Consider the following 64835-nt stretch of genomic DNA (forward strand, 5'->3'; position numbering starts at 1 on the left):
ACCAGTGGCAGTATCCAACTCATGGCAGATAATCTTACAGTCATCTACGCTTTGACCTCTTTGCAAACTATTTGCTTTTCTTTCATGGACAGCTCACACAAGTCAAGATTCATTTCTGCATACTAAAGAGAAGTATTAGTGGCTTTTAAAAGTAGCTTTAATTTCTTTAATAAAAAACCAAAAACAACACCCCCCCATTATAGAGATTAATGTCTCCAGAATCAAGTAGAAAGCGTTCTTTGTCTAATGCTGTAATGGCTTTGTTATTCCTTGAATTTTGAAATTTCATTTTCCTTTTTTATCTGTCTTTCTTTCCTTTTCTTTTTTAAATTTATTTATTTTTATTTTTATTTTTTACATGTGAACAACCTGTTTGGCCTTTCAGGTGCCAGACTATAAGGCTGCCTACAAAGGCAGTGCGCTGAGATCGGCAAGCCCATCTCTCTGTCCAGCAGGGCCAGCGGATACCTCGTTAGCCTGGGGTCCTCAATCAAGGCTGCGGTGGAGTGCAAGTCGGCAGTGAGCCCGGTGATTACAGGGATGTGCGCGCACGGGCCAAGCAAGGGAATTGCATCCCTGCAGGTGGCCCTCTGACATTCAAGCCTGCATTTTCTGAATCAGTCTTGAGTGATTAGGGCAATGGCAGGCAAAAGGACAGATCAAACAATTATTTCCCTCTCTTCCGCCTGTTCTTTTCCTGGCCTTACGGAAGGGCCAGATCTTTTTTTTTTCTCCCCTTAGTCTCTGGCTCCAAATGATTCTTATTTTTTCAGTTTCTTGAAAGTCAAAAGAACCTTTGGTGGGTTTTAAGGTGCACATTGATTGTTTTATTGCTGCCAAATCTTTTCTTGATGTCCAAACAGTGACATTTGAGGTGAGTTTGTGCTGTCGAATCACGTTGTTGCGTTGTAAGGTCCAACGGATAAAACACAAGTGTGAATTGGGCCGTAAACGCCCATTTCTACAAATATCTAATCATTAAAAGACTCACAAAGGGCAAAGGTTAAATTTGGAGGAGAGAACATGGAATGCTATCTGGATCTAATGCTGATCTTATTCCAGTGACCACACTTTTCTGTTATATAGCAGCCAAATATTTCTGTCTCGTTGTTCTGGTTTGGTTTTCGGCTATAGATACATCAGGACCTTCAAATATCCGAATGAAGACTAGACATTAAGATGAAAATGAGATTTTGGTGACCCAGTATTTCTGCAGAGATTCCTGCACCAAACCTAATGGTGGGCTGTAGAGTTTCATGAACATGAGATACCACCGTTCAGCAGATACAATCAGCATCTGTGTCAGCACAAGAGGGCAGCATTCAAACCTGGAGCTGTGAGGGCAGCTTCTGGGCTGGTCTCCACCTGAAAGGCACCACCCTCAGGCTGGCCTCTACCTGAAACGCACCACCCCTGGGCGGGTCTCCACCTGACACAACAGCCATGACGAGAAATGCTGGTGGCCTTACTAGTCTCTGGTCCTCTCAGTGAGATGTGGAGGGACAGAGCCATCAGATCCACACTCTCTCCTAGCCTCCACACCAGGGAATAGGGAGTAGGGAGTAAGGAGTAAGGAGTAGGGAGTAGGGAGCAGGGATTAGGGAGCAGGGAGTAAGGATTAAGGATTAGGGAGTAGAGATTAGAGAGCAGGGATTAGGGAGTAGGGATTAGAGATTAGGGGGTAGGGATTAGAAAGTAGGGATTAAGGAGTAGAGATTAGGGAGACCAGAACAAAATAAATGTCAGTTTAATTACACAGTTTAACTAAATGATCAATTTGAGATCTATATTGTAATAAAATAATTGACAATATGATCAAATACAGAATACAAAAAACTTTTTATTTATTTATTTTTATTGTGTGCTTGTAAGATTGAGTGAAGCGCATAAAATAGAAAAAGAAAAAACGAAAAAAACATGGATTTCAAGGTAATTCTTTCATGGCTCCGACACACTGCTAAAGCAATAAATACCAGATAAGTTTAATGCTAGGATCCAACTCTATATGAATTTCAGCACTCCTAGGAGACACCGTCCACTTACTCTGGTGTTCATAGTTTCAGCCATGCTGCCATGCACACTGCTAACAAAGACTCACTCACTCACCAATTCACTTGCAGACGGTGAAGAAAGAATAAAGAACAAAATGATTTAAAAAGGAATTAAAATTTCTTATGCGCATTAGTGCCGTATAAGTGCATTCTCCCATTCTCTATGTCTCTGTCTCTCTCTGTTCCAGTGCACAGCCTGGAAAACGAGGGTGAGGGATTAGAGTTTTTATCCCATAATTAATATTGCAGAGGGGAGAGTGCCGGCACCTGAGGACTGACCTGAGCAGCCAGCGTCCTGCTGGGCACAGAGTGAGCGTCGCCTACCCACAAGGCAGCGCGGGCCAAGCCCCGCCGCTGCACACAATGGCCGCGCCTCTGCGTGTCTGTCCATGGTTCGTAATCTTCTCCGTACGCCTTTCTCTGCCTTTTCTTTTTTTGACATTTCACAGACACTGAAATACATCTGACTGTAAGACACCAAATGAAAGCAAACCTTTTTTTTTCCCTGCTGTCCTCGCCGCCCTTGAAACATATCCTGGGAAATTCTCGACATGTTTTTTGGCCTTTAACCCTGCTGGGTCAATTTCATTTCCCACATACTGTTAAGCAAAATAGGCAGGTCCCCCCCCCCCTCCATTCTCTCTCTCTCTCTCTCTCTCTCTCTCTCTCTCTCTCTCTCTCTCTCTCCCTCTCTCTCTCTCTCTCTCTCTCTCTCTCCTTCTCTCTCTCTCTCTCTCCCCTTCTCTCTCTCTCTCTCTCCCTCTCTCTCTCTCTCTCCTTCTCTCTCTCTCTCTCTCTCTCTCTCTCTCCCTCTCTCCCTCTCTCTCTCCTTCTCTCCCTCTCTCTCTCTCTCTCTCCCTCTCTCTCTCCCTCTGATCTGCCTGAGACGAGGCTACCACAGTTCCATGACCACTTCACAGTGCGCTGCTTCGATGATTCTCTTGTAAGCACATTACACTCCCATTCTACGTTCATTCATCCAGTTCCTTTCCATAGTTACCCATGTTCACCATTTCAGGTTTTGGTTTTTCTTTCTGCTTTCCTTATTTTCCCCTTATCCTATTTATATTTTTAATGTGGCAAAAATAACAGCACAGCACGGAGCCGTGGAATTTCTCCAGTAACACATTTGAAGCAGCAGTATTCCGATAGATGAAATATGACTCTGTTCGTGAGGCTATTGATGAAGAAACATATGGAGGTCTGAGAGGGGAGGCCAGAGGTGTCGATTTGAAATTGCCAGCAGTGGATTTCTGGGGAATTCCCTCCCTGCTTTGAAGTCTGCACCCTACTGAGTAACCCAACTTTAACACGGCGCGATGGACAAAGCTATTTTTATGTCTCTTTAGAGAAAGATTTTCACCCATTTGCTTTCTTTATGCTTTGCATTACAAAATCCTCATTAGTTCATGCATGGTTCTGTGAAATATGCATTATCAAATCATCTAAAACTTGAATTAAAATGATAACACTACTTAAGGAAACCAAATCCAAAATATACTGTATTTGTAAAAGCTTTAGCTGTATTATGAATTCTGTAATTGTAATTATTCTTACACATACTCACAGAGTGATAATAATAATAATAATAATAATAATTATTATGATTATTATTATTATGACTATTAATATTATTATTATTAGTAGTAGTAGTGGTAGTAGTAGATGTTTTATTTAAATGAATTTTTAAGCGCATCTCTCCCAAGTTTTTCTTATGTTCCTTTTACACACACACACACACACACACACACACACACACACACACACACACACACACAACCCCTCTGATTGTGCTCACCCTAAATGTCAGCACAGTCCCACTATTGCACCTGCGCCGCTGCTGTGACACCCTTCAACACTTATCATCACAGGTAACGGTGATGTGGCCGTGGGACGCGACTGCGAGGACATGTGTAACACTGCATCTGTTGCTGTTTATTCAATCTCTTACTGTCCTGAGACACACACGCACACACACACACACACACACTTACTGTATAGTATTTTAGGGCAAAATGTGCATTTGTTGGAGAAAGACCATGAAAGTGAGTTCCCCCCCACCCCTGTGAAGTCAATGCACTGTTCACGACGTCCGTGCGGGAGAATAATGCCCTCTTTGAAGTGGGTTTACAGTATCGCACTGTGGCATCGCTAAGGCCACTGCTAAGCCCTTACAAAAATGTCCTCTGGGATTACAGGAGGCTCTGAGGACTGCACTTATAAATCGTTCGCTTTTTAAATCCCGCGACGGGGCCAACAACTCGTCTCGAAGAAACGCCCGTGAGTGAAGTTCATAAAAGATGCGACGACCATTTGCCTGTGAGCCGCTCATCCATCTCCTGCCTGGATCGCGTACAGACGCGCGCACACACTCTCACACACTCTCACACACACACACACACACACACACACACACACACACACACACACACACACACACACACACACACACACACACACACACACACACCATTAGACAGAGTGAGACAAAGAAGGGAAAAACAGAGGACATGCTCTTCAGCTGTTGTGACTTTAATTTGGGAGCTGAAGAAGCTTGATTCAGGTCTTTTTCTCTCTCTCCATCCCTCACCCCCTCTCTCTCTCCATCCCTCACCCTCTCTCTCTCTCTCTCTCTCTCTCTCTCTCTCTCTCTCTCTCTCTCTCTCTCCATCCCTCACCCCCTCTCTCTCTCCATCCCTCACCCTCTCTCTCTCTCTCTCTCTCTCTCTCTCTCCATCCCTCACCCCCTCTCTCTCTCCATCCCTCACCCTCTCTCTCTCTCTCCATCCCTCACCCTCTCTCTCTCTCTCTCTCTCTCTCCATCCCTCACCCCCTCTCTCTCTCCATCCCTCACCCTCTCTCTCTCTCTCTCTCTCTCTCTCTCTCTCTCTCTCTCTCTCCATCCCTCACCCCCTCTCTCTCTCCATCCCTCACCCTCTCCCTCTCTCTCTCTCCATCCCTCACCCTCTCTCTCTCTCTCTCTCTCTCTCTCCATCCCTCACCCTCTCTCTCCCTCTCTCTCTCTCCATCCCTCACCCTTTCTCTCTCTCTCTCCATCCCTCACCCTCTCTCTCTCTCTCTCTCTCTCTCTCTCCCTCCCTCTCTCTCTCTCCATCCCTCACCCTCTCTCTCTCTCTCTCCATCCCTTACCCTCTCTCTCTCCCTCTCTCTCTCCATCCCTCACCCTCTCTCTCTCCATCCCTCACCCCCCCTCTCTCTCTCTCTCCATCCCTCACCCTCTCCCTCTCTCTCTCTCCATCCCTCACCCCCTCTCTCTCTCTCCATCCCTCACCCTCTCTCTCTCTCTCTCCATCCCTCACCCTCTCTCCCTCTCTCTCTCCATCCCTCACCCTCTCTCCCTCTCTCTCTCCATCCCTCACCCTCTCTCTCTCTCTCTCCATCCCTCACCCCCCCTCTCTCTCTCTCCATCCCTCACCCTCTCTCTCTCTCTCTCTCTCTCTCCATCCCTCACCCCCTCTCTCTCTCCATCCCTCACCCTCTCCCTCTCTCTCTCTCCATCCCTCACCCTCTCTCTCTCTCTCTCTCTATCCCTCACCCTCTCTCTCTCTCTCTCTCCATCCCTCACCCTCTCTCTCTCCCTCTCTCTCTCTCCATCCCTCACCCTTTCTCTCTCTCTCTCCATCCCTCACCCTCTCTCTCTCTCTCTCTCTCTCTCTCTCTCCCTCTCTCTCTCCATCCCTCACCCTCTCTCTCTCTCTCCATCCCTTACCCTCTCTCTCTCCCTCTCTCTCTCCATCCCTCACCCTCTCTCTCTCTCTCTCACCCCCTTCTCCCTCTCTCTCTCCATCCCTCACCCTCTCTCTCTCCATCCCTCACCCCCCCCTCTCTCTCTCTCTCTCCATCCCTCACCCTCTCCCTCTCTCTCTCTCCATCCCTCACCCCCCTCTCTCTCTCTCTCTCTCTCCATCCCTCACCCTCTCTCTCTCTCTCCATCCCTCACCCTCTCTCCCTCTCTCTCTCCATCCCTCACCCTCTCTCCCTCTCTCTCTCCATCCCTCACCCTCTCTCTCTCTCTCCATCCCTCACCCCCCCTCTCTCTCTCTCCATCCCTCACCCCCTCCCTCTCTCTCTCTCTCTCTCTCTCTCCATCCCTCACCCTCTCCCTCTCTCTCTCCATCCCTCACCCCCTCCCTCTCTCTCTCTCCATCCCTCACCCTCTCCCTCTCTCTCTCTCCATCCCTCACCCCCTCTCTCTCTCTCTCTCTCTCTCTTGCTCTCTCTCCTAGAGGGCACTGATCAATCATGCCGAGTCTCTCTAACTGTTTGCGCTGAGGCCTGCATCTGTCAGTGCACCCCCGCTCCGTCATGTCCGAGTGAAAATCACTTTCAATTAAGTGTTGCGAAACAGATTCAGTTTAAACCAACTGGCTTAGTGGAGTCTTTAATGCGACTCCCAGTCCCTTCAGGAGTGTGTGAGGGTTGTTACTGGGCCACGGCCACGTCAGCAGGGGCAGAGAACATTTCGTCATCCACAGAGTTGTGCGAGTAAGAAGAGATGACAGTGACCACGAGATTGTTATGGGACATCGTTGCTATTTGATTCCAGCTACATGTTTCCTACCACTGTTTTAGGATGAAATATAAAAAGCATTCACTCAGGGTATATTATGAACACTTAAGGCCTTCAGTTAGCCTCTGATCTGAGTAGCTATCGAAACACTTCTCTCCATCTTCGAGCCCAACTTTATCTTTTTTTCCCAAGCCTGAGACTTTCCTTAAGCCAACGTTATCCCTGACTCTGATCTTTCTTTGTCTTATTTAATGTTGTCTACTCCTGTGTAATTGTGTCTTTTCACAGTTTTTCTGATGCTCCGTGTACTCTCTGTCCATAATTGTAAACGTCACCGGGTTCTTGAACAGGGCAATATGAATTCATTGTATTAATATTATTATTTTTTTTATTATATAGAGTTGATTAATTCCTTTGCTTTATACTGCAGGTATAGTTAGGAATCACCAGACTATTAAACATTTTCTTTTTCACCGTTATTAAAAAAAAAAAAAAAGCAGTGTTAATTGTTTTACTGTTTTCATGCTGAGTAGAGCTAGATCTGTCAAATATTTAGACTAGCCTGCTCATCTGACTTGGGTTAATAGTTCCAGTACAACTTTCTGACCAGTCCTGGTGCCTGTGAGACCTGCGAGACCTACGAGAACATCAGACACAGACAAAGATCAGACAAACACTATCAACATAGAAGAAAAATCAGCACTGGGCTGTCACATCAAAGGTGGCTTCCACACACTGTTAAGTGTAAATGAAGCTGGTTGTATGAGGTCTCTGAGGGTCATGTGGGTTTGCTGTCGGGGCCTGCCTCACCTTGAACCTCAGCGTTTACAACAGGGCAAGCCACTCGACTGCCAAGATTACTCTAATCGCATTTTCATCTACAGTATTTGAAATCATTTCTAAATATATTTACAGATTCTGATTTAAAATTTGAAATATGCAACAGTGTAATCATATGCAAAGCAAAGTTTTAATATATAAATCATATTGAGCATAATATTTAAAACAGATGGATAGTGCTGGGAGGTGGCTAGGCTGGGGTGCAGCCCAGGACGAAGGTAAGCATTCTCTGTGTGAGTGTGAGTGTGAGTGAGTGTGTGTGTGTGTGTGTGTGTGTGTGTGTGTGTGTGAGTGTGAGTGTGTGTGTGTGTGTATGTGAGTGTGTGTGTGTGTGTGTTCATATATAAAGCTGTAATATAAGGTCTATTTTTTTCTATTTTACATGGCTGTTGAATCATAATAATAATAATAATAATAATAATAATAATAATAATAAAGGTACAATCAGGTTCAATCTAAACCTAAACCAAAACTTACCCTTAACCCTTAATCCTAACACTGACCTTAACTCCAACCCTAACCCTAAACTAAAACCCTAACCCTAACTCTAACCTTAAACTAAAACCCTAACCCTGAACTTAACTCCAACCCTAACCCTAAACTAAAACTCTAACACTAACACTAACTCCAACCCTAACCCTAAACTAAAACTCTAACACTGACCTTAACTCCAACCCTAACCCTAAACTAAAACTCTAACACTAACACTAACTCCAACCCTAACCCTAAACTAAAACTCTAACACTGACCTTAACTCCAACCCTAACCCTAAACTGAAACTCTAACACTGACCTTAACTCCAACCCTAACCCTAAACTAAAACTCTAACACTGACCTTAGCTCCAACCCTAACCCTAAACTAAAACTCTAACACTGACCTTAACTCCAACCCTAACCCTAAACTAAAACTCTAACACTAACACTAACTCCAACCCTAACCCTAAACTAAAACTCTAACACTAACACTAACCTTAACCCTAACCCCAACCCCAACACTAACACTAACGCTAACCCTAACCCTAATACAAACCCTAACACTAACACTATACCTAACCCTAACACTATCTCTAACCCTAACACAAACCCTAACCCTAACACTAACACTAACACCTAATGTACTAGCGCATTGATTTCTTCCATAGAGACAATAAAACACAATTACAATTTTCGATATTTTACATACGTTCTATAAACGTTTCCTTCTGGCAGGTGCACATTTAAGAAATCCTATTCTCGTCTCTTTTCTAAGGCACGGCTATAAACAAAAATGTAAACATGGCTGTCTATAATAAAAACACATTCCCTGAAGCTCACATCTGCACACATCCAACACTCCATCTACCCCTCCTCCAACCTTCTCTCATCCAGCCCCCCCCAATCAAAAACCCCTCCTTCACGCTCTCCGGCTACACCTCCTGGGTGCGTTCCTTGTCCGGATCAGTTCTCGCTCGCTTCTCCTTAATCCCTGGATGCTGTATGCCAGATGGCGTTTACTACACCGTTTATCTGCTAAGCAGACACAATTATCCAGTCCAGCCCGGAGCACTGCTGTGGCTCAGCTCGGCCCGTGCCCCTCCTCACGGCTGAGTCCGGGGCCGCGGAGGTGAGCCTGTCTTCTCCGGGGCCCTTTATTCTGTCAGCCGCACCTCCTCGAAGTCGCTTTGCGTTCAGGCTACGCCGGCCTGATCCACCGCAGCGAGGACGCAACGCCACGATGCCGTGCTGTTACTTTTCTTTCTGTTTCTCTCCAAAATGTGTTTTGTTTGACGTTTTTTTCAGTCTGGGTCTGCTTTTGGACAGAAGATTGTGTCTTTTGCTTCTAGATTAGACCCACGCTTTTTATTTTTATTTTGTGATATATATATATATTATTATTTTTTTTTTTTTCTGTGACTGCAGAAGTCAAAGCTGTGCTGAAGGATGTGGCTGGCCAATGTGCAGATTCCAAAAGAGTTCAGATGCGAAGGTTCACACTCTTAACCTGAGCTCACATTAACCTGCACCTTACAGCTGCAGGCGATATCTCAAGAGGGAGAGCGAGAGAGTGAGAACGAGCTTGTGTGTGTGTGTGTGTGTGTGTGTGTGTGTGTGTGTGTGTGTGTGTGTGTGTGTGTGCAGGTAAGCAGAGCCCTGAGAGAAGGTGTTATCAGTTTACACTCTCACCCTTTTCGTAGGCAACTAATTAAGCTGGTTTCCCTAGAAACAATGTTGGCATTGAGTGGTTACATTAGCACAGCCCTTAGACTGCATTGACTCCAGCTTCATCTTAATGCTAATGAACATATGAATATTAATATAGTCAGTGCATCGGTGGTGTAGGAGAGAGAAAATCCTTATATTGATTAGGCTCTGATGAGTGCAGGCATGTCACTCGAAGTGTCCAAAAAAATAAAAAATTAGCAATGATTGCATTTCATGCCAGTTTGACAAAACGAGTGTGCAGAGCTGCACCTGTCATGAGCTCATTCGCTCAGGTGAAAACCTTTACGGCGCTGTCCGATGTTAACGTTTAGACTTCAGTCCTGACGAGTCGAGAGACAGAGTTCCCGCTTCACGCATGAGAGGGGCAGACACGCAGGGACGTCACGGGAGACTGTGGTGGACCTGCCCCTACGGCTACCCGTCATGGACCCGTGTTACTGTGGCAAACGTAGGATGTAGCTAACACACTGCAGCTTTAGCAAGCTCTGTCACATATGCCAGTCCTGCTCACATCATTGTGTCTTTACATCTGGGGCATAACCACTGTGCTAATACTATTTGGATGGTGCCACTTTGAGTCTTGGATTCAAATTTAAGATGAAATTGAGGAATAAAGTATGCATTTTCTGTGTTATCTGATGGATAAAGGGCATTTTTCTGTTTGTGCACCAGCAGGAGATGGCCGGATCGTCTCCCTAAGCAGGATGCGGTCACCTCCGGGCCAGCAGGTCGACAGTAGCGCAGTCCACTCGAACCGCATCGGAGCTCCAGGCCTGTAAGCTCAGTCACAGATGCCCTGTGTGTCTTCAATGCCTCCCTGACATAGTGCAACTCACCTTTTGTCTGTTTCAATCTCCTCTCAAGGGTCTTTGTTCCCTTCTTTGGCGAGGAGGAGAAACATTGTACCAGCGTGTGTTTCTTTCTGACACTTTTGCTTTTTTGACCGTTTTCTCTATTCAGCACTTCTTTCTCCCAGAGCACTTTATGAAAGAAACAACAGTGACTAGAATACGAAAGGGCTCTCAAAGCACAGGCCTGACAGGATGGGGGCTCAGTGGAAATGAAGCGGCTCTCCTTCCTCACCGCCGCCGTTACGCTGGCGTCACCGGACCCCTGCAGCTCCGGCCCACCGCGTTTGTCATCTCATCGAATGCAAACTTCTAAGTATTTTGCTCACATATACCGCACGGAGCAGGACGGCCTGAGAATGAGACGGCCTGGACGCCAGCCAATTCTCCACTGAATAAACGGAGGGAACCTTTTGCTCGGCTAGGTTGGCACACATCGCCATGTTTGTCTGTCCTCTTTTCTCTTCTGTACCTCATCCTGTATTTCACAGGCTACAGCCAACCACCGCGTGTGTGGTGGCAGGGAACATGCAAACCACAAAGGACGGGGGGGAGGAGTGGATGGGGTCAACAGAGTCTTTGAAGTGTCATCACAGTATTTATTGACTAAGCAGAGAGAAAAAGGGGAAGGAAAAAAGCTGTGGAGAAGGAAGAGTCACTTAACAGGCGTGAAGAACAGCCAATTAAGTGGAGAAGTTTAACTGTCTGTTTCTGTCATTCACGTAGTGTAATGTAAATAAATGCTAATCAATACCCCGACTCACCCAGACTCACAATGAACGCAATCGTGCCGACACTGTAAAGGCCTTCTCAAAGGCTCTTAGTCTGGCACTTGCCTTAAACTTTGCCTGAAAAGTCACTTTAAAACACTTCCTGCAATTCAAATCAGTTAGTGAAATTAGAAAAGGGAAAAAAATTAAACAAAACAAAGAAATTATAATGTGCAAATTTAACTACAGTAAAATATACAGACTTCAGCAGACTGCCCAATATAATTATTAGTGTCTCTCTTTTTTTTTTTTTTTGAACCATTGTAATTTTGTTTCCCACATTAGTAATATATTTAAATTTACATTTGTGGCATTAAGTAGATGCTCTTATCTAGAGTGATACACAAACACACCTAAAGTATCCGTAGCCATCACAAACAGGTTCAAGTCCAGAAATGCCCATAAACTGAGACACAGCCAGAGTCAAGTGTCAGAAACCATGAAGGACATCGAGAGATCAACACTACACTGTGGACTCCAACACCATTGGAGAGCAGTTAATAAACAGGATAGGTCAAGTGCAAATATACGACCTTACAAGATTACAAATCATTGCTAATGTTTATAATCAATATTAAACAAGACATCGATTCACGTTTGCCTGAACGAATCAGAGCGCTCCTTATTAGGATGAGTTGTCACAACCCACAGCGGCTAAAGCAAACTGAGCGGAGATGGATGTTAAGTCATGTAAACGCCCGAGGGCAGCGGAGACGCTTCTCTTTCTTCCTCGGAGATTCCCTTTCGGAGCTCCACAATGACGCGCCTCCTCTGTCAGTTTAAACAAACAGGGATGATACAAAAGGGTCACTTCTAAAAACCCAAACCCACAGAGTGTGGAGGTCTGTGTGCAGCTGACAGCGACTCCTCCCGCATCACAACGGCCTCCGCGGAGCAGGACGGGTTCCGTGTTTCTGTTTCCTTTTCGAAATCCTGGTGAAAGGTTTTCTTTAACCCACAGAGGTCCGAATGAGAATGGCTGAATAACGAGAGATTAAAAGGTAAAGGGGACATGGTGGAGGGTAATGTGAGAACAAGGCAAATCTGGGCTGGGGCCACAATCAAAACACAATGTGCGCTAGGGCAGTAAAGCAGTCAGCCTTTCTCATTTACCCCCCCCAAGAGCCACCTGCATTATAATTAACCTCACGGCAACCTTGAGCTCTCTGATTAGTGCTGGTCTATTGTCTTGCCCCCATTAGAGCATGGCCTTAACCCTGCCCACGACCGGCAGCACATTCCCCCCCAACCCCAAATCGACCAATCAAATCACAGCTGTTGGCAGGTCACCCTGGCTTAGCAGGGCCACAGAGCGAACGGGTGCACGTGCTTCTGGTCAGCACGTGCCCTCGCCGGATTGATCTTGCGATATCTGAGCGCTCTCGACAGCAGCACTGAAGATCCAGCGAGCTCAGAATATCACTAAGAATGCAGAAGAGGAAATTTCACTTTGCAGTTTAGTGATGCAGTGTTACATGATACTTTTAGAGGTTTTTTTTTACATTTGCATCCCCACATAAACAACAGAGAATTATACACATATAGAGCTGGAACTGGATGATTGTATACTGTAGGTGGCAGTATTGCATGAAATGGTGCCTAATCTGCAATAAAACCCAAAGAAGACACTTGGAACCTGTTAACATATGATAGAAATAATAATGTTGTTTTCTTTAAGAGTTTGAAAACAAGCTGACTGCAGCTGTGTGTCCAGTTGATCTTGAAAGCCACACGTAGTTACATCACTACACATTTACATCAAGACGGAGGGCTTCAATGTAACCCTAACCCTAACCTTAACCTAAACGCTTAATCCTAACCCTAACCTTAACTCCAACCCTACCCCTAACCTTAACCTAAACGCTTAATCCTAACCCTAACCTTAACTCCAACCCTACCCCTAACCTTAACCTAAACGCTTAATCCTAACCCTAACCTTAACTCCAACCCTAACCCTAACCTTAACCTAAACGCTTAATCCTAACCCTAACCTTAACTCCAACCCTAACCCTAACCTTAACCTAAACGCTTAATCCTAACCCTAACCTTAACTCCAACCCTAACCCTAACCTTAACCTAAACGCTTAATCCTAACCCTAACCTTAACTCCAACCCTAACCCTAACTTGATCACCAACACTAACCCTAACCCTAACCTTAACCTTAATCCTAACTGTAACTTTAATCCTAACCCTAACCCTAACCCTTAATCCTAATCCTAACCCTAACCTTAACTTTAATACTAGCCCTAAAGATAACCTTAAACTTAGTCCTAACCCTAACCTTAATCCTAACCCTAGCCCTAATCCCAACCCTAACTCTAACCTTAATCCTAGCACTAACCCTAACCTTAATCCTAATCCTAACCCTAACCCTAACCCTAGAAGGCAGGCAAGCACAGAAAAAGGCAGGAGGTAGATGGGTTCAGTTGTTTACATGCTGTATAATTTTTCCTTTGACTGGAAAACTCTACAACCAATTAAAATTTCAATTGGTCTGGGCCTTTTATTCTGAATGAGGTGTTTATTTGGAGCATTTTATTTGGTACTGAGCTTTTAAAATGATTATAAACAGATTATTAGGCTCCATGTAAACCCAGCTACATAAACCCAAGCAATTGCTCATTTAATGTGCTAACATGTGCAGGTGTGCTTGTCTATGTTTTAATTGCTATTATTTGTTATTTCTTTGTTAGATTGTCTACCCCTTTTTGCATCTCCATCTTCATATAAAGAAATAGCCTCTTAATTATTGAACAGTTACCTGTAATGTTATTCAGCGCCCCAAGGACTGTCTTATTAGCGTTGTTTGGATTAAGCAGTGTTGAATAAACTTCATGAATATTTTGCCTAATACTGCTGCGATCTGTTTCTGACTGGCAGACAACACATCACCTAACAAAGAGTAGTGAATCTCAACTAAGTGTAGGAATCCAGAAACCCTGGACCAGCTTACAGAAGACTCTTCATACCACCAAAAAGAGAGAGAGAGAGAGATGCCAGTGAGAGAGACAGACGTTGAAGAGAACAACAGCAGATGGAGAAGATCCTCCATGGGGAAAGACCAAGTAAAACCTCTCATCGGCTCCAGTGTTGACAGGCAGCAAGCCCGGGTCAAGTGAACACTGTGAAAGTCGTGTCAGTGTGAACGCAACTAACAAGCACACGGACACCTCAGGAACCTCCGACGGCCGGAGGCAGCCGAAGACGAGACCCGAGTGCTACACACAGGCCATGCCTGTACTTGTCTGGAAACTGGTCAGCTTGTGGTCAAGAGATTTCAAGTGGTGTACGCAGTTATGCAGCACCGTGACGATGCAGAAGACACACAAGGTCTGGCTGGGTTAAGGGTGCTCCCAGGAACACCTGCTGGCTGTTTGGCCGATGTCATGGAGTCAGCCAATGAGAGAGCAACAATCTATCTGAGTCCCACCTGCCCCAGGGACCTGACTGTCTCATCCCCAGCAGTTCGCAGGTGTGCTGGTACTGAAAATAACTACCTGGTATTATCAATTGATATAAAAAAACCATTCATTTTTAAAAGTCACACTTAACTAAGGTTAAAGAGAGGGTTGAATTCTGAGAGTAACCCTAAAGATTTCTGTTGATCATCCATTCATCTGAGAAAAAGAAGTGTGTGTGTGGGGGGGGAATTGCACCTGGGACTATTGCGCACATTTATAACATTTGGTTCTTTAAAATATGAAGTGAGCCTAGCTCGACTCAATTATGCAAATCACAGGTGAGTGACGGTTAATGGGACAAGTGTGTGAAGCAACGGAGTAAAAGGAAGGCGGGCTGGAATCAGCAGTCCCAGGAGTGCCCCTCCCCCCTGATGAGGGGGTGGAGGAGGCGGAGCCATCTTGCCATGCACTGAGGAGCATGTGCAGGGCTAATCCAGCCCCCCGCTGTGTGCCTTCCCCAGAGGTCTGAAACTCTGCACTCAGCGAGACAAAGCCTTACTGCCAGCAGCCTGTGCCAAGTCTGCCATAGCCCTCGGTTGCTAGCGCTGGTGGCACACACACACACACACACACACACACACATACACACACACACACACAGACACACAAACTAACATAAATGTGCACACATGCACACACACACACACACACACACGCAAGCACACATGCACGCACACGCACTAACACACACACAAGCTAACATAAAAGTGCACACACACACACACACACACACAGAAACTAACATACAAGTGCACACACACACACACACATATGCACACACACATGCACTAACACACATGCATACGTACACACAAGCACACACCCATATACACAAGCGTGCACTAACATATACACACACACACAAGCACACACACACACAAACACATGCACACAAAAACACACATACACACCTGCACACACACATGCTCACATGCACACACACAGACACACACTGTGAAACTGCAAACCTTACACACCTTATCATGCCAGGAGCCAGGAGACCATTCTACTTGTGCCCCATCTATAGTCCCTAATTTCGTCAAAGTGTAATGATTAAAAAGTGTGTCAACACATAGCAAATTGTGTATCAGTTTGGTCACATGACTTATAAACCCATATAACCAGAAAGTGGAGTGATAAAGCATTATTATATACATATGGGGACAAAATGCAAAAACTCAACATGAAAATTCACTTTATTGAATTCAGGCCCATTGTGTAATTCTGCATGATATTCATCTGTGTTGGTACATGTTCCCGAGACCCCCGAGGCTCTTATTGCTTTTCTTTGTCATCTCGGTAAACTGTGTTATTTAGTTAAGAAGCTGTGAGTCTGTTTCCTGCACATGAGCGGTTCCTCAGACAGCCACGCGTGCAGAAACAAAACATGTCCTCTGTCACAGTAATTCAGTGCCTGCCTCAGCTTAGCCTGTTTAGGTTACAGATTAATAAACGCAGCTGAGACGCACCGCTTGATCTGAGACGTGGAAAAATCCCAGCCAGGCTTTTCCAGTGTACTACCAGCCTGTTGTGGCATGTAACGTGTGTTGTGTGGTTTTGTTTGGTCATGAGCAACTTAACATCCAAGCAGCAAGCATTTGAACTCTTGAGAGCATCAGTCGATTTGCATTGGAGTTCATTTTTCTCTGACAGTGATGTCTTCATTAAAGAAGAAATGTAAAATCTAAAAAATTTATTTTCTTATTGTTACTTTTCGTGGTGTGTTCCTCTTGGCCCGATGAACAATAGGTCATCAGCGTTGCTTGTTTAGCCATTAAACCTCAACTTCAGGTACATCACAGATTGATTAAATGTTTTCCCTACTAGACTCATTCAAAACATACAGAAGTTTCACAATGTGCTCCAATAATTCTGCGCACTTTATTAAATGTCCAAAAGTTGTTGCCATACCCTCAGAAAGAGAACATTAATTCCTTCAACTGCACAAACATCTGCGTTGCCAAAATATCTTTTTTCTCCGTCCTTCTTTTCGGAGTGAGCGATGGCGCCAGGTGAGGTTGTGTTTCACTGTTGGAGGACATGGTTCTGTTGCACTAATTCGCTCCTCTTGTAAGCACATAACTGCACAAAGTCCCTTCACAGCAGCACAACAATTATATCCAGGTGCAAGAATTTGATTCAACAAATACAGGTGGATCTTTCCAGGTTTTTCTTCAACTCTTCCAGCCGCCCTCCCGACTCCCCCTTCCCCTTGGAACAGTCTGAACCAGATGCCCTTGGAAGGAAACACACTTACACACACACTTACACACACACACACACACATACACACACACACACACACACACACACACACACACCACCAGCCCACATATGACTGAGGACCTTGACTAAAAACCTGAAGCTCTTCCAGCAACTTGAAAGTCATAAACCACGTTGTCTATTACAATAATTGGAATGGCAGGAACCAGAGAGAGTCCCCTGAATATTCTGGAAAGATAATGGGAGATGCTAATGAGGGTGGAAATAAGCCAATCAAAGGATGTTTAAGACGCAGGGGGGTGGAGGTTCATTGAGGGAAGGTATTTCAATGCACACAGCCTGAAAGACAGCAGCAGGCCTAACTGTAGTCAGTTCCTCAGCCAGTCTGTCGTTCAGACTGAAGAGGGCATGATTTGAAGCTTGGCAGACACAGTGGTGAGGGAGTTTAAGTAGAACCGCAGTGCCAAACAACTCCAGGTATGCCCTTCTGAATTCAGAGCCTGTGGCCTTGGTGGGCCTTCTGATATATGACATGGGGGGGGCATAAATAACCACCTCTTCGCTGATTCATTAAAACGGCTATGGGAGAGCTTGTAAATCTGGAGGAAGTGAGAGGGCAGTAGGGAGAGGTAGTGGTGGGTGGTTATGGATGGATACAGGGGGGTCCTGGGAAAGTCAGGTGACTAACGGAGAAGAACTACCACCTCACTGTTTCACAGACTTGTGCCACACACAATCATTTCTCTCTGTCTTTCTGCGTGTGTGTGTGTGTGCATGTGCATGCACATGCATGCATGTGTGTGTGTATGTGAGTGTGTGTGTGTGTGTGTGTGTGTGAGTATGCGCTTGTGTGTGTGTGTGTGTGTGTGTGTGTGTGAGTGTGTGTGTGTGTGTGTGTGTGTGTGTGTGTGTGTGTGTGTGTGTGTGTGTGTGTGTGTGTGCGTCAAGGGTGAGGGGTTTGTAATAGAGGGTGGGTCTGTTGATGAGCAATTGATGCAAAATCAAATGACATTAACGTGTTATGATCACTCTAAATGTTTACAGATGTTCATTAATTACTCAAGCGTAATTAGCTTTTAGAGATAAATATTACTTTGGCAAGATCTTAAAGTGTAATGTATTATCAAATATTGTAAAATAAAAAAGGAGCCGTGAGAAGCCTCATGGCGAAGACTCTGTCATCGCTGACACTTTTCCCCACTACCAGACACAGCCGATGGGATTTGCCAGAGTTTTGGGTCAGGAGTTTTGGCTCCCTGCTCCCTGTGTGTGGTGTACACAAGGAGCAGGGATTGACTTTGGCCTGCAGAATAGCAGCAGATGAACGGCAGACCTCTGTGTGACGCTGGACACCCCCCACACACACACACACACACACACACCTCAGTGGTACTGCAGCATGTGTCAGGATTCACTTCATATGTTGTCAACCCACCAGGCAGCTGCAGAACCTGTGGAATGTGGCGTAGCACAGTAACGCTGACACAAGCCGAAGCCTCCAACAGGCCGGATGCTGAATTTCCCACTGAGCAGTACGCGTTTGTTAATTCTGACTGGTTGCAAGGGGAAAACTGTTGTCGCCAAAATTAACACATGGACCTGTTTACAACTTACATTTTAGTAAATTTTTAATCAGTCAGTGTTGAGGAATTTAGGAATTGAGCTTTTACGAAATTCAAAATCATATTTATCGTGGGTTTAAGTGCTCAGTGACATTTTTACAAACCCAGCTAACTCTCACTCCTGAAATAAACACTTAAAACATGCACAGGAGCCAAACACAACAATTTTTGTTAGTAAATAAAAACTGGACCATTTTTCTTTTCCACCAAGTCACTATAGCATGCTCATCACCGTAATTATCTGTAATACAATGTTATTTCGCTCATAAAGTACTAATAACTCATAAATGCATCATTCTACAGTTGCCACAGTCAGCTCCCGCTACGAGTGACACAGAGTGGAAGACCTGGACTTTTTGACAATGTAAATCCAATTTCATTTTGACACGGCAAGTCCAAATTGCACTTCAGCGGGCTTGTGTAATTGTATTAATGTATAAACATGCAGATTGCGCAACCTAGGGAGGCCTGTGTAATCTCATTGACCCAGCAATTGCCACAGGATTCCTGCGTGGCATCCACCACCTCGCCTTTATTTGATTAACGGGAGAGATCTTCTGCAGGGACCACTGACCCCAGCCCTGACTGACTGCACGTATAAACGCCAGGCATTTACATGTCTTTCCATGCATGACGTATATTTGGAAATCCTAAAATAATGTGAAAATATTCCATTCTTAAGAAAACACCAGTGTAATGTGAATGAACATAGAGCAAAATTCAATCTGATACTGTGTTTCCACAGAAACCAGTCAAACAGTCCCAATTACTATATATATATATATACAGTTCGTTAATGAAGCCATAATGTACACCAATTCGCAGGGTTTGAACAGTCTCATTTGCCTTCCATTCAGTCATATTGAACATGTTTGTTGTATGGCTCATAAAAAGCCACTAAATTATAAAATTTCAAACTATTTATGAATATTACTATTATGAATATTACTTCTTCTGCAGGCTGGGCCATGCGGTATCTCTGTGATGGAGCTGCTACTAATAACCAGTTCTCATAACCGCAGGTTTATCTCAATCACTCTTACTGGGCAGATCTTAAGCTGATAAATGCGCCATGCAACATACAATCTTTCAAAACTGTTCTGATAGCCCCATAGTCTGGTAGAACAGGGAGTCAAATTATAGTTGTGAATTACTGAGTAGCAAGTTTGAGTTTCTTTTTTTGTCCGGGCAAAGGTTTAATTAACCGGATAGTGTTGATTCTCTGTTTTGTGAGTTCTGCAAGAACATCTGGAGCTGAGCTAAGAGGGGTGAGTCTGCTATTGTGGCGATCACTACATAGGGCAAAGAAAATGCTTCTCTGACAGCACTAAACCCTGCCATGACACACCTCCGTGGTTGTTTTATTTGGGAGGAGAAAATGACGGACTCATATTAGAAGCACACTAACCTTTCCACAAAAAGGGAGAGGTGGATTCCACTTTTCTCCTAGAAAATTACCCAGGTGACACCATTGCCTGGAAGCTGAAGCTAACCGTGGTCTCATATCCCAATCACAAGAGCCAGTGCTGAACATAAACCGCCTGGCCCAGGGTTTCTATAGCTGCAGAACCCCTTGGCTTTTCTAAGCGAGTGTGATACCGCGTACCGATCATTTAAATCATTTAATTTAACTCCAGCACATTTATGCGGCCCCTTAAACCCTGTCATGTGTAGATGTCTCAAAGTTCAGATATTTGCGCATCAGCAGGGAAAGGGCAGACGCTCCCATGGTAAAGCTATGAAAACGACAGCCTCTCTCACACGGAGGAGCAGCGACGTGATGGGGCTGGCAGCCAGATCCTCCAGCGTGAGCCTCAGACATACTGGATTAACAGACGTCACCGCACTGATTGATGAGGAGCCCGCGGGCTTCTGAAGGACATCTCTCGCCACGACACCACTGCCGCCAACACTTCCGAAGGCGGGAAAAAAATCTCATTCCGACTGAATATCTACGTAACCTGTAAGTGCCTGCTGTTAACAGCAGCACCTCTGATGCTTGTTGTGAGTGCCGTGCTCTGGGCTACGCCTGTTCCTTATCTTTCTTGTGCTTATCGTTTTCTGTTTCCGAAGCTGAGGTTTTGGGACACACAAGCATTCCCAACTTTCTTGTCTGTGTCTTCCGAGGCCTTTGGTTCCAAGCAGGATCCGTCATTACAGAGATGCAGAACAGAAGGTTCATGGGTCCAGCAAGAGTTCCACAAATCCATTTCGCCGGACAAAGCTGTGACATCGTCTTGGCTACACACTGGAGCGAGACAGTATAATGCCTGATAGTGCAACAGTTTATCATAATGTGATTCAGCACGCTTTGGTAAGGTGATGAATTTCCTGCCCAGTAAAACAGGGACCCAGCAAGAGCAAGACGTCTGGTCACGTGACCCAGATGTCCTTCAACGATTATGAAATAAACCTTGGATTTTACCACAGCCAACTGGAAATGTTCCTGGAGCAAATTCCTGGCATGCACTCATTCCATCATGACTATGTTCCCAAGTTGCAGTAAAGTAAAAAAATTCAAATAAAAATAAAAAATGTTCAAATGTACATATGGTGAATGTAGCAGGGAATCCACCAGATGACACCTCTGGACACATCTAAATTCAGAGGTGTCAGAGCCTGAACACGGCAGTAGACTCTAATCAAACAAAAGAGACTCCATTCAGCACTAGTGAAGGCCAAAGACAGATGCTGAGAGAAACACACACACACACACACACACACACACACACACTGTGTAAAGGGAATACACGCTTAAATCCCCACAATGTCTGAATTTGTGATCTCACTGCTTTTTAACTTTTTATATCTTTTTACACTTCTTTTACAATAATGATCTTTATTAGCATGCAAAATTTCCATCATAAGCCACGTGGAACATAATTATTTAAACTTGTAAGTTACACATTAATAATGCAATGGCTGTTTGGAGGTCAGGATGGTGTGAAAATAGTGGTTAATGTTGAAAATGATTTCACGCCGTAGTGATGTACCGGTGCAAAAAGATGTCTCTTCAAGTTTATGAAATACAGCCCTCTCTGCCAGCGCAGGTGCTAAAAGCAATTAGTAATTAATTATAGCACAGAAAAGAAACATAAAAAATGGTTGCCACCTGCACGAAGCCAGTGCGCTGGGATGATAACGATCAATCATACTACAGTCTCCTACAGCCCTGTCTGCTCACCCAAACTGTGCGATCTGCATTATTGTAGTCTCCTCGTGTTTAAGAACAATCACTCCTTGTATAGGATATCATTTTCTAGTGTAGTTCAGTGGTTCAGTGTGTTTATTTTTGCTAAGGTTTGGATTGGTTCTTCATTAAGTGTAACACTATGCAGACCAGCAGTAATGACTGAAATACAAAGGTGTTTTTTTGTAATAATTAAGTGATTCTTGTAATAATCATAAGTTTCTGTATGTCATACGCCATCATGCACATGTACTGTTTTGGAACCCAGTCCGTTGTTCCAGATCTCAACTTTAATGACAAATGATGCGACCTTGTTGATGAATTGCATCGTGGATTTTGCATTTTGCTTCATCCAGATGCAGTCTTGTGCAGTTCCATGGCTATCAGTCTGGGAATCATTCCTACAGCAGCGTGTCGGACTCTTGAAGCCTGTTAAGACTATTCTCTCATATGATTACTGCTTTCTGGCAAAACAAAAGCTCTCTGTGTTTAGCAAATTATGAAATGGCTTCATATGCACTAAATTGCTTACACATGCTTTAACCATTTTACATAAATAAGTTTTGTATTTTTATTTTGTATAAAAAGTAGTCTATTGTAAAACGATCTTGGCTAACTGACAACATTTTAACATTTAACATTTTCCATGTACTGTCTCCCGCCCTCCTTTGTCTGCAGTGGCTTATGCTCACCAAATGAAAGCTAAGATGTCCACTGAGACAAAACACACACATCAGAGCATGTCAGATACCAGCCGATGCCAAACCAGGCACGGTATGCTTAGAACCTTCTAAGTACCTACATGCATTCTGAAATTTTGGATTGCAAGACCAAAGAGTCCACATGTTCCACCGTTCTCCAGCAAACAAAGTGCTGCGTCTGACGTACCTCCTTGAAAGCCCAACCTCACGCAGCACAAGCATCGCATATAAGCTCAATGTAGATGACCATGTGTCTTCTTGCCCTGTGGGTCACTGGACATTAGAATGTCTTTGCATTCCTTTGAGTCCTGCCTACTGTGACCTGAACCCTTATAAAAGGGACTTCTTTAAAGGGCTTTGAGGTCGGAGTGCAAGTTTCTAAATAGACAGTAATACATAAAGTGTTCCTTGTTACCTCCAAAATGGCCATTTAACAAACTGAGCATTTTGCTATCCACAATAAAAGCTGAGAGCTAAAGCTATAACAATACTACCAGTAGAATTAATAATTTAAGACATCTGGAAGAGCACAGGTTTGTAAGATCATCTTTCTCTACTGTGTTCTGAAGCAATAACAACAAGTCTGAAAGACAAATAACCACAGTCTTTCTACTGGACCACTAAGAATGGCAGAAATGTAAAGATTAGAATGAAAAAGGCGACGTTCTTTAAGCAATGCTTTGTGCCAGCTAGAGCCAACCTTTGCTGTTTCTCTACAGAACCTTTATGGTTTAACAGAGGGGGAAATAGACACATATTTGACATCCATCACCATGGTAAGATGCACTCTTTCAGCTCCACACTAGACTGTGTTAATAAACCAGAGCTCATGCACTGGTGTGACATGATTTGATGAGCTTAACGAAGGAGGTGTTACACAACACTATCTCAACAGAAGATATACCTCAAGCACTAAACAACTAAACACTGTTCATCAGAAGAGTGCAGTGGAAATGCCAAAGGTTTGCTTCTCACATGTCCCTACAATGTGGCGACTGAATTGTAACGCAGCAGCACCGTATCTTGAAGTAGAGTGTGTCTGGTGTTGAAATCAGCAGTTTTTGAGATGTAAACATATCTTCAGTATCTAATTACAAGGAGCCCCAACTTCTCTTCCATGGTTCAATGCACAATATTAATGAGGTCAATGATTATGTTAATTGGGCAATTTTTTACAGCACATTTTAATTAGTTCTCCGTATTCCACTCTAATCAAGAGCCGGGAAACTCTATTGGATGTCCGGAATACATATTATTCCCCCCTATAGAAAGAACGCGTATAGGAGCTGGTGCATCCTCCACTACCTGTGCCCTGAACACACCAGTCACTGGTTTCTGGGCTGATTAGAGCAATCCAGAGTTTATTTATTCATTCATTTATTTATTTGTTTTCCTTTTTTTTTTTTCATCCACTTTGTGAGAACCTGCTTCATATATTGACGGCATGGCTGGAAGAGGCGGACGCTGGTTTACAGGTCGCGTGTTATGCAGACCAGGCTGCTGTCGCCGTGGAAGGCGTCCGCACTGTACGAAGGGTCAGTCTGAAGCGCGAGCGGCGCTGGGTTCAAAACCGGACACGGTGAAGGAACTCGTTCACGTGCGAGCGCGCGTGTCGCGAGGCGATGCATTTCTGCCAGGCTCGGTCTAGTGTTAATACACAGAACCACGCAAAGATAAACAACAACAAAAAAAAACCCCGTGGTTTTATAGAGTGCATTAAGTTTATAAATTACTTCTCTAACGAATAATCTTCTGAGACACTATTTGAAGCGTCATTACGTGAGTGTTCCAACCTAGTGCTTCACCTCCCGAATTTATCATTTATTATACTGATGAGATGCAATTAAAAGAGCAGATGTCCACGAGCCGCCTTCATCTGTGACGAGTAAATAAAACACCGAGCGACGTAATGAGATTACGCACGAAACACCGCGAAAGAAAGGTTTTCTTTTGGCGCTCACTCCTGACCTGAGAGCAGGTGAACACGGTTAATGTATGCGGTAGTTTTTGCACGAGATAGCTTGGCACGAGTGATTTAAGAGTAGTGAAACCAAGTCTCATTGTGATGAAAGTAACGGCACTGGTCCCATTTACGCTTTCTATAATATATATATATATATATATATATAAAACACATCACAAACACACATGCGCACATACACACACACACACACACACACACACACACACACACACACACACACACACACTCAAATAGGTTAGTTTGCATATGGCATCTGGTCTCTTGCGATTCTTGATGAGATGGCTATTTTCCATCCCCTAACACAGCGGTATAGTGCGAATATCCCTGCAAGAAGTCTATACCCCTGTCGCAAACAACTAATTGGGATGACCCCATTTAGCAACACGTCAAGGGAATGCAGCAACACAGACAATGTCAGCGCCTCCACAAATCTTCCGTGGTCCGAGCGTAATAGCGTGTCATGGTGTCCACCACCGATGCTGGATGGGTCACAAATACCCTTATGAGTCATGTTAGTTGACGGTTCTTTCTTTAGCAGCGCAAAACAAAGAGCTTCATGGGGAAGGGTGAACGTGGGCAAGGCCTTTGTGAAGACACAACTTTAATTTGTGATCAACAGTGTAATCTCTCATGTGAGCTTTATTTATTTTTTTATTTGTATTGTCCATGTATTTGTTTATTTTTATTTGTTTAGTAGTGGTAGCAGTATGTTAATATTAGAAGCACTTTTTTCTTGTATTTTTCCTGGATTCTTTTATTTTCCTGGATTATTGCTGTTGGGATCCAGCATTTGTCATTTCTTTGTGCAGGATTATTAAACTAACACGGTTACTACCTCGACTACTTCCTGCGTTTGATTCAAAGGTATTTTTAACAGACCACCAGAATATTAGCACACCCAAAAAACACATCTTATAGTATTTATCCATCTGTCTAATTAGCTTTGAACTCGATGTCATGGGAACGGGCTCTGAAATATACGCCTCGTGCTACTTTACCTTTAACGCCTGCTATTAAAAAGTTGAATAATTACCAATTTAATCTTCACGCCATTCCATGCTGACTTCGAGTTAAGGTCTCTTTTATAAAGCAATGATGAATGGGCTAATTCACTTTAGTGAGTCTGAAAGATACCCCCCCCCCCCCCGACCCAAAACAGAACAACAGTCGCACGCCATAGACTCTCAGACGCGCGCATGTCAATTTGCTTTCCGCGTCGGACTTTGACGCTCATTTCTCCGTGGCGCGGTAGCTTCGGCAAAGCACCCTATCACCCGCACGCATTTTAAAAGCACATCCCAACAAGACAAGCACAGTGTCAGCCAAAGGTCAGAGATGTGGCGGCGGGAGGTTGGCGTGGGGGTAGGGCGGCTACCTTTACATTTCATGCCAGAAACGGCGAGAATGGGAGCAGCTATGGGCTTCTCTGGGTCACAGCTGTCTGAGACGTTCATCGAGTTTATCACTTACAGATGAGCGTATGGCAAAGCAAAGCAGAGCTAAAAAAAAAAAAAAAAAAACGGGCGACCGGCGAGTTTATATTTAGTCTTGCCGGAACGCCGGTCGCCCGATTATTATAAAGATTTTGAAACGTTCTTTAACACGAGTGATGAGTAAGCTGCTAAGCATACGTGACTTCCTCAGCGCTGAATGGTGTTGCAGAAAAGCTAATATTCTAGAAAAGTGGCCAATTTAACCTTTACACGGTACATGCAGAAGAATAAAAATCTTACAAAGTGTATAACTGTTAACGGAGTGCAATTATTAGTATTGCCTATTGTATAGGTTAAACGATATTATCTCTTTTAATTTAGATCTAAATATGCATCTAAAATGGTCATATTTATGTTTTAAAGGTATCCTATTCATAACATCAGAGGATATCAATTTCAAGATACAGGCTTTGGCTTATTAGCCAGGTTTGTGCATAACAAGTCCAATGGCGCGTTAAACCTTTCTAGCCTGCGGTCGGCACCCGGCAGTCACATTCTGAAGTCAGCACTGACTGTATCTTAACCGGGTGAACCGTGTTTACGCTGCATTTCTGGAGTTCTGCAGTTACACTTTCAGTCAGATTTCAGATAATAACTAACCCCATCCCTCACCGCGCACGTATGTAGGCACAGACGCACGGGCGCACGCAACTACACACACACGCGCGCACGCACACACACACACACACACACACCCGCACGCACGCACGCACGCATGCCCATGCAGAGAGAGTGAGGAGAGAGACAGGCGTTCTTACAGGCAGAAAAACAAGAAACAAACAATGTCTTCATCTTAAATCATGAAAATACATCCAGTTCTAGACAGGACGTCTCCTTCATGTAAACAACAATAACAACAACAACAACAACAACGACAAAAGCAGGTTCGGAGACAAGTAATTCCATATTACATATTAATTACTGAATGATGACCAAGCAGATATGCCACCTTTTTAAGAGACCGTGTCACATTACCTAGTTTGCCTGCTGAACACATGGAGGATACATATGCATATTCAATAGTTCATAGACAAGCACTTACTTTAGCGTGCTCAAGCACCAATCGGCGCCTGCGCGCTACAGCCATCTTAATTACCTCCTATTTCCCACCTTCTGTTACAACACAGACTTTAAGTTAAAGACGATAGGTAGGACTAAACAAACACGTGCTGAATACTTTTTCTGCTTCGTGTTTTAACTGTGAGACATAACGCAACGACTTCTGCGTGGGCTAAGAAAAAGCATCTGCAATGCGCTTGAGATTTATTATCCGTGCAACAGGCATATTTTAATTTGAAACAGAGAATATTTCTTTCTTTCTTTCTTTCTTTCTTTCTTTCTTTCTTTCTTTCTTTCTTTCTTTCTTTCTTTCTTTCTTTCTTTCTTTCTGCGATTCTAAAACTTACATTAAAGTATTAAAATTATAGCCACATCAGACCACCATTTATCCGTCGCGGTTAGCAAAAGCATTCGCTGGATTTCTTCAAGATATCTAGCCAGCTCACACATTAACGTTTAATACTCATTTTATGTTACTGAGTGTTTAAAGTAACTGAATAGCGCATAATTTAATTTTAGGCTACATTTTTGTTTTTTTTGCAAGCCATTTCATGAAACTCTAGTTTTTTAAGGACCGAAAGTAATTCTCTGCTCACCCTGACAATGGCACCACTCAGGTACATGGGGTCGGCATTAAGAAGCAATAAAGGTCCGTCAGGTATCCTACATTAAGCATTTTAGCTACCGAAATGCTGCTCGATAATGAGTGACCAAAAAAAAACCCAAAACAAAACAAAAAACCCCTGTCATTTCTGGCGAAACCAATAATGGACTTTGGGATGCAAACAGTCGCGTCTGCGCGAAATGAAAGCATAAAATGCGCATTCCGTTGTGTAGATCAATACATAACACTTTCTATTGCTAGTCTAACGGTGCATGAACGAAAATGTAGCAGAACCTTTGAACAGATAGAGTGTTAAATAGAGTCGAACAATTCATTTTATTACCATCACTCACATATCTCAAAACCTAATAACCCATGACAAGAGAATATGAACGCACTTCGAAAAATCACCGCAGACACCCTGCACTGCATCCGTATTCGTTATTAGTATTTCAAGCGCCTACGTTGCTCGTGTTCTTTCGTTTTCCTCTTTTCTTCTTTCCTTTCCTTTTCTTTATGAGGTCTATCTCTCTTTTTTATTATTATTATTATTTGTACCACTCATACTTCCGTACTTTCGCATGCACACGCAGCAGTGCGCAGCGGGCAAGGACTTGTGCACAGCCCCAGGGTAAAAAATGTAAACATTGTGGGCTATTACATGTTCCCTAATACCCGTAGCATAAAACTGAATATTCTATAGAAAGCGGCTAACATGGTTTAGATATACGCTATAACGAAAAGTCAAATTAGCCACTTAAATAAATTCGAAAAGCGAGGAATTAGAAATATCGGGGGGGAAAAAATTGTTTCATCAGTTCCATCAGAGCCTTGAGGCACGACTTAAATTTGCACCAGCTAATGATGCCGCTGCACGTGACACACACAGAAAAGTTGATTGCTTATCTTACAAAATCGCGAGTTTATGATGTCTCACCCCCTTCAATACTACCCTGTTTTTGTATGCGTGCATTGTTGTAGCTCTTAACTACAATAAATTTCTCGCGTTTAGACCAAGTTTAATATTCAGGTAATTTTCTAACATTCGCAACTTTCAATGGCCAAACGTGGTGAACTGGTCCGTGACCGTCGCGCGCGCCGCGGTCCCGTTAACCACGCGCCTGCTCGCAGGCGTCTGCTGGTGTGATCTCTGTGTAATGGAGCGGTCAGGCAAACTGCAGTCAGGGACAAAGCCTAACACTGACACGAGAGTTTTAGCTTGAACTCCCCCACTTCGGCAAACTATTGGATCAAGGATAATTAGACATAACAATTAAGTAACGTCAACAATTTAGAATAGGCCGCGCTGATAAATAAATCCGTCACGACTTGTCGTTTTAATGCGCACATTACACGAGGGACTAGATCAAGTATGCTTACACTGGACGAAACAGGGAATTCAATTACTTAAAAATAATTTGTCGTAGTGAATTAAGTGTTGCAAAGTAAAAAGGCGACCGAGATGCGATCTAACGCAATTACTCTGCCGGTCGTGGGAAGAAGACAGAATGACTGCGTGGTGTGCTTGACTGAAATGTGTGAATGACTTCCATTGTCGTGGCGTGTAGTTCACGTTTACTTGTTAAGGGTTAAATTATTATTGCAATGTTACATTCGTATTTATGATATTATTAGCCTAAATGGGTATGTTCGGACTTCACATTCATGTGAACTGGGTTTCTAAAATTAACGTGGGCACGTCAGAAATAATCTGTTCCGTGAAGCTCGTGATGCTCTAAGTTGAAAATAGGATATTTATTTATTTTCCATTTCAGTCACGCGTTTAGACAACAGCTTGAGAAACAAAATATTGAAGGCATTTTGTTGTACGTTTAATTCTTTAATATTGTACGAAATGTAACCAAACATTATTTTGAAAACTAAATTTTACATACCCTACCAACGAATTTCTCCATAAATACCGTTTAGACCTATCTCTAACATGAGTTACCGGTCCTTTACATGCCGATAAATATGGAAAACTGGACTATATACAATTAATAATTTCCTGCAATTGGCATTGTAATAGACAGATAGTTTTATATTTGATCACTTACATAAACAAGATCGACACGGAGTTTCAGGCTTTCACTACACAATTTATCGACATGACATTAAATAACAACAACTGTGCTACTCAGACTGGACTTCAGACGAAATGCTGCACTGGATACAAAAGCACAATAATACTAATTGTCGGTTAGGTAAACGTGTAGACGGTATAATACTGAGTAATTCACATTTGGTACACATTAACTATAACATTCTTTTCAGTCAAGACTAATCATCGCAATATTCGTAAAGCCATCTCATTTTCCATATATCTAGGGACCACATTTTCACAAATTCCCTTAAACTGTATTATGACTATTTACAAAATAAAATATTACATTTTAAACTAGGTAAATCTTTATGTACAAAAACAGGGCTTTAACCTGCTGGTAGCATGCGATTGATCTCCGTGTGCAGGCTCATTAAAAAATTAAAAAAAGAATAAAAATAAAAAAGAAATTAAAAAATCAAAAACAAAGTAATAAAATATATATGTGTGTATATTGGGGGAAAGTTAAGTTGGTTGTCGGCCTTACACCACGTCCATGCAGTTCTCTCTGCTATACAACCATTTAGGCTATCAAACACGTCAGGTTCCTCGGCTTTCTCTCACTCTTTAGGTCCTTGCGAACGGGCAGACTTTTGAGTCTCTGATTTCCAAGCAGTCTTAATTTCTGCAGTCTTTTGAAAATATTTACACGTACCATTCATTAAAATTTGACGACAGGGCGCTGTGACTGCTGGCGTGATGCACTGCGGACGAGGCTGGCGATATGGAACTGCTGCTCTGGTTCTCTGTGGATGGAGAGACGATTGTAGGGGGCGTGGAAGACTCGTAACCCGAACTGGCTGCTGGGGACGGTTGGGAGCCCTGGGAGGACGACTCGTGGACCTGCGATTTAAAAGCAACAAAGGGCGTCAAGTTCCTGCTTACGGTGGGCTAAACTGTTATTCCAATAACACGCTAAAGGATTTTTTTCGATTTTATTCGATATTCATAAAACAAATGTGTTATTTAATTTAAATACGAACGAACACTTTGCTTGAAAGGCAAGGTTTTTTTTTTTGTTTGTTTGTTTTTTACAAAACAAATGCATAATAAAATCACATTTTTTAAAAGAAAAGAAATGTTGCTACGATAATTATAGAATTATTGAGCATAATTTTAATGTTACATACCTTCATGTGTTTCCGGAGGGAGCTTGGGTGTGTGTAAGATTTGTCGCACATTTTGCACAGATATGGCTTATCTGACGTGTGGACGTGCATGTGTTTCTTTCGGTCACTGCTGTTAGCAAACCGTCTGTCACAGCCTTCAAACTCACACTTAAATGGTTTTTCACCTACAGCAAAAAGCGAGGAAAAAAGGATTTTAACTAGAGAACTGGGTTGAAACATGGCCAAGTAAAGCTCGGAGATTTCACACTGCACTGTAGTCTCTATTGATAAGTACTTAAGCGTTAAAAATGTAAGTAGTCAGAACTGTAGTCAGAAGTAGAAAGAAAATAATTCTGTCATATTTCTATGACTGTTTTACAGTTCATTAAATAAAACAATACCATGCCATATTAAGACAGTGCAACCAATGTTGATAATACATGTTTTGAACTATAATTCATTAATTAACTGCAAGATAAAACAGAAAGCAATTAATTTAAAATTGTGCCTACTAAAATGTGCTAGAAAATGAATTATGGATCACCCACTAGTATTACACGAGCATTTTATGTTGTTGTTGATTGACTAGTTTGATTACCTAACCGAGTCAGAACAAAAAACGAGAAATGGATCCTATATCTTACCGGTGTGTGTTCGTTTGTGGATTTTCAGATTTTCCGATCGGGCAAATACTTTTCCACAGCCGGGGAACGGGCACGGAAACGGTTTTTCCCCGGTGTGGACTCTGATATGATTTACAAGTTTATATTTGGCTTTAAACGGTTTTCCTTCCCGGGAACACTCTTCCCAAAAGCAGATATGATTCGACTGCTCTGGTCCTCCAACGTGTTCTACGGTGAGATGGGTCACAAGCTCGTGCATGGTGCTGAAAGTTTTGTTGCATGACTTTTTCGGGTTAGTTAGTTGCTCCGGTTCAATCCACTTGCAGATGAGCTCTTGTTTGATCGGTTGTCTCATGTAACGGAAAAAGGCCCCGGCCCCGTGGTGAGCAGTCATGTTCATGTTCATGGGGCCATAGCCATGCAACTGCGTGGAGGCGTAGTGCTCCGACCTGGGGCTTGTAACATGGCCGTACTGATCGGCCCTACCGTACATGTCCCCGGAAAACCCCAAGCGCATCTGACTGTTCACCACGTTCGAGGACGCGTGCGTCGCCGCTTGCTCGTGCAGTCCCGGGAAAAGCAGGTGCCCAGCAGCGTCGGAGTGTCCGTGCGGCGCCGCGAAACTTCCAGCGGCCGAGGCGAAAAGACTGTGTTGCGCGCTGGTGGCGTCTCCGAAGCCTCGATTCCGAAAGAGAAAGTCCCGGGTTGAGTTGAAAGCTGCGGTGGAGTAGGAGCTGACATGGGTGGGGTGATGGTGGTGTCCCAAGGCTGCGGCCGCGTAGCCGGGCGCCTGCGAGGAAAACGCCGCTTGCCCGGAGCCAAGATCATGGGAACTGTGGTTGATTTTAAAAGCGCCCATACCGTCGGCGAACGGATTTATCCCCAAAGCCACTTCTCTGTCTGTAACTTCGCCTGTTGAGTGATGTCTGGAGGAGCCGAAAGTAGTCACTCCAATCGCCGGATACTGTGGTCCTGCGTCCAAGAGCATCTTCAGTCTACAGCGGAGGCGACTGAGAGAGCAAGAATCGGAAATCACACACAGACACCCTAACAACTGTCTCCGCTACGTATTTCCCTGACTTAAGTGAGCTACGCAAACTCCGGTCCCTATTTCTATTTACTTTTCAGTGGATAAGAATTTCCCCACTCCAGCTCATCCGATGCACACGCAAATCATGTGCAATATTGTCTTTTGCGGTTTATCTTCCTGTGGCGCAACTTTCACCTCCTCAGTCAGGCGGTGAACACCAGACTGATAGTCGCAATCATTCCTGCAGATAAATGAATTGAAAAGACAACACAGTCCACCCCTGATGAATGGGGAAGGAGGAGGGGGCAGCACGTGACCCCATGCCTGGACGATCATTGGAGAGGGCGCTCTCACTTACCAAATAACAGTCCGACGGTCCCCAGCGCCAGTGCTATTGGTCGGTTTACAGCATCAATCTATGGTATTGAAGCGAGGTTGCTGACTGTGATTTCAGTCTGAAATTCAGAAAACAGAGTTTAGTGAATGCATGGGCGAATAGCCTTTTGTCTGAAAGGCAGACTTTCGCGTTTGGCCTACTTTTCCGCAGGTCTAATGTGTTAGCAGTCGGCGTGCACGTTGCTAAAAACGTGTACTTCCTCAAACAAGCGCCTACAATTAGTAAACACCCTGAAATTTGTTATGAGACTTGGCGATATGATACTGTAAATGCATGAGCGAACGTCCTATACTTACAACATCCCTGAAAATCAAAATACGAACAAAACAAAAGACAAACAAAAAAGCGTACAAAAAGGCCTTAGAGGCCTAATTCTAAATTCACCCCCCCCCCCCCCCCAAAAAGCAGATTTTAAAATAAAATTCACCTTTCCACTTATGATACTGAGTCAAGTACGTGTTGATTCGAGTGCGTGCACTACGTTAAGTAGTGTTAAAACTGGAAAATATTGTGTACAGAATATGTGTAGTGTAGTGCGAACACGAGCGCAAGCTCCTGCGGGTGCGTAGAACACTTCATGTGCTGCAATTTATACAGCTGGTCTGCGTATTTCTACGGATCCAGTTGTGTATTCTTATACACTTGGATGCTGTCTTGCTTTTTATTTCACCTGTGTCTCTGCTCTCTGTTGGAGCCGAACATTAATGCAGAAACAAAAGAACGTACGCACAGCGTACAGCCTAGATAAAAGTATAAAGTCTATCCATACTATGCTATATCAAACCCTCCACTCGTCTTTTGTCATCTTTGTTTTAAGTAGTCGTGCGCGCGCGTGTCTGTGTGTGTTGGTGTGTATCTGTCTGTTTCTGCATGTGTGTGTAAGCACGGCCGTAATGCATCTCTGTTGCGTGCACAAAAGTTGTGGGTTGTCGAAGTTATCAAGTGGGATTTGCCGCGCTCTCTGCGGGAAACTCCGGCGGCTGGAGTTCAAAGCTGCGGCCCAGACGTGCCATACGATCCATTAAAATAAAATCCGGACTGCAGGCTTCTGGTTCATACATTTTCAAATTCATTCCAGAGAGAGAGAGAAAGAGAAAGGGAGAGAGAGAGAGAGAGAGAGAGAGAGAGAGAGAGAGAGAGAGAGAGAGAGCGAGGAGATGTGGGCCTGTGGTCTTGAACATTTTGTCTGAAGGAACTTATCTTTATAAAAGAAATCTGGAGGAAGTTCTCAACAGGTGGAAAACGGTAAGAAAGGCACGTGTGTCAAAGTAACAGTAACCGCGAGGCGAACGACCGGGGGTCCTGGTTGCTGGGCAATAAAAAGACACAAAATAAGCGAAGGGAATTGTATGTACTTAAACAATTACTTCTAATGTTTTCAACTAAAATAATAGTACATAAAAACGAGAATACGCTCAGTTTGATACGAGAGGCGTACAAAGCGATACGCTCAAGTTGAGTTCCTGCCGGGAGCAGAGGGGTTAAACGCCATTCGACCTGACCGTTAGTCTTATCAGTAATGCTTTAATGATCAGTAATGGCTTAGGTAGACTTCTGTTCTATGTACATTTAAGGTATCTGGGGCTTTTTCACGTTTATGCATGTACTTTGTGTTCATTCGTGTATTTTTATTACTACTACAGGCCTTTAGATGATGGACTTTAAGAAAAAAAAATGGCCAGCATTTTCGCCCTCGCTTTCTAACAAAGTCCTTTCAGAAGTAGTGCCTTCTTGTTTTTTCGCTTTTTAGTCTCTTTTGATTATGTTCTAATTCATACCATGCTTTATTCGACATGGAAGGCAATAAAAATAGCTTTGACATGAATATACATTTAGCTCTGTATTCAAGCATTGCCAGGAGTGCGCAGCTGCAAGTGCATACCGCGCTTTGAGGCGCGGCCGTTCGGGTAACATCTTCACTGTCTGTCATAGTTCACACAATGTTTACTTATTTATGACATGGTTGGTCTGGCGTTGTCACCAAAGGCCCTGATAGATCAATCCACAACAGTTCTCAGGAGAATTCCAGTTACTTGCAACAGTTCTTAAAGTTTATATTAAACATTCTTAAAGTGAAATAGCGCGCACGAAACTAAATATTTGTCAAAGAATGTGATGTTTATATTGTTTTCATTTTTAAGAATAATTTTGCGTGATGTGAAGTGAACAAACAAAAGGTTTCTCACAACCACCACAGCACCCTAGATTATTTGTAAAATGTTGATATACTTACAACAAGTTTATTCCTGTTGTTTTACACTACCAAGGTGCATTAAAAATGCTGAATGTTGCTTAATCACAGTGTCTTATGTGTTTAGGTGATCCCACGCCATGGCGTTAAATTAAGTAATATTGCACTGCCTGATAAAGTGCACTAAATGCACGTCTTGACACTAAAAGTAATAGCAAGAGAACTTGTGCAACTATTCGCTATGGAGTCCATAGTTTCCGCCAGTTGACTTTTGTGCGCCGTTCGTGCAGACACGGGCGTACGTTTCGTTACCACTCACCACAAGCCTCTGTAATACTAGTGTGACATTCTGTCAAAGGACATTATGGTTTGGTGCATCAGAACATCACGCCTGCAGGGAAATGAATGAGCGAGTCCTCGAGCGATCGTTCTGGCCTTTTAAAAAATCCGTCCAGTAGTTATGGAGATTGTATGTCTGATGTTTGACACGAATCTATTGATAACCGTTTGACCCCCTTTGGGGTCAGTTCACACAACAATTCCTGTTTGTTTCTGGTTGATCTGATTAAGATACAACAACGAACCAGTGATGGTGAAGGTAAGAATATTACGTTAGACTTGGCATACACCATATTAATGTAATCGACTATTCCACGAGCAGAAATTTGACTGAGACACTGAGATCATTGCCATTCCAGGTAGACTACAGACGCTATATTTTAAATTAATGCAGGATTTTTACCACATCATATAGCATCATAAACGACATCCCCGAAACGATTCTGGACTACTTAACAGGGGTAGGTTTTTTTTGCTTATGTACTTTACCGTTTATTGTCGATAGTTTTGAAAAAAGCAAGCACGTGTTGTATTGCGACTAATCAAAAATTACACCTCAAACTGAAAATCACACTTTTCGGTTTCCACACCTAACCCCCATAGATATTTGCTTATGCAATACACAAAAGGATAACTTATTAATGGTACCTTATTAATGGAAGCGTGTGATCAAGGGTACGTATATCATATACGTCCAGGCCTACTGAAATTCCACCCAGTGCTTCCACCCCATGTATCTTTCTCGTTTACAACATTGTATGCGTCTGCATTCCATAGTTCCCGCAAGAAAGCATACGACAGACTTTATTTGCAGGCCTGCTACGACACAACTACTGTTAAAGGGTATCAGAGCTAATTACAAATAGTTTGCGGCTAATTTTATTAGTTTTATTTGTCGTTTGGATTTCCCTACACTTTTTTGATTTATTGTTTAAAAACAAATAAAAATGGGACTACTTATATTTTTTTATATCTATAACTCTATAACGGTCCATACCGTTCCACATTACTATGGACAGAGATCTACAGAGGACACCGCATGCAGTTTGCAAAATATGTTGTCCCCTGTCTTAGAGATTCGTTTCGAAATGGCTGAACACATCATATTATCACAAACTATACATATTGATAACATCCGAATGGCGTATGCAGATAGAAAGTATTTTGGGAGGCATGTATTAGTTGTATAGACAGCGATGTAATATTACACTATAATAGGTAAGGAATAACTAATAAGTAATACTTTAGACCTCTTTACTGGGTAGAGTTCAACTCTTGGGCTACTATTCTAGCAAGCCTTCCCCGCTTTGCTGACGCTGCGCACTCGAGCTTGTGTGTCTTGATTAAGCGCCTCCTTCCGTGCGTCTGATCCGCCGCCACTCGTGGACAGAGACCGACAATACGAGTGTGCAAAATTACCTTGGATCATAATAACAGGTTATGGACCCTTTCCCCCGCGGCACAACTGTTTTTTTTTTTTTTTTAAACCTTTTCAGAGACGCTGCTCCGCTGACGAAGCGGAAGAAACGCTTCGAGGAATAGAGGGGTGGGAGCCTGGCTCAAAACGTAAAATCGTTTCTTTACGCTCTCGCATGCATTTCGCATTATCATCGTAGTGTGCCGGCAGTAACGCAGAAATATCCCTCGCATTAGAAACATATTAAGCGGAATGTGTAGCATTGTTGTGCATGTCAGATGAGAGTTTGGTGCGCCATCGATTACGCTCACTCAACAGGAAAACACGAGAGGTTCTAAACATTTAACCGTCAGATGCGAGAGACGCACCTCTCGTAAAATCAGAAACCCATTGCATGGTAGATCATTACAGTAATACGACAACGATCGATTTGCTTATATATAACTCTCGCGTTGCAGTTAAAAGTACAATAATCTTTGCATATCAAAAAAAAACAAAACTTTTTTTTTTTCTCTCTCTCTCTCTGTGAACTGCTGCCTGAGGCTCCGCGCAGGCGCACTGGTTGCTTACTGTCACTAAAACATTTTTCTTCACATTGGAAACTGTCACAAGTGACGTCAATCACCGAGCTCTGACCAATTAGAACGCAGAATGATTGTGCAGCTCCGCGGGCTGCAGCGCCTACCATGAATCTCTATTCAGTATATCAAAGCATCCTGCTGCTGCCTCTCAACCGAATGGGATTCCATGTAGGCACAGAGATAGGAACTAAACTTTAGGAAGTTTTTTTTTTTTTCTGTATTTTTCACAGCGATTAAAATATATTTGTCATCATCATTATTATTTTGCCTGCTGTCAAGTTATTCTAAAATTAGGAGTAATGAGCGTGGATGCGTTGGGAAGCCCCGTGATGGACCCTACGTTTTCCAAACGGAACACGGCGCTGAGATTAGTTGACTTGGCAGGGGCGCACCAGCCACACCATCATCGCCACCATACCCCTCAGAGCGTGACAGGCTTCCCGGGGTTCAGCAGCCATCCACACTCAATGGCTCACGCGCACCCTGGGGAGATTACTGCGGAACCCCGCCTGGGGCCGAGTCCATTCGGGCCAGAACACATGGGGCACTCCGCGGCCCTCAAAATCAGCCCAGCCCATCATTATCCCCACCGCCATCACCACAATCATCATATTGCAGGCCACAGTGAAGTGGTCTCCAGTCAAACGGGAGCTTTTGGCCCGGTGCAGGCGGCAACGGTCCCGTACTCTATGTCTCACACGGCCCAGGCGTTATCCGCAGGTAGGGATTTCCTCATTCGACGAGATCTGACAGCTCAAGCCATGCCAGTGCTGACCGACCAGACTTCTGGTTCAACCTCTCACCACGGAATGTTTGTCTCAACAACAGGTAACTATCCAGGACACTATGGTCATCACCCCGACGCCGGGACCCATACCCTCTTCCCCGGACTTCACCACGAACAGCCCTCTAACGGAGCACCAGGTGGTCAAGCCTTGAACGGACAAATAAGGTTAGGAATACCTGGAGAAATGTACGTTCGGTCTGATCACTTGAGTCAAGTAGCAAGTTCCAGGGCAGACCCGTTTGCAGCTTCGCCTCTGCACGCCTACGGCGGTCTTAATCTGAACATGAGCCTCGGCGCGCACCACCACGGAGCCGGTGCCTTTTTCCGTTACATGAGGCAGCCGATCAAGCAAGAACTCATTTGCAAGTGGCAAGAGCCAGAGCACTCCGCGAAGAAACTTTGCTCCAAAACTTACAGCACCATGCACGAGCTAGTGACACATGTGACCGTAGAACACGTCGGAGGACCAGAGCAAGCGAATCATATCTGCTTTTGGGAAGAGTGTCCGCGAGAAGGAAAACCGTTCAAAGCCAAATATAAACTTGTAAATCATATCAGAGTCCACACCGGGGAAAAACCGTTTCCGTGCCCGTTCCCCGGCTGTGGAAAAGTATTTGCCCGATCGGAAAACCTGAAAATCCACAAGAGGACACACACAGGTTAGTGAATTTATTCACGTTTCTGTGAACAAGTGCCAAATTTATTTCAGCGTACCACAGCAACGCTCTACTCTGATTCATCGAAATACTTAAATGTGGACAGTTTACTGATCAGCTGATCGAGAAAATCATCTCAAGAAATAATTAACATTTCCTCTAGTGCAACACAAGAATAAAACCGACATTAAATTAATTGAATCTACTTAAGCTTCGATGACAATTTGACGCGTTTTCCCCAGAGAACCGAATCTGCTGGGATCAAACTGTAAATTACCGAATGGTCTTGTAATCAGTCTTGTAACAGCACTGCTAATCATAAAACTATTTTCATATAATATGCTATATTTATTTCTAGAGATTTATACTTGTTCCACTTAATTATTGTGTTCAAAACAGAGGGGAGCTCAAATCGTAATTCTTTTTTTCCCTTCCACTGTTTTCATTATTTCAGAATGTTCATCGATAACTTAGAAGTTGTGGTATATTTACCCAGTCCCCCAGTTGTTTGTATATCTTCTGGTGGAGACATGTTTTTAGTTCAAAACATTCTGGAGTGTGGGGCCTACTCAGACGAATGCCGCCAAGTTATGCCTGTTGCTAAAAATGGAAAAGACGCTCTCAAAGTTTTGTGTTCACAGTTATAGTTTTAGTATTGTCCTTCGCACATAAGCTACTTTATGGACTTTGCATAATTATATGGGTTTTTCGTTACTAACTGGATATAAGACACTTTCCTAATTCATCGTTAACAATTTATAAAATATGGGAATGCTAGTCGTTGTTTAGCACCAAATAATCCGTCTGTTACTTCTTTTCCCCTAAAAACGATATATTCCTGTCTAATATTTTCCAGACAGCTTGAAATAGGCACGCCTTTGTCTATTTTTATCTAGATCAATAGTTTGTTTACAAAATTTGTTGTATACGTATTCCGAAATAAAATCGTCATTAATATTATTTCTAGACCGTATGCAACGAGTGTGGGAAATGTAGGTACTGTCAAGTTAATTACATCAGTAGTGTTTAGTGAAAGATTACGTTTATGGCATTGGTGAACAGGATGTGCAACAAGTCGCTGAAGGCATCGCGCCAAAGGCCCGAGTCTTCCTGCTTGATCTATATTCCCGAGGAGTCGCCGTCCTAATCACGCGTGATTGTTTAGTGTAGATTGTTAAATTGCGAACAACAGGGCTCATTCCAAGATGGCAACAGGTTAATGGGAAGTCCTTTCTAGGCCTCGCGGCTTGCGTTTGGCACCCCTGATTTAATAGCAATTCACACTCATCAAGTTCGTACCTGCTCGGGCTTTTTTTTTTTCAAAACACACACGCGGGAACAGTTGTCTGATAACAGTACTTATGAACCGTCTTCTAAAGTCCCAGGCCGACGTGTTCGGTTTATTTCCTGTGCGCGTCCTCTCGTGGCACGTGCGGACGTTTTCCCACGTGCTGGAATTTGAATCTTTGGTTATGGATACAGTTTCCCAAGGGCGTCTTTCCTGTTTTTTTTTTCGCTTGTATTACACTAATACCCTTGATTGGCTCCCTCGGCCCAACAGCTGAAGGTCAAATTGCTGTTCAACAGGCAGGTTTAATTAGACAGCAGCAATTACAAATGCTCATGAACGGCTGGCGCGCGCGCATGTGCGGCGAAAATCAATGTCCTGTGATTTGAGTGTAATTAATTTACGCATTCATACCGCATAGTCGTCGGGGCAAGCCTCTGTACTCACGGGCCTGGGCGGTATTTATTACGCCAGTGTCCCGGTAACGTGAAACAGAACGTAAACTATTGTTGCGCTATGATGTACGTGACATTAACCAGCTGGGTTGGGGGGGGGGGGGGGGGGGGGGGGGGGTCAAATAAAGAGAATAAAGTACTACAAGATCTGCCAATAACACGAGAGTCCATTCTCACATTTCATTTGTTAACGGTTAGGTATGATGATCTCGTATTCAGCCTATAATACAGAGTTTACATTTCAGTTTTCTGTAGAATTTCTGAAGCGGTGGTAATGATAGCACACCGATATGCTTTTCTTCACATTGACATAATCAATCTGTTTTCTTGTTGTAGGCGAAAAGCCATTTAAATGCGAATTTGACGGATGTGACAGACGTTTTGCAAACAGCAGTGACCGGAAAAAACATTCCCACGTGCACACCAGCGATAAGCCGTACAACTGCAAAGTGCGAGGTTGTGACAAGTCGTACACGCACCCCAGCTCTTTGAGAAAACACATGAAGGTGCACTGCAAATCCCCACCTCCGAGTTCGGGTTACGAATCCTCGACTCCGTCTCTAGTCTCCCCGTCGTCGGACTTGGGTCGAGAGCCAGCTCCTTCCGCGCTCTCCGAACCTCTCTCGGGCTCGCAGCCGGCCAATTTAAGCGAGTGGTACGTCTGTCACAGCTCGGGCGCCAGTGGCAGTCAGACCCCACCCAGTGGTTCATCCACACCTGACCCTTCAGAGAGACCACCGTACAGGAATTCTGAAAGAGGGGACACTTTCTAACCACGAGGTTGTACCAGCGCGGGCTCTTGGCAAAGTTACTTTGCTACTTCGCTTCTTACTTTTGGACAGACGAGCGTCCCGGGCTGACTGAAAGACAGACACGTGGGGCTGTGTTGAATGGCCTAGCGGTACAGTGCACTGGCACAGTGACAGATAATGTTACAGCCAAACCACAGACTGAGGTAGCCAACCTGTGTCCCACGTAGCTGAATATCAACTATCTTCACGAGTGTCCGTTTTCTTAAATAGTGTACTGATCGTACGCATGTGGATGTATTATTTTGTAAATTCTGATTTTACTTCAATGACTTCTTAATTTATTTTTGAATCAGTATTGGATTTCTTTTTGTATTATTGAACCAAAGTGCTTCAATATAAAATGTAAATTTTGTAAATGACGTTTTAATGTGTAAGTGTTAACAGTAATTTTGTAAGGTTCAGTATTTCAGCTATTTTTAAATGTTTGCTACTATTGTTTCTAAAAAAAAATGCTATTATTTGAACAATTTTGAATTTCATAAGAAGTAGACATATTCCTCTTGTGATTTCTGCAGATGAGACATTTTGATGGAAACATTGTTATTGTATTTGATATGACACTTCATTTAATATTAGCCATTGATCAATGTGAGCATTTTGTGATTTTTTTGTAAATCCAGTCAATAACTCATTTTTATGAAAATATGAATTATAAAAGGAGACCTTAAAATGTGTACCGCAATGCCTTGTAAGTTGTCAGTATTTTAAATAAACTGTGTTATAATGATATGCAAAAATAAGAACGAGTAGACTATAGATGCCAAGTGATTTTAAGGCATTTACTTATGCTAAAATTATATATATATATATATATATATATATATATATATATATATATATATATATATATATATATATATATATATATATATATATATATAGTATTCAGCACTTGAGTTATTTTTCTCGTGTAAGAAAAAGAGAAAAAGATAAACACATGCACCCCCCCCCCCCCCACGAGCTTCGATGTAGTTCAGCACAATTTGTTTAGCAGTAAATGCAAGAGTGCACATGTTTTTCTTTGGGCTTCTAATGGTTTAACTATCATTAGTATAACTACTGGCCTACTAATAATAATTATTTACAGATTTTTAAAGTTTTGCATATAACTCCGTCTCTGTTTCTATAGCTTCCATGACTTTATATCCCTTTATATGTCTTATACACACATAGGTACCGCGGTTTACTCTGCTTACGTGGGTAGCACTCGATGAAAGGATGCGTATTCCCACCCAGACATCAAAGAAGGTTTTATACAAAGACCCATTTCTTCACGACTGTGGATCTTCATGGTGAGTTAGGATTTCTATAGCAATCGCCGAGTCAGACTCAGATAATATGGAGCTGAGGAGGTGCGCTCCAAAGGCCGCTTTAACGAATGTAATATATGCCAGCAAGGGGTAAGAAACCATAATACGTTACTACTCAGAAAAAAAAAAAGCGTCGTACGAAAAGACGTCAGTGCAAACTACAAACATAATTATCTTTTGGTGCGTGTTTTGATTTTACAGTACGCTAAAAATCGATTTATTGTTTTCTGGACTTTACTTTTCCTCGAGAATGTTAGACTGCACAGTTAATTGATGTATTGTCCCCATGCAAATAGGCCATCTCTCTCTCTCTCTCTCTCTCTCTCTCTCTCTCTCTCTCTCTCTCTCTCTCTCTCTCTCTCTATCTATCTATCTATCTATCTATCTATCTATCTATCTATCTATCTATCTATCTATCTATCTATCTATCTATCTATCTATCTGTTTCATATTCGAAATCCCTACGTGGACAACAACTAGGTTTAATAGCCAGGGGTTAAAGTTGCCGTCTGCTTCCTTCGTTTTCACCCAAGCGTTATGCATTTGAATGCCACGAGTCTGTGGGTGGATACGCATTGCTTGATGAGATACGTTTTAGTTTGTTTCTTTGGTAATTGTCTTGTTGTTTGCACTATCCAAATGCTCTGATGAATAGAGAAAAAATAAACACAACGAGAAATAGCTAAACAGTTGAGTCCTCCATAGTACCAGCTCTCGTGCATGAATGGAGCAAGGGATAGTTTGGTCTCAATTGAAGCGAGGAGCCTTTGAAGTGTTGGTTATTATCAGAGGGATTCCTGCATGTCGTCTAAACGACGTTGATGACACGGAAAGACTTCTTTGTCACCAATTTGATCGCCCCATCTTTTCAAAAGTGTCTCAAGCTTTTAGTTCCACCCATCAAACCGAGAGGGAAACGAATTCGAGTAGAATCAAGTGTATGTCATCAAACACATTGAGAACGGCAGTGCTGCTTCACAACACGACGACGTAATAAACACTGGTGAGACGTAGTTCCCCCCCTCTCGTGGCGCTTATCCGCGCGCGTGCATGTGTCTATAACATGACGGATAAAAACAAAACAAAACAAGAAACTCGATTTTCGTTCCATTTCTTATTATTCTTATTCGAACTTTGTTGTTGTTATTGTTGTTGTTGTTGTTGTTGTTGTGTTGTTGTTGTTCCCTTATACGTTATTTCGATTACGGATGCCCTTTGACCCGTTGACAGTTTTTGGAATGTAACTCCAGCTAGCTGGGGATGTAAACTACAGCAGACTTCTCTAGAAGAACTCTCCTTTCTTTGTTGTTTTACTTTCATGACAAAGATCATTCCCTGGTGGTTTATGTCATCAATAATAGCCCGAGAACACGAATTAAGAAAAAAACAAAATAAATCTAATTGATAGGCTGCTTTTTAAGATCTCCTGTTAGTGAGATCTTATAATGAGATTAACAGTTAAATTCACTGTGACAATAAGTTTTTCCTCTTAAAAAATCCAAGCTTTTTCATTGTCCACCACAAGTTATACTTCATCTGACTGGTTGCTTATTTGTTCAGTCGATACATGAATGAAAAATAATTTAATTGTCGTAACCAGTGACCATTTATAACCCTTTCCGTTAATGAAAAACGGGTTCCTGAGAGGAAATAAAAGTGGGTCGTTTCGTTCTTTGTTATAATGGAAAGCGAGGACTCATGTGAGTGTGAAATATCATTTCTTTGTAAAATAATGAAGGCGATAATCCCACTTCCGGAAACCGTCCTGCATTATTTAACAAAGCCCTTTTAACAGCGGATTAGCGGTTCCCAAGGAAAAAAAAAACATCTCTCACTATTCAGCGCTCAATTTCATGTCATAATTACGCGACACGGGGTGACTGGAATTCGCATGCAAAATGACAGGACAGGTGCAATGGCTGTAAATATATAAATTAGCCAATCTAAATTAGACAAAACTATGACTGGTAAACTTCACTACACAGACAGTTTTGCCCCCTCCCGTAATGAAACGTTACAATGGGGGTCCCTTGTTTATTATATTGAGGCCTTCTTGTAACCTAATGGGTCTTCCTGAAGTAACTTTTATCAAGGTTTATAAAGTTTATAAAGGTTGTTACTTTTGTAAAGGCCGCCTATGTGCAATTTATTTTCCTTCAAAATAATTTCAAAACCCTAATCATTGTGTTTTCAGAACTACCTAATGTGAATATTATCAGGAAAGGCAGAAAGTTCAAAATATATATAATAAAGTTGAAGATTGTTTGTTTGCTTACGTTGGATAATATCTTGCCGGGTTTTTTTTTTTTTTTTTTTTTTTTTTTTTTTTTTGTTAAGAGCTGAATTTGAATGAATTTTCAGCATCGTAAAAGAAACCATATAATTTAAAGAACTGACTGTCCTGACTTAATTGTCCATGTCTCCGTATGGCCAGACATCTCGCGCACACACGGACACATTCTAGGATGCTTTGAAGCAGTCTATATATCTCATCTTAATGCTATTACCACACATTTCTGAAATAGTTCCCGTAACCACGTGGAAAGGCTTGAAGCAGTGAAGTCGAGCTATATCTCTAGCACTGCTCTCTCTTTATCCTGAAATCATGAAATCTGTTTGTAAGACCACGTGGCCAATGGCAGGGAAATGTTCGATTAATCGACTGTAGAATATTTGTGAAGAAGTAAATAGACGTTACGTAGCAATTGAACCGATACAGTCATTAACCTTTTAACCTTTACAGAGCTTGAGCGATCGTTCCAGATATATGGTTCAGATCGGCTCGTGTAGGTTACGTGTAAACCACGTGCTTGAACTCCTCAGTAGATTCACACTGAAACGCCACTGGCACATATTCAGAATTCAGAGGTAAACAACTTAAATTGTGTTGTAGCCTAATTTACTGGCTAAGTCGTGGCTGCTAGAAGTCTGGGAAAGGATTTAACAAAGCTAAATATTTTGCGTTCACACCTTAATGCCGTTATCTACTCTACAGGAAAATCCGCTTTCTTGAAATCGCCTTTTTCAGCACTGAATAGTGGGACAGTGATCATATAACAGGCCTACAGATCAACATGAAACGGAGAATCCATGTGCAACATTTAAGTGAATAGTAAAAGCACACCAACGACATCTAAACTTATTCGAGGATGTTTAAGAAATTACACATAGCAGAGCTTCCCGATAAAGAGATTATATCAGACAGTAGAAGAAAATTAAACGTTTGGTTATTCGTTTAGAGTTATGTTTATAAGGCGCACTGGAGCAACCGAATTCTACTGCTGGACCAGTGACCTAACACTCATCTATTAATATAAACAAACACCTGTTATTGAGACATCAGTGAGACACAAACTTAACTACGATACCACTCAGTACATAAGGCACCACGGACTTGTGACCTGTATCACCCATAAACATGTCGTCGCGACAGCGTCAAAAAGGCCAATAGAGTGAGACGTGACTAATTTATGAGGTGGCTTGATTGAATCAGTCTACCAGTAGTCGGATTACCACCGTACCACATTGCAGGCGCTAAGTTATTTTACTTTCATGGATGAACGAGTTCTCCCCAATGAGAGAAGCAGCCCCTATAGTTAGCGAGCGAACACTGATCTCTAACAACCTTCACATAACGTGACAGAACGCGCCACAGTACTTCGCACCTGCGCTCTGAATAGGCGCCTTCTTTCAATGTAAGATACGCTTGTTGCCCTTGAATCTCAAAGCAGCTGCGTGAATGAGTCGAGCGACCCGTGCTTATTTCGCTTCCTTTGATCTTAGAGTTCCCCCTCTAATTTGTTCGTATAGTTTGTAACAAGGACGTCCCATTTGCGATTAAAACGTTCGTCTATTAGGAGCACGTGAACCAGAGAGAGGATATGCAAAGCGCCGCACTATGGAGCTTGAGGGCCTTCATCATGTGCATTCGGCGCTTCTTGTATGTCACGGCTTAAGCAGATTTCAGTAATTAGTCTGTTTTAAAAAAGGGGGAAAAATATATAAGGGAAAAAAAAAACAGTTCTTTCCCCCTTTCCTGCTTTCTTATTTAGGAGAGATGCAGATAACAAAAACCACCAAAAGCGCATTCCACTCTAAGGTCATTGGTGATGTATGTGCATCTATACTGGAAATGTTGACAGGGCATTAAGTGAATAATAATTTACAACACTTGTTTGTTTTGTTTTGCTCAAATGTTCCAATGCGGCATCAAATGTAATTTTTGTGACTGCAAGGTGGAATGAAATCACGACCATATTTTGAGTTCTTTTGAGGTGAATTTAATGCGAAGCTATATATGTGAAAAATTAATTTTACAGCACATACAACCTAATCTAACACATGTTAGGAAACGATCGTATAATTCACATTTTCAGGACGCCAAATTCAGATCATTGTTATAATGACCAGGATTTTACCCAGAAACCTTTTATTTAAGTCATAAACAGAAGAAAAAAACCAACTTTAAAGAAAAATCCCATATGGTATTATGTGAACGTGGTTGGGTGTTCAACACAAGCTAACACACGTGACATTTTAATTAAACGTATAGCGTCCACTGGGGTTTATCTGAGCAGGTCAACATCACAATCTAAACAAAACTAATTAAATGATCCACATTTCCATATTTCCCGTCTTCCTTATGGTCACATCCACACTGGTCATTTATAGTCCAAATTGAGTGGGCAAAATTGCGTCGAATTGCGCAGTATTTTGTGTATCTTGTCAGCAAAGACACAAAAAAGACATCAATCAGTTCAAAGGCTCCAACTTTGAGTGTAGCGGAATACAATAACACCGATAATGAAAACTAGAAATAATGAAATCATTTTTATGAGAGCATCACATCTATATAAGTGAGTCATACATCATCACCCTGAGCCAGTGATAATGAATGACGGAATATCCCTCCCAGCGATTAAACGCTCCTGTAATATAATTCATCATCACTTGCTTCATTTTTTTTTTCATGCAATCATTAGAGTTGAAGAAGGGTAATAGATGGGCAGAAGAGAACAGGCGAATTATCCGGTAGTTACACTTTTTTATAATCAACATTACCTATTTTATTTGCGCATCGAGAGACAGAGTATCTCACGGGTATTCGTCTCGTTTTTTGGAGGGTGAGCAATGCGAGGAGACCTTCGTGCTATCCTCCTGCAAGAGTGACGCCTGTACTGCACCGAAGAAAAAGTTGTTTCCTGCTCTCCATTACTAAAACGGGATTACAGATTTCATTTCAAAAAGGATGAGTTATTTAGCCGAAACTCCCAGATTTCGCATGGCTATAATTCAGTTCCAGCCACCACATAAATGGTAGTGCTACATCATGCTCGAGCTCGGTAATACTATATGTTCACCAAAGAGGTGTACTTACTGCCTCTACACCCCTGCTGCTCGAGACATGCACTCCCAATCTTCTTCGCGCACATCCGGCACGAACCTCTGAAAGAAAAAAAAAAAAACGATAATCAGCAGCACCTTTGAAAGTCAGAAACCGTTGGGTATGGAGAATTAACACAATCACCTACACCTCCAGCTCTTGACGAAATTAATTATTACAAAATCTTAAAAACAAGAACTGACCATAACAGCTGCATCATCACCATCGTCGTCATCATCATCATCATCATCATCATCATCATCATCAACAACAACAACAACAGCAACAACAACAAGACGAATAATCGCGGATATTTATTCATTCGTGCATTTATTTTTAATTTATTTGAAGCCGGATAAAAAGTTAGCATTAGCAACAGGCTGTAAATCGCTTTGGGTTGCGCAACTGTCCTTCGGTGTCGAGTTTCATGCGTTTTTAAATGACAGGGAGGACTGACCTCTGGACAGCCCTGGACAGCCCTGGACAGCCTGCGGGCGCAGCGGAGCGCAAGACCCCGCAACCAACCAGTGACAACCGCTAGCGGAGTGGATCAATTTACAGTTCTAACACAGCGTAGTTCGTACCTTGGCCAAGAGTTACCTAAGCGGTTACCAAAGTTCTGTAAAACGGAATATAAGAGAATCGTTTACAATAGAATAGAATAAAAGTTATTGTTTATCAGTCAGTACTGAAATATAACATGTCAAATTTATCTTTTACATGATCAGAAAAAAACATAAATATACCATCATGAATCATAATAAAGTACAGAATGATTTTAAAATGCAAATGTACATCGACAACATGACGTTTTAAGTCATTGGTTTCTTTGCACTATTTCCCACGACATGCTGGAAATGTGCTGTATGGGATGAAAGCACAGTTTGAACTGGTGAGTAATTCGTCTGATCAGTGTACCAGCACCACAGACTTTGGGTCATTTCTTCATCTCCCGCTGAAAAGACATTACGCCCCTCGTATTTACATACCCAGCAATATTTGTCAAACATACATAAACTACAAATTAATAAAATGTTCTACGATCCTCTAAGTTCACCCTAATGAATACTGAGTATTTCTTGAATTTTTACATATCTGTTTTTATGTTTATCGCCTTTTATTGATTACGGTCTATTAGACAGTATTACATCAAGGGACTCGCCTCTGTCACTTGGATGTCACTGTGACAAACTTACCTGCAATGTCAGACCAGAGAATAAATATGTTGTTAAGCGCATATAGGCAACTGTATATCAAAAACCAAATATATTAATTCACTTTTATTATTATTATTATTATTATTATTATTATTATTATTATTATTATTATTATTATTATTATTATTATTATTGTTATTATTATTGTTGTTGTTGTTGTTCCTGTTGCTCTGGTCTGCTTGCAGAGACGGAAAAAGTGCAACTAATCCCATTGCTTTACAATGCCTGAAAAACTTCTCTAAGAGAAAAGTAAACTTTTATGTTAGCCTTGGGCACCATTGTAATATCTCGAGGCGCTATGTTCTCGCGACGGAAAGTTTTGAGGCGGAGAACCTGAGTGAAACGTCAACAGCACCTGCGCGCAGTTAAAGCGCGCGACAGGAAGGAGCTGTGGGTCAATATTAATCACTGGCAAGGAAAGTGTCATTCAACTTGAGTTCATTTCCGCTTCAACATTCTCACTCTCTCTCTCTCTCTCTCTCTCTCTCTCTCTCTCTCTCTCTCTCTCTCTCTCTCTCTCTCTCTCTCGACACGTGGCCTCCCTGCTTATGGTCTATATTTGCAAAACTCAAAGTCAATGTTGGTCAGAATTATTTCCCATATTTTCCACATTGTTGACGGCATATGCTAACGCGTCATGCATAAATAAACAATAGTATTCTCATTATTACTTTGTCAATCATCTTGATTTGACAGCACCGAGAACAAAGGGACAAAGTCGTATTGGCTGTGAAATACCGCAGTAATAGAATAAGAAAGTCTCTATTTAACTTGAATAGTAGCACCAGCATTCGGTTGTAGTGGCATAATACAACGCAGTTAGTTTAGATTCACAGGTCTCAGACACAACAGCAGCAGCAACAACAACAACAAAAATAACAACAAAAACACCAGTGACACAAACAAGAAGTAAAACAAGAAGAACAAAAACCTTCTTTAACGGAAAGTAAGGGAGGCTCCGTCATTTCGTATTTTTGCATACTTCATAAATAATTATAGTAGACTAAATTTTCTTTAGCGGTTTAAACACCAATAACGTGTCGCTGCCGATAAGAACGGTGGATAATCTTTCTTGTATGAATCTTCTATCTTCATGGAACGAACAGAATAATTTCGGCCAGAGCTTTTCCCCGTTGCGCCCGAGTTAATTCATCAAAAGGAAAGTTTCTATAAGTTTTTCCCTCCCCATATAATGAAAGATTTAAATAATAAGTCGACCACTGTGACATTCTTTGCACTTAGGCTATTTTTCATAATACCCCTTTGTGTAGCTGAGGAAACTCCACAGACGAGGAGCGAGGAATAGTCTGCGATCTCCCACTATTATTTGCTCAGAGTTAACTGCTGCTTAAAACGTGCAGATAGATTTAGAAATGTTTTTTTTTTTATATTTTTATCAAAGAAAGAGTGACTCACAAAAAAATCCCAGAGACAAGGTAAGGATTGTTTTCTTAAATATATTAAGACGTGTTCTTGACCATTAATAGAATGCTTAACAGAGTTTTATACACGGCTCGCTTGTGAGGGAAACCTTGGAGTTTCACACGCAGTCTCTACCATTTCCCTTCTACTGGACCAAAGAGGCTTGTCTAATTTCTGAACATAATTAACTATATGCTTAAAATCAATTGTTTCCCGCGCCCAGTGAGGGTCCGGGGCTGCAAGTAGAGAGGGGCCTATTTTTGCACGTGTGTGAGCAGGAAGCAGCCTTACCTGTCATTCATTAAGACGACAAAAACTCAATAGAGAGGAAGTTAGATTGGACCTGCTCGTTATACCTGCCGTGCAATTAAGGATACTTGTTCTTTTAAGCCACGAGTTTGCTTGCAATATAATTGAACTTTCAGGGAAACAGAAAACCACGCTCCCATAGCCTATTTATAATAATAATAATAATAATAATAATAATAATAATAATAATAATAATAATAAACAAAACAGTTACGCCCAGCTCATATTCGATTTATCTATCACCAAACTGCGGTCGTAGAATTACAGATTGTCATTAGTTATACAGAAGGCCATCCTGTCCCTGGCGGAGGTGGGACATTACTGTGTTGCCGCGCAAATCTAATGTTCATCTTTGGGTAATTCTGCGCTGAAAGGGTTTGCACGAGATGGCTCGAGCACGGACTTCAACGTCGTTTCTTTGACGTTTCTGGGAAAGGCGCAACTCGGTACACAAGCTGTTTGAGTCTTAATTCTCTTTCACAGAGATTCATGCGATGAGCTCCAAAGCCCCGTTTTGACTGCAGATAAAGTGTTGCCCCATCGACTCGTAGGAGAATCAGCACACACTTGAACTGGCAAAGGACTCGACCTTTGTCTTTATGCTACCCTTCTATGTTTGCCTAAACTACAATCGGCCTTTATAAAGGGCATGCGCTGGCGTGACACGTCCTTTTCATTAGTTAGATGTTCTCTGTGAGAGCGAATTCCGTGGATCTGAATAGCTTATAGGTGTTTGTGAATGCGTTTTTTCTGTGACTAGGCTCTGTTTTCAATAAATATTAAGAAGATGTGTGCACAGCGACGAAAATGACCGAAAATGAAGAAGTCGAAACCGTTGAACTGTTGGATACCGTTGTTCTCTCCCCAGCTGGAGTGGACTGCGTTTTAAATGGTAAAGCAGTCGTTACGACTGCCGCTGATTTCTCTGGGGGCGGGGACTGGCGGAAGAACGTAAACACAGCATATACTAAGATCAGACCGCGTTCCGATTAAAATGTGCCGTTGGACACGCCTTCCCTGGACAAATTCAAAGCTGCTAGATTTTGTAAGCAATGACCGTGTAAAGCACACAACGTTGCTGAAACGAGAAGGACAAATAAAAGATTTAGTTTTTATTATTTTGTATGTATAGGACCACCGCTTAGACAAAATCAAGAGTTATGTAAAAAAAAAAAAAAAAAAAAAAAAAATTATATATATATATATATATATATATATATATATATATATATATATATATATATATATATATATATATATATATATATATATATATATATATATATATATAAAGTCTCACTTGTTGTCCTTCAAGTAAAATAAATAATTACGGAAAGGTCTTCTCTAATTCACTGAGCAACAATTACGCATACATACGCGTGGTTTACAACTTCCTCACGGACAACAGCAACTGACTTAACATGTATTTTGTTAAAATGTATAAAACGCTACTATTTACCCCATTATTGTCACAGGCAGAGACATATGGCATTCATATATCGTAAATCTGTGCATCACGTCCTCTGACGCGACATGTAGGGCACTGAAAATGTGTCTGTCAATAAAATGTTCAGCAAATGATTTAAAGCCACTATAATATTTGATTTTACTTTTCCATATCAAACCACATCCGATCAAACCTTTTATTCCTCGAGTATGTTAGTTCAGTGTTTCTGAACTATGTATGAATGTCTGAAACGTGTATGGCGCTTATACAAATCACCCGTAATCTATAAATACAGTAAAATAGAAAATAATAGAAAGAACTCTTTCAAAATGTATGATATGAATTATAAAGTATTATAAGATATAACTGGAGAGAAACGTTTAGTATATTTCAGGAAAAAAGGTACATTAATAAGGTCCCGGGGTTAAAGAGGAAGCCTGCAAAAGTAAGAGTAAGAAAGAGAGAGAGAGAGAGAGAGAGAGAGAGAGAGAGAGAGAGAGAGAGAGAGAGAGAGAGAAAAACCTTGATTGCGTCAGTAATTCAAAGGGAAAACCATGAAAGTTGACACCAGACACATAAAAGCTGCATCTCGGAATTAATGTTTGCTCCGGGATGCCATATTACCCACAGCCAACAGGGGACAGGAATCTGTAGAACTCCGTATCAAATTGGCAATAATAAAATCCCATTATGATATTACAATTGCATTTTACAGAATGAATTAGAATTGTGTTACAAGTATTATTATGTCAATTGGTTCGTTTAAAGAAGACCATCTGCATTTCTTGAAATTTATAGCGTTTCACTTTATTCGAACAAACACCGCGCAGTTCTAAAAGTTGCTAATATCAGTCATCAGTTAACTGGTTTCTCGCATTGCTCAGTGACATTAGGAACATCCAAAGCCGAGACACAAAAGCCACACAACTCGGTCTTTTTCAGCCCACAGATCAAAGGCCTCCAAAATTGGTGTCCAGAAAGTGTACATTGTTCAGGTGACGTGGTGACAATGGAGAACGCCAGAACGCGCTTTATCTGATATGTCACTGTGCTCCAGCGATTTGGGCAGAAGCGGAAGATTGGAAAAGAATGACGGGAGAGTTCGCGTGGATTTCCTTTGGCTTTCTGACCTAAGTCGCTCGTGCACATGGAATGACTGCTCTAGACCCCGTTGGCGAACCGAGGGAAACGTTTCTCTCTAAGAAAAATCTACAAAGGATTTCCATGACAGGTGCCATAAATTTTTTTAAAGTCTGAGCATGCGCGAGTGTGTATGCAGAGAAAGAGACAGAGAAAGAGCCGGGGGGGGGCGACGACAGAGTGTGGTGGGGGTAGAATGAAGGAGAAAGAGAGAGAGAGAGAGAGAGAGAGAGAGAGAGAGAGAGAGAGAGAGAGAGAGAGAAAGAGAGAGAGAGAGAGAGAGAGAGAGAGAGAGGCCTCCTTCAAGCTTAAATTCATTGTCTGATTTAGCGCTCTACAGTAGAGCGCCATGGCGGCGTAACCTGCTGCTCCAACAAAGAGTTTAAACGTTGAAAAGCAGCTGAAGTAACTAGAGCCCGGACATCAACAGAATAAACAATATTTGTATTCATTTGAGAAATGAATGGTTTGAACAACAAGACAAAACCAAACAAAGACGAAAAAAGCGGCCATGAATACTAGTATTGTTCATGGCTTTTAGACTCTGATTCACCATGTCATAACCCCCGCGAAGAAGAAAACATCAATATTCCGAGGAAAGGAGATGTTTCTATGGAAAACCAAAGAATTTTAGTGCATAACAGATCTGGAGTAGAAATAGGAGGGAGGAAAAAAAATCAAAGAGATCAAAGCCAGCGCTCCTGGGAGCGTGATGTGTCTGTGAATCAAAGATAGACGATGTTGACTTTTAAGTACTTGGCAAGATTTGGTTCTCGCCTCAGCCCCGTTTCCAAGGCACTCGACAGAGCGCGGACAAAGCGAGTCTGATCCCTCAATGGCAAAGAAAGCCTGCAACTGTGTCCAACCTACACGCGCTTTAAAATGAATACGCAGTTCTGTGAGATACGGCGAATGCAATGGGGATTACGCAATTACTGGCAACTGTACTTGCTAAAGTAACCGTAGATTATTTGCTCAAATTCACACTTGATAAAATCGTTAAGAAGCGAAAAAGGAGTGGATTTTTTAAAATTCAAATGTCTCAATAAAACACACCCATTTGGTAAATTGACTATACGCACAGTAATTAAACAATTAACTACAAAAATGTAGTTAAAAAAGTTGCTGTATAAAAACGCATTAATCATAACTTAAACTGATATTGAAATATTTCTACGAGCTATTCTCAACCAATTTCTCGCAGCCTGCGTCGCTCCTGTACAATTTCCTGTTAATCACACAACTGACGACGCGTTGACGCGTTTTACCGCGCAGTAAACGCCGCTAAGTAAACAGCACGGAGGATAAAGACCAAATCTTTCCTCTGGCCACAATAGCCCACTATTGTGTTGGAACTGCGTAGCTGCAGAATTACCCGTGCCTCGAACCATCCCGGTGCTCGAGAACAGAGGGAAAGTGCCTTCCGGACGCTCTGCTCCGGGTCTCCTCCAAGGCTCGAGGCGACGGTCATTCGCCTGGCACTGTCCTTTGGAGACCAGCACGGTGCCCGTGCAAAAGCAACGATAAGATGAACAATATGGACATTAAATGATACCTGTGGTTTTTCACGTCCCCCGCAAGTTGAGAAGGACACGTACAATTTTATTATTTAAAAAAAATAATTTTACTGACTTACTGAGAAATTCTTAGTAAATCAGCCTCAGAGTAAATATTAAAAGAGATAATTTTTTTTATCATAAATTAAACTACTAAAAGTTGCAATAATTACAACAACAACAAAAAACAATATTATTATTGTATAATTTTATTATTATTATTATTATTATTATTATTATTATTATTATTATTATTATTGTTATTATTATTATTATCATCATCATCATCATATTTGTTGTTGGTATTTTTGTGTACTGACTTGAAGTCATTTTGATTGTGGAGCTTTTTTGAGAGTTTTCAAGAATTCTTAAAAACTTCGAGTTCTTCGTTTCTTTTTCTTCTCGACCTTTAACGGCTTCGTTAAGACTTTGGAAAGCAGCCAGATAAAAAGACATTTGTGCACCGCGGTCAGTCCTTCATGAAGCGCCAGAACATTCAGCTCAGTAAAGAAGCTTGACCAAGATCTCGTGTGTAACCCTAAACACAAACAAACCGCGCATACTTAGTTTAACAGGTTTTCATTGGCCCAGAGAACAGACACACAGACGAGATAAGGTTTCGTTTACAATTCTCCTGAAATTATCACATCGCCAAATTAACTAATAAAAATACTAAAAATGAAATAAATAAACAAAAATTATACATACTCCCCTTTGGAAAGTAGCCAAAAAATAATTGTAAAATATTACCTACAGGTGGCATTATGAAGCCTAAAAAATATACACAATAAAGCTTGCTATAAAAAAATTATTCATACAATATAATGCCTAACAAATAAGAAAAAAATGTAACCAGTGTTTGGGTTTATGGCATAAGAATAACTAATTCACAAAAACTTATATATAACATCTGTTTAATACATAAAACACACACATAAAAAGAACATAAAAAGTTATTTAGAATAAAGTAATGCATCATTTAATGCAGAGAGAAATAATAAACAAAACAAACAACCAAACAAAAATAAATTGGGAAATATATAAATAAACAAGTCCCTTGTTTGGGGGGTGATTTTCGTCTTTGGTTGTGCGAGGGTTAACCCTTTTGGGCTTTGAGGATGCCAGCAGTCGCCTGTTTCCTGGTGGTAAGAGGTAGATAATCTGGAGTTGGCGAGTGCCCGCATTCTGGACACTGGCATGTGAGCATCACGATTTACACTGCTGCCGGAGACGTGCAGGCCTGGGATCCGTATGGCAACCCTCAGGCAGGGACCTCTACTGTCAGGTCTGCAATGGAGCCCCATACAGTGGCCAGGCATGACAGGGAAACAACACGACCCTGTTGTTTCAGAATGGCCTCTTGATTTATGCCCGTCACAGTGTAAAGGGTTCGCCACGTCGGCTGACATGTAGGTGTTGACAGCCATACTGCACAGCCTTGCTCCCAGACTGTTCTGTTGCGCTTGCTCATTCTGATTCCAAAGGGCTGACTCCCTCATCACCCCAGGTCAACTCTGGCAACCTGTTCACTTTTGCACTCCCGCCTGGACCTTGTGAAAGAGCAAGTGTTTAGCCACGGCAGCAATTCAGCCCGGACGCTAATTAGATGTGCTAGTGATCACCGACAATTTAGCACTGGGACGTTTTCCACGGTGCAAAGCACAAGACATATTCAGGAATTCATGGGCATGGTCCAGGGAGCATGAAGCAGAAATACAATGGGTCCATCCTAATGCAGTGAGCCTATTCTCGCATGGATGGAAGGTTCAATCTTGCAGAATTTCTGTGCATGGGGAATCTTCGTGGACTGTGCATTTGGAAGGTCGTAGCACAAGCAGTGTGCAGAGACTCGCTGCCTGTGCTCAGTCAGCATTCGTCTAGCTCAAGCCGGCAGCCGTGGGGCCAAACGGATGGTGCGTTTGGGATGTGCGCTGCTAAACAACAGTGCCGGGCAGACTTAGTATCAAAGCTACAGTTCTTAGGGTCTCGGAATCAAAGCCACAGGGCCAGAGGCAGGATGCGCCAGGCACTAGTTTATGATGGGGGCAACATCGACTAGTATTTAGAGTGTACATTTGTAAATATGTGCATTTGTAAGTATTTGCAAATATTCTGTTTCCTTGGTGGTATCTTTTCTTCACTCTACCATGGTGATGAGCATCGCTGGCTTGTTAGATGCCCATTTGTATAAATTGTATTTTAAGATTGTATTTTAAGGGCCTGTAACTGTATGTGCAGTAATCAATATTTGCTGTGTAAACATTGGCTCAAAGCGGTCTCCGAGTCCATTAAGACGAAGTTATTCTGTCTGTAAAGCTATTCTCAATACAAATGTCTAACAGCCAAAGAATGCATGTGTGATCAAGGCAAACACTACACGCGTGGCAGTCATTAAGGTCAAACTCACCCTGTGAGGCTGTGTAGTTAGTGCATGCTAAACAACAAAAGCCTTCTTCGTCTTCAAATAACGGAGTGCACGAACAGCTTATGAGCAGTCTGGCTGTAAATTTAATAGCTCATGATAGTGATATGTCATTCTGGCATAGTCACTGCAGCTGAACGCATCCTGATGTGGGCAGTATATCGACGTGCACCATTTGAACTTTATACATCAGTGACCAGCCCTCCATATATTGACGGGCCTTTCACATGATAACGGTCTGCAGTATTAATGTAGAGATGTCATAAAGTAGCTCATAAGTAGAGCTTCGCTGTTTGGTGTGGAAGAGCTGAAGATTAATCACTCACTTTTCCTCTAGTTTCTCTTTCCAGCAACTTTAATTAAAGTAAACGTCGAACAAAAACGGTTGCTCGGCTCATCTGAAATATGGCGTTGCATTTCCACGAATCCTACTTCACACTGTATTTCACGAAGTGCTGATCCTGGTGAAAAAAACCCCCAACTTTTATATGAATGAGCTTTCGTTTGCATCTGACAAAGTACTTTCTTGAGTCGCTCTGGATAAGAGTGACTGCCAAATGCCGTAAATGCAAATGTAAATGCATCTGGGTTTCATTGCTATTTAGTTCATATCTAAAGACCATCATCATTAATATGCTAATTCTAGTACCAGCCATGTCTTCGATAGGCATTGCACTGCTTGCAGCATTCCTGCATTGTGAGAACACAGAACCATAAGAATGAAGGGAACAGCCCCCATGTGAGTGCTGTCAGTGCAAGTTTGTGGGGCACCATGGGTTATTGGTAAACACGTGAGGGGCTTTGCAGAGAGCAATCTACACTGCCCTCTCCGCTTCCGGCCCGGGAGCCCACTCGACGACCCCCATCCTGCCCCCACGCTGCTGAGAACAGCATGGAGGTCAGGCTTGGCGGCCACCAGCGGACTCTTACATCTCACACATGTAGCCAAACAGTCCAGCGACGGGCCGACTCGGTTTATACGTGGTGCGCCGAACATGTGTTGTGGCCAAACTTTTGCACCAAAGGTCAGGCAGGCCAGGCTTTGAACACTTCAAAGCAAAGAAAAGGGCCTTTCAAGTTTTCTTTTTTTTTTTTTATGGCAGGTGTAAGTAGGGCTTGCTGACCAGCCCAGGGTGGTCTGAGCCCTGGTCTGGCTGAGTTCATGGTGGGAGGGAGGGGACCGTCCAGCCTGTCCGAAACGTCTTGACGCGACAGTCACATTTGGAGTGCCCGAAGCCTACGGTGCATGCGGGGAGGTGTGACGGTGCCCACAGTCACTTCAAGAATCTCCGGTTTCAGGAGACCCCAGCAGGGTCCGACTTGGTGGGGGTCAGATTGTGCGGGCAAAGGGCAAGACCTGCCAGCCTTCGCTGCACCCAGTGCCCAGCACTGGCCCCTCCGTCCGCGCACCGCCGGGGGTTCCGGCGAGTCCTGCACGGTGGGCACGTTCCTGCCCCTGATCGACTTCGGCCGCCTGCTACGACCGGGGCTGAGAAGACATATGTGGATGTTACTAGCTCTCCCCACGCAGCCATGCTGTCACCGTATACATTACATGAGTACACAGTTACTTCTGCCATTAGCTGCATCTATTAACAATAAGAATTGATTGTTTATGTGAGAAGAGTAATTATGGGATGAAATTGCTGTTCCACCAAGCTGGTTTACTCCGTGAGCTGGTCTGCACATTGTGAAAAGCCATTACAGACGGCAGGGAGTGGAGCAGGTGTGTTTGTGTCACTTCACAGATGGTGTGGAATCCAGCCTAATGACTGCGAAGACGACACTTCAAATGAACTTTTATCTATGATAGAGGGAACAAAACAACTAGAGCATGTGCACAAGCTCCCAGAGAAGGGAAAAAAAAACAAAAATGTGCTTGTGAAAGATTGAAAAACAAGAAGGAAAGAGAAAAAGAAACAATGTGATTAAGAGTGTCATCTAATCGTTTAAACTTGGTGCTCTTTGCACCAAGTACACACTAGACAACAGTTCATCCATGTAAGCGAAGCAGTTTCTAAAAATGTTATTAGTCCACGCCCCAATGGTCAATGCTTTGGGTCAAAAAATTATGCTTACATAACAAAGCCACGTCAGAGAAGATTCAATTCCTCTGCCTCCTTTTTACTCGCAACCTATACACCTCTGCCTGCCTCACAGCAGTCTGTAAACACCGGCCTCCCAGAGTGTGATGCCAGCCTTTTAGATTTAATCCATCTGTTGTTATATGAGATAGCTAATGTCTCATAGAGATGATTAAAAGAACATTACCTGGGCTGTGTGATTCCCTGAATGAGAAACTGTATGGTAAATTGGTTGCTTTCTGTATTGTGATTAATTGAACTTCCAGTGTCACATTTGAACGCACTTTATTTTTCTGTCCCCAGTCATCTCTTATCATTAAAGGGAAAATCGGAATATCTCTCTTGGAGTCCAATTAAAGATTTGCATTGCTATATTTTTCACTTTAATTACTGAATACAAAGCAGGCTTTGAGTTATTTTGTTATTTATCAGGCAACGCTAAGGAAAAAAAAAGATTCATCAACTAAGCAGATCACTGAACCCATAATTACTTTAGCAAAACCAAGAAAGCAGGAACATCTAAAAGTCTTTGTAAACACTATAACAAAAGCTAAATTAATTAAAGCTTCTCTAAGCAACTCAGGTGTCAATTATGTGTGGAAGGGCAAAATCAGAGACAATGTGAGAAATCAGAATAATGCTTCGTACTACACAGGTCCTGCTGGAGAGAATGTAAGCTTCATGAGAACAATGAACGCAAAAGCCCATGTTCAGCACTGGAGCGCAAACACCAGGTTCTTGCCAACAGTAAATCTTCCCCTGTGAACCCTTAACGTTACACTGCAGAGTTCTAAAAGCCAGCAAGGGCTCATGGGAGTTTTCAGCAAATGTACGCTTGATGTTATTAATTCCATTATACCCCACGTTGGGAGAAACAGTAGGACTCACTTTATTGTCATGGTGGCATTGTAAAATGGCTCTTTGTTGGCACTGCCAGGGAAAGGCATGCAAACATGGTTTGCGGTGATGCCTTGTGCTGAACGCCCAGGGCTGGCACAGTGGATCTGAGAGAGCAGAGATCTGGAGCAGGCCTGACAAACTCGTCTCTGGTGCAGGGACGTAGCCTAATGCTGCTAAAACTTAATGGCCTGAGATTGTAACAATTTCCTCGCAGTTTTTCCTCCCTCCCCCTCCCCTCTCCTCCCCTCCCCTCCTCTTCTCTCTCTCTCTCTCGCTCGTCACTGAACCTCCAGCACCCAGAACGGGCTCGTCTGCCGCTCGGGGCCAGGGGCGGTGCTTGGGGAAGGACGCGAGCTCGGTGCAGGTAGCAGGCCTGGGCTCGTGCCGAGGACCCGCAGGTCCCGCTCCGCCGCCGATGGCGGCGCGCGGCCTGCGGAAGTCGCTGCGGCCCGGCCAGGCGTCCTGCTGGAGTCCCGCCTTCCCGTGCGTTTCCCCGGTGCCTCCTTTGTGTGACCCTGCAAATATCCTCTGGGCCTGCTCGTTACTCGGCTCAGCCAGTGCGGAGCGGCACGCTGCTTAATTTGGCACCCCCGGATACTCTTCCAGACACCGCAAAGAGCAAAAGGAGACGAGACGAATTCCCTGCCGGCTGTTATCACACAGCGGCAGATGCGTACCGTTGCACATGTTTGGATTTTTAAGTGCTGCCTTTTCTCTCTCTCTCTCTCTCTCTCTCTCCTCTCTCTCTCTCTCTCTCTCTCTCTCTCTCTCTCTCTCCCTTTCTCTCTCTCCCGTAATTTGAGAATTAGACAGAGTCTTGTTGGTGTAATAGTGTCACACTGTATGTTATGTCACGACACGCACTGACAGGCACAGGCTCAAGGCATAACATTTTTACGCGGGTTTCAGTTAGAAACGGCTTGGCCTATTTCTTCGTACTTCAGTCATCTGGAGGACACCATAACAAGAATCCCTGCTAAGAATTTTTCAGGCTTGAGTGGCAGAGAGAATACGTTCAAAGGTCAATCATTTGCTATAAGTCTCTGTATTCAGTCAAAGAAATGAATTTGCTACTATTCCCCGAGCTCACATTTCCCATACTGATACTAAATTTGACTTTGCATGAATGCCAGAACAGCAGCCTGTTCCAGAGTCAGCTCTGCCACTTAGATTCGAATGGGGAGCATCTCAAACTGGGTGTGATGAAGTGGCCTCATGTAACAAAATCAACTGAAGCAGAAGAGAAATCTGAACCCAGATCAGCTCTTCCACTCTCAGACATCTTATGCAAACAGAAAATGAACCTCATTCTGGTTTCATTCCCATGCTTTTTTTTTTTGTTCTAGAACATGCACATCCTTTCTGCTTAAACTATCCTAAATATACATATGCTCTAAAATGCAGGCAACAATTTTATCAATAAAATTAACAAATCATGATGTTGCTGACACATTCTAAACATTCTCTTTGCTATAAATTTGAGACTGGGTCATATATGCAGCATGAGATTTTCTTCTCTGTCTGTACCCATCCACCCTCAACCGCTGGATGGCATGGCGTCTAAGTGGATGTGGCTTTGGGCACCAGGTTGGCGACGGGCACTGTGCCCTCTGCCATCGGTCAGCCAGGGCCTCTCTGCTGGTGCTTGGCATGATGTGCCTTGGCGTGACATGTGCTCCCATCCGAGAAAGCACAGACGATGGCAAGGCCAGACAAGATTTGCCTATTTGCGCCATTGAAGAGCTGGTGGCCTGCTGAGCCAGCAGGCTTCCTCTGGCATCAGAAAAGGTTCTGATGCCTGATGTTGGATTGACGTGTCATTCAGGACAACACAATGGGATATGCAGACAGGACAGCCAGATAGAGACAGGGCCTCACAGTAAAGCTCGGTTACTGTTTGGAAAGAAGATCGGCTCCACAGGGTCCACCTTTTGGGCTATCTGGAAGTGTGCGGTTGCTCAAGAAGGGGGAACTGCTTGGTGTAGACTGGGATGGTGTTACCAATAGTTCATCTAGTAACTTGTGTTGACGTTGTTCATTAAAATGTGAGGGAATCGAAGACAAACATGGTTTTCAGCTGGTTTTCGTAACATGCACATTATCACCAGCCAGCACTGGGAATATCTTCAGTGGTCACGGGGGCACATGGATGTCATCAGAATCCTTTTAACATTTAATAAGGATGCGACTGAAAATGTCAGAAAATTTAAATAAAGAGCAAAATCGAATTTGAGCAGGACTGGAAGTTTACTTCAGAGCTCTGGATTACCAAGCACATCTTTTTCCCTTTCTGAGACCACATGCTCTGTAATTATCACGACAGCGACTCTGTCAGTGTTTGCTTCACAGAGCAAAACCCACAGAAAACGACGAGGGCAGTCAAGCTTGGAAATGAATGTGTGTGAAAACTCAGCAGGTGAGAGTAGCACACACATCTGTAAAGCTTTACACTTTAACTGGACATTGTAATTGTATTACACAAACACAGCAGAGAAAAACATGATCTTCTTTTTTAAAACATAGCTTCTGAGATATTTTCACAGGCATAAGGCTACCAATGTAGATCAAGGTTCCTGAACCAAGTAGACAGAAAGGGAAAGAGAGAGAAACAGAGAGAGAGAGAGAGAGAGAGAGAGAGAGAGACAGAGACAGACAGAGAGAGAGAGAGAGAGAGCGAGAGAGAGAGCGAGACAGAGACAGAGACAGACAGAGAGAGATACTAAAAGCACAACATTGATGTGATGCAGTGTGTCAGATATAATTCCGGCCTTTCCGCTTTGGCTGTGGCCCTGTATAATCCGGTCTCTTTTTGCTGGAGCTAAGCCAGACCTGTCCGCTCCCTGGAAGAGTTTCTCGCCTTTGGGATCGTCTCCAGACTCCCTGGAGAAAGTAATCTACATTGCAGAGTTGAAGCGTGTGGTAGGCTTTGAGGACAGGGACGCGGGTGACCATCCACCCCACTCCCATTCACTGTGATGTCACTGCCTGGCTGATACATTTCCAGAAAGCAACATGGAAATATTCCCGTGTTAGCGCACATAGAGAACGACGAGTCTCCTTCCTGAAGGTAGCCACGTTTGCCAAATCGACTATACATACTGTAACAGCCGAGAAAACCCAACTTCACGTCGTTGCCTATCATCTCCTCAGAAACCTGCCACTTCCACCCAGACTGAGCAGCGCTTGTTTAAAGGAGCGTGGTCTCTCAGGGTGTTGGCACCCTGTGCCAGATCGTCCCATCAGTTTCTCCCGGAGGACGAACATTCCCGTCCTTTAAACCAGGACAGCTTCAGACAGAGGAGAAGCTTGATTTCACCACTTGACCACTGGAGGATTGAGACTGCCTTTCTCTGCATCAGATGCCACCCTAACCTCACATGTAACGTGTTGCATCAGACATTAGACTTCACCAAAAGGCCTTGAAGAGCTACAGTGACTCACAGTAACAAATAACATGAACGTGTTCATCATACAAACATCCTGAGGTAAAAAGTAAACTTTCTTCAGGTTTTGTTCCAGTCAGATGGCAGAATGTTGTTTTTTTTTAACTGACCATTTCTCTCTCTCTGTCTCAGTGCTCTGCGACTAAGGGTGGGGGTGGGGGGTTGTTGGGGGGGGGGGGGGGGCGATCATGAGAGGGAAATCATAGGTCTACAGATGTTTTCAAGATGTTTTTCTGTCAGTAGCAGATTATCCCCTGTAGCAAAATCTCATTAAACTGCAATTTACAGAGCTGCGCTGATGTTACCATCAACCAAAATTAAAGGCATTAATTTTTCAAAAAGAAGTTTGCAGAAGTCCTCACAATAAATGACATGCACTTCGGAAGAATGATTTGCCCGAGAATTATTTGTAAAAAAAAAAAAAACCCGTCTTAACAAAGCACCAGGACTGGACGCGAGTGACGCGCGAAAAGTGCAAATGCGCCCATTTAGGTGGAGAGAGGGTCTGCGTGGAGATGTGTGTATTAGCGCACCCATGCTGCGTCAGACGAGGGACTAGCGGAATATGACACCAAGGCCGACGTTATGACACGAGTCCCCGCGCGTTACGCCCCTCTGTGACCCGGGGACAACAGTCTGTCACTGTTCTACCTGGTCACCAATGGTCGTGGACTACCGTTCTCGGTGTGCGATGACTGTGTTCAATAAAGAAAGGTTCTCTCGTTCTCTGATTAAGCTTTTTGACCTACCAACCAAGTTCACGGTGATACTAGCGTGCACTTAACACCGTCAATGTGACAGGCTAGTCTGAATAACCGAGACGGAAAACTGTTAAA

The 64835-nt window shown here is 42.8% G+C and overlaps 2 protein-coding genes and 1 long non-coding RNA gene across 6 annotated transcripts; 1 reads left to right on the forward strand and 2 right to left on the reverse strand.

Annotated features, from left to right (window-relative positions):
* Positions 1 to 29399: 29399 nt before the first annotated feature.
* Positions 29400 to 32682, reverse strand: zic1 (zic family member 1 (odd-paired homolog, Drosophila)). The gene is made up of 3 exons (XM_027017795.2): positions 31435 to 32682; positions 30812 to 30975; positions 29400 to 30524 (listed from the first exon to the last, which is right to left on the reverse strand). The coding sequence occupies exons 1-3, from the start codon at positions 32399 to 32401 to the stop codon at positions 30327 to 30329; spliced, it is 1329 nt and encodes a 442-aa protein (XP_026873596.1). The 5' UTR covers positions 32402 to 32682; the 3' UTR covers positions 29400 to 30326.
* Positions 32683 to 36769: 4087 nt separating this feature from the next.
* zic4 (zic family member 4) lies at positions 36770 to 42106 on the forward strand. 2 transcript variants are annotated; one of them, XM_027017793.2, is made up of 3 exons: positions 36770 to 38088; positions 38197 to 38814; positions 40891 to 42106. In XM_027017793.2, exons 1-3 carry the CDS (start codon positions 37668 to 37670, stop codon positions 41325 to 41327), a joined length of 1476 nt encoding a protein of 491 aa, XP_026873594.1. In that variant the 5' UTR covers positions 36770 to 37667; the 3' UTR covers positions 41328 to 42106. The 2 variants fall into 2 exon arrangements, with proteins under 2 accessions (XP_026873594.1, XP_026873593.1); XM_027017792.2 differs by having other exon boundaries at positions 36770 to 38814.
* Positions 42107 to 46955: 4849 nt separating this feature from the next.
* LOC113582152 lies at positions 46956 to 49194 on the reverse strand. Of its 3 annotated transcripts, none has more exons than XR_004776627.1 (3): positions 48517 to 49194; positions 48054 to 48121; positions 46956 to 47890 (listed from the first exon to the last, which is right to left on the reverse strand). It is a non-coding gene; the product is annotated as an uncharacterized LOC113582152 (long non-coding RNA). The 3 variants fall into 3 exon arrangements; XR_003411125.2 differs by having other exon boundaries at positions 48204 to 49194; XR_003411126.2 differs by lacking the exon at positions 48517 to 49194 and adding an exon at positions 48263 to 48285.
* Positions 49195 to 64835: the final 15641 nt, after the last annotated feature.

This window comes from Electrophorus electricus, chromosome 10 (assembly GCF_013358815.1).
Source record: "Electrophorus electricus isolate fEleEle1 chromosome 10, fEleEle1.pri, whole genome shotgun sequence".
NCBI lineage: Eukaryota > Metazoa > Chordata > Actinopteri > Gymnotiformes > Gymnotidae > Electrophorus > Electrophorus electricus.

Bases quoted from the DNA above. Each gene is read 5' to 3' on its own strand.
- zic1 (XM_027017795.2), bottom strand. From the start codon at position 32,401: ATGCTCTTGGACGCAGGACCACAGTATCCGGCGATTGGAGTGACTACT. The intron at 30,976-31,434 runs GTAAGATATAGG...TTTTTGCTGTAG, and splicing joins CCACAAACGAACACACACCG to GTGAAAAACCATTTAAGTGT. The intron at 30,525-30,811 runs GTATGTAACATT...TTTAAATCGCAG, and splicing joins CCCTCCGGAAACACATGAAG to GTCCACGAGTCGTCCTCCCA.
- zic4 (XM_027017792.2), top strand. From the start codon at position 37,668: ATGAGCGTGGATGCGTTGGGAAGCCCCGTGATGGACCCTACGTTTTCC. The intron at 38,815-40,890 runs GTTAGTGAATTT...TTCTTGTTGTAG, and splicing joins CCACAAGAGGACACACACAG to GCGAAAAGCCATTTAAATGC.